This window comes from Gracilinanus agilis, chromosome 3 (genome assembly GCF_016433145.1).
Source record: "Gracilinanus agilis isolate LMUSP501 chromosome 3, AgileGrace, whole genome shotgun sequence".
Classification (NCBI taxonomy): Eukaryota; Metazoa; Chordata; class Mammalia; order Didelphimorphia; family Didelphidae; genus Gracilinanus; species Gracilinanus agilis.
The window spans coordinates 224,472,308-224,544,396 of NC_058132.1; positions in this window are offsets into that span (position 1 = coordinate 224,472,308).

Sequence of the window (72,089 nt, forward strand, 5' to 3'; positions counted from 1 at the left end):
GTGTTTTACCCTATCAAAGGGTTTTTTTTTTATTTTTATTTCATCACCCAATTAGCTATATCTCCTACTTTTGTATCATTCACACATGTGATAAGCATGCCATCTGTTTCTTTATTCAAGGCAATGGTAAACCTGTTAAATGGCAAAAGCCAAAATGCTGATCCCTAGAAACTGCATTGGAAACAACTTTGAAGTTGACATTGAACTATTAATGACTCTTCTTTGGGTCTTGCTCTGTAATCAGTTTTGAATCTTCCTGCTATCAAAGAGAAAGATTACCTCTACTGTTACATATGGGATACTATCATATTCTTTTCCAACTTGTGCATGGGAAAAGTATGCAATAGTTTGTAAGGTGCTTCATTATAATTGAAGTGAACAATAATTGTCAATAAACATGTTAGCCGAAAGGTCGAGGGAAGAGAAGAGAATAAGGATTTATATAATATTTACTATGTGCCTACTGTATTAAGTATTGGGAATTTTAAAAAAAGGCAAAAGTTAGTCCTGTTCTTTAAGGATCTCATGGTTTAATGGAGAAAGATAACATAAAAAAGCATCTGAAAATTGTGAGGGAAGAGAAGGATATGCTGGGCATAATGAAGACCAGCACCTGGGTGGGAAATGATGAGATAGCTGCCCTGGGACCTTTCCTTAAATGGAGGATGTGAAAGGATTTTAATGTCCACCCTCCAGTCAGGGAGAGGGTGTGGCCTCAGGGACAAGAGGTATTGAAGAGGTCTGAATTTCAAAGATGAAGAATTCTTGTAGGAAGATGAGTTACTGCAGACAACAATGAAGTCAGGAAATCAGCTGGGTGGGAAATGATGAGGCTGCCACTCCGGCCCATCTAAAGATATAGGTAAGCCATATCAGAAACAATAAGTCTTCTCAGCAATCAGCTTAATTAGCCTATAAAATCAAGGAAATTAGGTTAGTGTGGCATGAATTGTTTTTTATATAGCTGACTTTGAGATTACTATTCCCTTTTATAAATGTTTCTTAGCCATCCTTTTACTTCAGAATTTTGCCAGGAATCAAAGTCAAATTCATTGGCCTGTACTTGTCAGATTTTACTCTTCTCCTTTTTGAAAATTGGGACAAATTTTTATTTTTTCCACTCTTGTAATTCCTTCTCTGTTCTTCCTAATCCTTCAAGGATCACTGTAATTCATCAGCCGTATCTTGCAGATATTTTTGGCACCCAGGGATTTAGTTCCATGGAGGAAATGAACTAGAAATAAAATCTCATCAAGGATAACTAAGTGATTTCTTACTATCTCTCTACCTTAAATTTTTCTTTCTTTTAAATCATTTTTCTGCTCTTTCTAATTGAAATTCTCATTAGCAGAGAAACCTAAAATATAAAGGACTGATTCTACTTTCTCTCTGCTGTTAAATACAACTATCTCATTAAACCTTTTCCACTGTCCAGTCCATTCTCTATCATCTTGATTACACCCATTTTTGTTGTTCATGGGAAAACTTGCCTGCTACAACCTGCTTTGATTTACTTAGTGATACTGAAATTCTTCTTACAAAAACATGGCATTATGTATCCATTCTCCATGATCAGCACATTTTCCAAATTCTATAGAATTGAGTAATCTCATTTTCCTTAATGGTAAAATTAGTATAAAAATTCACCTACCTTCCATAATTATTGGGAGGATCAAGGGAAGTAAGGCACTTTCTCCTTTTCCTCCTCATTACAATGATTTCTCTATCATATTCAAGTCTCTATTATATATCAATTCAACTTTAGGTTCTGTGCTCCTACCAATCCTATGAAACCTGCTCTTCTAAGTTTAACATTTATGTCCATTGATACTAGACTCTCCTTACCTTCATCAAAATTCTAAGATGGAGGGGTCATTTCCCTGCAATGTTTCCATCATTTCTGCTTTAGCAATTCTTCTTTTTAGTGAGAATGAGGTTCAGAATTACAGTTCCTTTAGTTTGATTCTCCATCTTTTGAAATGAAGAAATTATTGGCAAGATTGTCCAATAATTTATTAGTTTCTCTTCTTTTGACAGAGCTCAATCCTAGCAAGTGTCTTAATAATTCACTCTTTCATTGTTACTTGACCATGTCTCTGGTCCTGTCCAATGATCTAATCCCTGATGTTATCTATTTCATCTTTCTCCCCAAGTGATCTACAGGATGTTCCAAATGACGATATCACTTCTGTTTCATCCTCTATTGTCTTTCACCCAAATTCTCTTCATCATGCTTCCTCTAACTGGATTGGTGATCTTACCAAAAAAAATAAACCCAAGGTGTAATAAAAAATTATACCTAAAAGTCCTGCCATTAATTTCTGAAGGGACTTAGCCTTTGACAATGCTGTGAGTCAACATTTTATTCTTCCACAACTCAGCAATGTATAGTCCACTGACAACAAATATGTTTCCTATGATAAAATATAAACTTTGTGAGAATATGGACTCCTCATTTTGTTTCTCAGTTTATCTAGCACTTAGCACAATGCCTGCCTAGTACTTGAAACATTCTTAATAAATGCTTAGTTGATTCATCGAACCAACAACAATTCAGCAGTTGAGCAAAATCGAGTAAAACTGATATCCAAACCTATAGTCATACATACTCTTTTGAAAGCACATATATTCAGTTCAGTGAATATTCACTGAGGGGCAAAATCTAATATTGAATTATTTTAAATTCTTCTAATACATGTTTATTTAAATTTATATTAATCTATGCTCTAGACTCACTATAAGGCAGGGGTCTGCAACCTTTTTGGCCATCACTGGCTTATGACCTAGGATTTGTGATAAAGAAGGAAAGACAATCAAGACATCATCTGAGATGCACCCTAGATTTTGGGAAAGCAGATATTAAAGGACACAGATAAATACTTTTTTTCAGCTCCAGAAGAATGGCAGGTAACAAGAATAACATTCTGAAGGCATACAGGGAAAACTCAGAGAACTAATTGAGACAAAAAGAGATAGATGGATAGATCTACACTCTCCTCCCTCACCTACCTTCACCAAAGTTTCATATTGGTCAGCTCTATACATATACACATGCACATATGTATACACATATGTATGTGGTCAAGTAAACTCTAACACATATACATACATGTGTCTATTATAAATGTGTGTGTTGTATTTATGTGTATGCATGGTTAAGTCATAGACCTTCCCAATATGGAAATTTGTTTGTTTTTTTTTTTTTACTATTCTCAGTTGGAACAGGTTGTGTTTTTCTTACTTTCTCAGTGGGAGAGGTAGGTGTAGGAAAGAGACTGCAGATCTTGATTAAAAAAAAGAGTGCTTTGTAACTTATTTTTAAAAAGAAAAAAGGAAAACAATTGTAGCATGGATGAAAAAAATGGGTTTTGCCTGAATAGAACAATGTGGCTACACAGGGAACTCAACAACCAATTTAGACATAAAAAAGAAATATAGAGACCATGAAAACAATGGTACAGGACAGATTATTAATATAGTAGCATAGTGTAGTATTGTGAAATGGCATCAACAATGCAAAAAATCATAATGAACTAAGACTAGCAAGGGCATCTAAAATAATAAAAATTATGACTTTTTTAAAGCTATATTGTGAAAAAAATGAGACTCAAAGAAGGGTTAGGACATTCATTTAGGTAAGATGGAATGGTGATAAGAGGCAAAAGAGAAGAGGCAGGGCTACTAATTTTTATATTGTTTCTTTTTTTTTTTCCTTAAAGGAGAATGAGTTTTATCCTGGAAATGTTAGAACAAAAATGAGTTACAGAGAATTATTATCAAAATACATGATGAGATAAAAAGAGAGGGCTCTTGGATGCTTTTGCTATAACTGAAATTACCTGTCCCAGGTGAACTACATCCTTGTCCTAGAAATTACTGGTCGATATGATTTCCAAGCCATTGTCAGTGATATTTGAAAGACCATAGAAAACAGGAGAGGGAGAACATGTTTAGAGAAAGACAAATGTCCTATTTTCAAAACAGGGGAAAGAAGAGAAACTGAAAACTATAGACCAGTGGGCTTGATATTGATTTCTGGGGAAATTCTGGAATGGATTGTCAAAGTGGTGGTTGGCAAACATCTTGAGAGGGAAGTGAAGATTACAGAAATGAATGACTTCATCATAACTAGGTCATAATATTCATTTCCTCATCTGAAAGTATTATTAAAATGGTAGAAGATTATAATGCTGTAGACAGTTTACCTATATTTTTGCAAATTTTTTTATGAGGTTTCACATACTTTTATGTAGTTGGAGAAGACGGAGAGACAGGGATTAGATAACAATTCAGTCATATGAATTAACAATTTAGTGGCTAGCTGGACTCAGAGTATAGTTATTAATGGTTCAATATATTTAGGTAGCAGGAGGTCTACAATAGAGTACCTCAGGTACCTATATTTGGCACATTGCTATTTCACCTAATTTTTGTTGTGATTTTTAAAATAACTTTTAGACATGGGGCAATTTATTTCATTACTTATTCTATTTATGGAAATTGTACTTATTTATCTGTCTTGTGTTTTTGGGTGTTTGAGATGTTTGCAAGTCAAATAATCTGTTCACATCTGGCAAGAGGTCTTCAGTAGTATACCTCATGGATCTGTGGCACTATGCCATTTAGCAATTTTTCAGTGACATGGATAAAGGCGCAGACAGTATGCTCATCAAATTTGCACAAAGCTTAGAGGGATAACTAACACACTGGATGACAGCCAGGATCCAAAAGGATGTTGACAGGTTAGAGAATTAGGTTGAATAATAAGATGAAATAATAAGATGAAATTCATAAGATGAAATTCAGTAGGAATAAATACCAAGCCTTGCACTTGGGCGTAAAAATCAAATTCACAAGAATAAGATGGCCAAGGCATGGTGAGACCACAGTTGTTTTACAAAAGATCTGCAAACTTTATATGAGTTAGTAGTCTGATATACAGAAGCCAACAAAGCTAATATGATCTAGAGCTATATTAAGAGGTGTGACACATCACAGAATAGGAAGGTGCTAATGCCACTGTGCTCTACCATCATCAGATTTGATTTGGAGCACTGGGTTCAGTTCTGGGCATCACAGTTTCAGAAAGACATTGAAAAAATATGTCCATGTGAGGGCATCAAGAATGATGAAGGTCCTTGAGGTTATGTCATAGAAAAATCATCTGAAGATATCAGGTCTGCTTCACTTGGTGCAAAGAAGATACAAGGGGGGAAAGAAATGTCAAGTATTTGAAAGGTTGTCATGTTGAAAAAGGATCATAATTGTTCTGTTTGGCCCCAAAAGGCAAAACCAGGAGCAGCTGGTCATTATGCAAAAAGCTCATTTAGGCTTGATGTCAGGATAATGTTCCCAACAATTAGAGCTTTCCAAAAGTTGAATAACCTGTCTGGAGGGGTAGTGGATTGCCCCTCTTTGAAGATCTTCAAGCAGAAGCTAATGATGCCCAATGGATATATGACAGTGGGAATTCCTTTTTTGGTGTGTTGGAATAGGCAGTGTCTAAAGTTGCTTTAAAACAGCAATATACTGGTAAATGTTTAACAACTGGCTTTCTAAAAATAAAATGTTCTCATGACGCACTTTTAATTTTAATCTGAATTATTAATATTTTTCTCCATTATTTTATTAAGTCTAGACAATCAATAAAAACATCAAGCCCGAATTTGTAATGTTTGTCAATTTCTAAGATGTAAATGCTCACATTGAAATTTTAACAATTGGCTCTGATGAGCCCATTCAAACTGGCTCCAAACACAGCTCTATTTTCAACTCTCATATTCTATCATTCTGTGATTATATAATATTAGTAAAGAGAAATAAATAACACAAAAGATCAGAACAGGGAGAGATAAAGACAGGCCAAAGTAGTTGGGAGATGATAAAGGTATAACTTGAGTTAGGTCTTGAAAGATGGCTTGTTTGGCTAGGTGGAACTGAGTGGATATATATTCTATATATACATATGCAGATATGTATATATACGTATATATATACAGCTATAATTCTAAGGAAATTTTTCATCATATCCATTTGAAATCTGCCTCATTATAATGTCTACCCATTGCAACGTTTTTGCCTTCTGAGACAGCGAAGTGACTCCAATCTGCCTTTTGTGACAATTCTTCCAATGCTCAAAAGTAGTCATTATGTCTCCCTGTAAGCCTTTACTTAAACAAATTGAACATCTTCACTTGCTTTGATCAATATTTGTCTTTAGTCCTCTATGCATTTTGTCATCTGGATGCACTTCAGTGTCTTAATATACTACCAAAAATGTGACACTTAGAACTGAGCACAGTATCCCAGATGTTGTCTAGTCAGGGTAGAAGAAAACAAGATTATCACCTCCCTTGTTCTGGATACTATGACTCTTTAAACTCAGCCTGCCACGTTACACAGTTAATTCATTCTAAGCCTGTTGTCCAATAAAACCTCCAGTTATTTTTCATATAAAAACCATCTTCTAATAATATCTCTCCTTTCCTTGCAAAACTGAATGTTTAAACCCAAGGATCAAACTTTACATTTATCTTTGTGTAATTTCATCTATTCAAATTCAGGCCATCTTTCTAGTTTAAGATCTATTTGGATCTTGACTCTGTAAGACATTCTATTATCTGTTTCTTGTAGTACCACTCCATCAGAAAATTCTTCAAGCTTGACAATTATGCCTTTATCCAAATCATTGATAAAAATGTTAAATACCATCGTGTCAATCACAGATCTTTAGGTATTTTGCTAGAAATAGCTCCGACTCAAAATCAATCTATTCTCCTCCCAGAACCTCCATTTCGGAAGAGAATTGAGATCAGACTTCTCTTCTTATCCACTGGGCTATATTCCTTTTGAAATTTCCATAATAGCTCTGAGGCAGATACTTTCTTTCTCTCCTTCCCATCCACCCACAATGCTTTTCTGTGGTCTTTTGTAAATTGAAAACTCCTTATGGACAGGGACTGTCTTCTGTCTTTCTTTGCATTCCCAGGGCTTAGTACAGTGCCTAGCATATAAGTACTTAATGCATTTTTTTATGGACAAACCAACTGACTCTTCATATCTACTCTAAATCTGCCCACTTTACTAATTCCCAATTCACCTCACTATTCTCTGGGACTCACTTATCTATATCACATCCACAAAGATAGTATGCAAGACTGTGCCAAATATTATCCTAAAATCTAAGTAAACTATATCTATAGCATTTCTCATTCATTCCAGTCTAGTAACCCTGTGAATAAAAGGAAAAATTATATTATTCTCTCATGCTTTCTTGATCAAGTAATCGCTATTTTCCTTTAAAGTTCAAAATCTTCCCTTTACTACTATGTCTTACGGTGATTCTTTACAAGGAATCAATGCCCAGGCCATTACATTCTGTCTTTACTATCTCTATTCATGAAAATTAGGATAATATTCACTCTTCTCTAGTCATAGATCATAGAATTAGAACAATAAGTGACTTTAAAGATCATCTAGGTCAACCCCCATCCTTATTTGATAAATGAAGAAACTCAGGCTCAGGGAGGATTAGTGACTTGCTCATGATCATGATCATATAGCTAATAAGCAACAGAGGTGGGATTTGAATCCACTTTTTACTAAAAACTCAGAACTGCCCCATGGTGACTGCCACTTTCCTCCAGTCCTGTGGAATCTCTTCTTTTGCCTAGTTGTTGAAAGATCAGTCATAAGAGGTCAGCAACCACACTTGCCATTTTCTGCAGTATACTAGAGTTCATCTAGCCACAGAAACATAACCTAATTGAAGGTAATTAGATGATCACTTACTTTCATATTCTCTTATATGGAGTTTAAAGAATCTGTTAACCATTTAAGTAATATATTTTCTAGTCTAAATCTCCCTGAAAGATAAAATAGAAACAAATTAAGTTTAATAGTAATATTTTCACAGTCATGTTATTGGTATCTCTTCTACTAAAGTGGGATTTCTATTTCTTTTTAAATATTTTTTGTGCCCCCAAAATAATTATAGGCCAATCTTATTTTATTTCACTTTGCTTTACTGTACTTCACACATATTGGCTTTTTAGGGGGGATTTGTTTTTAGAAACTGAAGATTTGGAGCAATCCTGCATCTTGCAAGTCTATCAGTACCATTTTTCCAACAGTACATACTCATATTACATCTATGTGCCACATTTTATCTGTAATATTTCAAACTTTTTCATTATTATTATGTCTATTATGGTGAACGTTGAGCACCATTAGAAGCACCCATATAAGATAGTGAACTTAATCCATACATATTTTATGTGTCCTGACTTCTCCAACCACCAGCCATTCTCAGTTTCTCTCCTTCTCACTGGACTTCCCTATTCCCTGAAACCCCATATTGAAATTAGACTAATTATCAACCCAGCAATGGCCTCTAAGTGTTAAAGTGAAAAAAAGAGTCATCGATATGGCAAACTTCATTGTTTTCTTATTTTAAGAAATTGCCACAGTCGCCACAGCTTTCATCAGTCACTATTCTGATAGGGTAGTAGCCATTAAGCATCAAGGCAAGACCCTCTACCAGCAAAATGATTTTGACTCACTGAAGGCTCAGATGATAGTGCTTTTAAGCAAGAAAATATTTTCAATTAAGGTAGGTACATTGATTTTTAAGATTTAATACTATTGCATCACACTTAATAGACAACAGTATAGTGCAAACATAACTTTTATATGCACTGAGAAACCAAAAAACTCAAGTGACTCACTTTATTGCAATATTTTCTTTCTTGCAAATCAAATCCATGATATCTCTGAGGTATGCCTATATAAAAAAATCCTTTTAGCTGTCTTTAGTACAGCAGTCCCATACTTCCTATATACCTAACCCAACCTTCCATTCACTTTTATTTAATTTTCTAAGTACATACAATTTTGCCCCCAAATAATATAAGTTCCTCAAAGCCAGAGGCTGTTTCATATTTGTTTTCGTATACTAGGTATTTATCTTGATGCATACTAGACAGTTAATAAATGCTTGGTGAATACATCAGTGTTTATTGAGTTAATATTATAAATCCCACAGCACTCTGTACAGTAGCCTACACTAATGATCAATGGATGGTGTCAATAATGTACAAATACAAGGGACAACACTATTCATTCACATGATCTAGTCAGAAAACTTTCACCAAAGAAACCAGCCCAGAGTTGATCTTTTCTCTCCACCTTAACAAAACATCCAATTATTAGTGTCATTCTCATATATTACAGTTCCTCCCTGAAGAGTTCTAAGATATGTCATAGGAATAGCATTAATTAATCAATAAATGTAATCAAAGAGAAATTGTCCAAAATGGCAAATAAGAATTCACTGAAACTGATAATGGGTCCCAGGTTGCCTGATTTCTGAAACAGAGCTATGTCAACTTCACTGTATTTTCTGGGAAAAGGAACAGTAAATTCCCCAAATACTTTTTAAATATATAGGGAGATGAAATAAAAGAGTCAATGCCCTGTCAAAGAATCCTGTCAAAGATTATTGTCTTCTACAATAGAATGGAAAGTGGGATTCATGACAAATTGGCATAAAGAAAGAACATTTGCCCAGAAATTTAGCCCATACATAGAGCAGCGGTGAAATTTACTTTGTATAAATCAACAAAAATCATCAGAGATAAGTTCTGAAAAGTTGCTTGAGGCACACAGAGCTTAAGTCATTTGTCCAAGCTCACTGAGCTAATGTCTGAGGGGGGACTCACATCAGGATATTTCTGACTGGATACCTAACCCTTGCCATTATACTATACTATACCTACACCTAGATCTAACCTACAATAGGCACTAAATCAGTATTTGTTATGTATATATATATGTATATATATATATATATATATATATATATTTTAACTTTGCTAGAAAATCTATATGAAAATGTAGATGTTTGAAATTGTATATGTTTGAAATAGAGAAATATGAAAGTGTATAGAAAATCCCATATGAACCGGCTCTGGATCATATACAAATCTAGAGTCAAAATAGCCTCTTCTTTATAAGTTGTCCTCCACATAGCTTCTAAAGTGATCGATCTCTTTAATATTCAAGCCTGATCACATCCCTTCTTTACTCAATAAACTCTAGGGGCTCACTATTACCTCTAGGATGAAGAATAAATTACTGTTTTGCATTTAAATTTTCTCATAACTTGATTCTAATCTACCTTTCTATCCTTATTTTACATTAGTACTATCTTTTATAATAACTTTATTATACATTAGTACTATATATTAATGCATACTTCAAATATGATATAGGTAAGCTGGACTTATTATGATTTTTATTTTTTTTTCAGTTAACAAGCCCTTATTTTCTCCTTCCAATTCTCATCCCCCATTTTAAAAAAAAAAAGGAGAGGAAAAATGAGGGTGGAGTAAGAAAAAGAAAGAAAAAAGAGGGAAAGGAAACTTTTTCCAAAACAAATTCCCCCCCCCAAAAAAAATGGTCATATCTAAAAAATGTTTATCTCATTCTGCATATTTAATCTATCAGCTTCCCTAGCACTCTTAATCATTGGTCCTCTGGAATCATAACTGATCACTGTACAAATTTCTTAAAGTTGTTTGCTTTTCCAAGGTTGTTGTCATAGTACTATGCTCTTGTTCATTCTGCCTTATTATACATTTCCCAGGTTTCTTTGAAACTTCCTCTTTCAGCTTTTCTTATGACACAAAAGTATTCCATTTTGTTCATATATCATAATTTGTTCAGCCATTCACCAACTGATAGACACCTCTAGTTTCCAAGTCATTGCCACCAAATATATATATGTTGTTTTATATTTTTATATAAATTTATTTATTATATTTTGTTTACTATATATTATTTTATGTAGTATAATATAAATTCATATTTATATATCAATATTACATATTGATATATATCACACACATATTATATATATTTATATATATATATATATTTTATCTCTTGTTTAATCTCTTAGATGTTTCACTTTGCCTGGAAAGTACTACCTTCTTACCTCCATCTCTTCAAATCCCTTATGGCCTTCAAGCCTCAAATCAAAAGTCAATTTTACAAGCCAATTCAATAAACATTTATTAAGCACATACAATGTGCCAGGTATAGTTCTAAGCTTTGGGGATAAAAGACACACACACACACAAAACAAAAAACTAAAGCCTCCTGCCTTTAAAGAACTCACAATCCAAGAGGAAAGACAACATGCAAATAACTATGCACAAACTTGGAGGTAATCTCAGATGAAAAGCCATAGCTTTAGGGTGGACTGAAAAAGGCTTTTTGCAAAAGGTGAGATTTTAACTGAGATAGAAGGAATCCAAGACAGAGACATAAAGTGGAAAAGAATTCTAGGCATGGGGAACAGCCAGGCACAGAGTTGGGAAATGGAGTATCGTGTGTGAGGAACAGCAAGGAATCCAGTGTCACTGGGTCACAGAGGAGATGGAAGAAAGAGAAGAATAATACTGGAAAGAAAGGAATGGGTCAGATTTTGAAGGCCTTTAAAAGATAAACAGAGGGATAGCTATGTGGCTCAGTGTGTTGCTTAGTGGATAGAGAGCCAGGCCTGGAGATGGGAGGACCAAGGTTCAAATCCTGTGTGACCCTGGGCAAGTCATTTAACCCTAATTGCCTAGTCCTTACTGCTCTTCTGCCTTGGCATCAATAGTATCTATTCTAAGACAGAAAGTAAGGGTTTTAAAAAAAACAACTAAATGGAGGTTTTTGTTTTTGATTCTGGAGGCAATAGTGAGCCATTAGAGTTTATTGAGGTTAGAGTTGACATTGATAAACTGGCACTTTAGAAAGACCACTGAAAACTGAGTTAAGGTAGACCATAGTGGAGAGAAACTTGAGGACAGCAGATTCTGCAGCAGGTCATTTAAGCCCAGATATGAGGTGACGAAAGCCTGCACCAAGGTTGTAGTAGGGTCAGAGGAGAGAAGGGGGTGTATCCAAGACGTTCACTTTCCCGAACCCCCAGTTGCTAGTATCTTCCCCACAAAATTACCTTGTTTCTATTTTGAACATTTTTAAAAATAAAACTCTAAGGGTACATATTGTCTTTTCCAGATAGACTATAAGTGCTTCAAAGGCAGGAACAGGCATTGCTTCATTTTTGTCTTCGTATACCCGATACCTAGTACAATGCCTGGAACATTTTATAAACGTTTGTTGATTGATGCTCTAATATTCTGAGGGTCAGAAGGGAAGCCAGCTGGTAAACCAAGCTGCTATTATTGGCGATAGAGACAAAAGGGCCTGGGAGACAGCATTAAGCCTTGTCTTCCTTTGCCCCCACAGGGGTGGTTTTAGAATTTAGCAATCTAAAATATAGGGGAAACAATTTCCTTCTCTCCTGAGCTGGAGTAAACAAGGGTATATTTATACCTTCCATAAATGAAGGAAGAAGGTTTTCGTCTTACTCAAAACCACTGGAGGACTATGACTCCTTTCAGGTTAAAGTAACCTTGCAGTTTTTACAAGTCTGTCATTCTTTAAGGAGTTCCTATTAAGTCATAAATGTTGCAGAGTTTAAAAGGGTATATTAATGTTATTAGAGACTTGAGATAAAATGCCATGCCTTGCAGGATATCTTTGCATTTAATGAAAACATTTTCATCACATTCTGAGTCTATTATGCCAGATCTTCATTTCATAAGTTGTAAGATGATTTTATTTTAATTAGAGGAGATAGACCGAGCACATTAAAGTAATACAGTTAAATGCATTCATCAGCTTTTTTTTTTCCTTGTCAAGAAAATTCTCCCTCGGATTGTGCTATGCTGAGACGCTCTCACGGGCACATAAAACCAGTTGTGTGCTTATGGGTATGTATACTTTCAGCATGAGTTCTTAAGCATGAAACATACATTCCCTAATAAAAACCCCATTTAATGTCATATACTTGGCGACAGCTGGGTAAAACTGTGAAAAGAGCACCTGTACAAGGAAGACCTGAGTTCCAATTTAGCTTCTGACCCTTATTGACTTTGTGACTTTGGGCAAACCATTGAACTTCTTTCCTAGTCTCAATTTTCTCGTCTGTAATATGGGGAATAATAATAGCACCTGCTTCTCTATATAAATTATATTATTATTATTACCACCTTATGGTTTTATATCAAAAGTCTATTGATTTTTTGCATGTGCAAATTACCTATTCTGTGGTTCATATGCTTCAATATTCTACGAACCCATGATCTCATCAGTACATGAACCTCTACTTGTATATCTCATCAATGTCTTCTCATCCTGTCTTCATGCTGTTCAATAAATCCTCCATCCAATGATCAAATGTAATAGACCGGGGGTAGCTGGGTAGCTCAGTGGATTGAGAGCCAGACCTAGAGACAGGAGGTTCAAATCTGGTCTCAGACACTTCCCAGCTGTGTGACCCTGGGCAAGTCACTTAACCCCCATTGCCTAGCCCTTACTGCTCTTCTGCCTTGGAACCAATAGATAGTGTTGATTCTAAGGTGGAAGGTAAGGGTTTTATAAAAAATAAAATTTAAAAATGTTATAGACTTTGTTATTAACAGCAATACAATGATCCAGAACAATTCTGAGGGACTTATGAAAAAGGATGCTCTCCACCTGCAGAGAAATAACTGTTAGAGTAGGAATGAAGATGGAAATATCTGATTTATCACTTGTTTATTTGAATATATGTTTTGGGGTTTTGGTTTTATGATTATTCACTTAAAAATTAATAATATGGAAATATGCTTGGCATGGATTATCACATATATAACCCAGACCGAATTGCTTACCAGGTATGGGAAGGGGGAGGGAAGAAGAGAGAGAGACAATTTGGATCATATGACTTCAGAAAACTAATGTGGAAATTTGTTATTAACATAAAAAATGAATCCTCCACATAAAATCTATTCAATTTGCAATAGGCCTTCTTCAAGGGTTCTGAACCTTTTTGGTGTTGTGGATTCCTTTGGCAGAAAATCAATTCTATTAAAATACAATTATCAATTAAAAAAGGTTTTTAGATCACAAGTTTAAAAACTCCATAGATCTTTAGTATTTCATGCTTTTGAACATAGCCTTCAGATTGAAAATCTGTCATATATAACTCCCACTCCATAATTGGCTCACCTTCTTTTCCAGTGGCACATACTATTTTTTTTTACCCTTAACTTCTGTCTATTGGTTCATAGGTGGCAGAGTGGTAAGGGTGGGCAATGGGGGTCAAGTGACTTTCCCAAGGTCACACAGCTGGGAAGTGTCTGAGGCCAGATTTGAACCTAGGACCTTCCGTCTCTAGGCCTGGCTCTCAATCCACTGAGCTACCCAGCTGCCCCCAGTGGCACATAATATTGATGATATCTTTTGCACATAAATTATCATCAGTATTATCATTAATAATATTAGATGATATCACATAATGCTTTAATAACAACAATGAAAATAATAATCATTTCTCTATAATGCTTTAAGATTTTCAAAGCACTTTATAAATCTCATTTTATCTCATCATGACCTCCCTGGGAGGTGGACACTATTATTATCCCCTTTTATAGGTTAGGAACCTGAAGCAGATAGAAGTTAAGTGCCTGGATCAGGGTCAAACAGTTAGAAAGTGTCTGAGTCAGCTCTTCATGACCCCAGGTCTAGCTCCGTCCACTGTACCACCTAGCTAACTCTAAGCAATTTATATCTCTTTTTATATAGGTATAGGTATCTATATATCAACAAAAGATCAATGAAAAAAATTTATTTAATTCAAGAAAAGAAGGAAGCCAGCTAGAAAATCAGAATATGAAAAGAAATATCATTATTTATGTCACTGAGTATCACAGCAAGTCTGTGAGGTAGGAATTATTATTATTTCTAGATCACAGAGAAGGAATAAGAAAGGATAAAGTGCCTTGTCCAGGGTCACACAACAAGTAGATTAGAGCCCATCTCTTCTTGACCTGCTCTCCGTACTTTGCCACAAGAAGCATAAAGCATCCTCTCTATTTGCCAGTCCAACCACCTGCCCCCACGGCTTTGGCAGAATGTGTTGAGAATAAACATCATTCTTAATATCAGCCCCGGCATTGTCTAATTAGGAAGATAAAAGTATAGCTGACCAAAATCACAGAATATATGCTGAAGCCAAGTATAAGTGACTTGGTCCTGACTAGTGAACTGGAAAATGTTGCTGGATGTCTCCTGCCTCTTGGCAGAGAACTGGGAGCTGGGGGAATAAAAGGACACACTCGTTCATTTTTAGACTTGGATGATGTGTTGGTTTGTTCTGCTTGACTTTACCAATTTATTACAAAAAAACAATCTATTGGGGGCGGACCAAGAGGCACTGGGTGGGTTACCAATAATGTGAAAAAAGAGAGAGCATCATTAAAGCTTCTTTTTTTTCAAATGTAAATGAACAAACTATTTTATTCTCACAACTATTCTGTGAGGCAAATAACTATAATTTCACTTTGAGGAGGGGAGTTCACTCCAATACTCAGTAAGGGGATAAAAGCATTGTTTAAAAGAAGGAAAATGGTCTGGAGAATAGCCATGAGAAAACTCACTATACAATAGTCAATATGCCATAATTAAGCTACAGGTTCTAAGACACAAGAACTTAAAAAGTCTGTCCCGTATTTAATACATACTATAAAAAAGAATTATGACCACACCAATGCAACTATCAATAACATGTAAATAAGTCTTGATTGATCACACATGTTAAAACCAGTGGAAATGCGTGTTGGATATGGTGGGGTGGGGGGGGGTGAAGGGGAAAGTAAAAACAAGAATCATGTAACCATGGAAAATTTTCTAAAAAAGTAAAATATTATTTAAAAAATATAAAAAAGAATTATGAAAAATATCATTTGGGTAGGGAAATCTTAAAATAAGTTAACAGAGACAATTAAAAAAAATTTGGAAGCCCCCCAAAACTCCATACCACACACTACTCCCCAAATAACTAAATAAATCCCTGCACTAGAAAAGAAAGTATTTATTTCTAACTGGCAAAATAAACAAAGCCCTCCAAAAAAGTGAGGAGAGACCTTTTTTGAAAAATGGATTGCTTGCCCAGGAGAAAAAAAATCCTGAGACCTCTACAATGGGGTAAATCAAGTGCAAACCAGGAGTAAGTAAGCCCCCAAAAGAATATAAGGGATATCTTTCAAGAGACTGCAAGGTCAACAATAAAAGGTTCATTTAATTCAACGAAAGAAGGAAGCCGGCTAGAAAATCAAAAGATGTGCTGAGAAAAGAAAAAGCAATAGTAGAGCAAATCAATGGATTATTTGCTGCAGTCTTGACTGAGGAAGGCTTAAGGGAGAGTCTCACTTCCAAGTTCTTTTCAGGGAGACAGGTCAGGGGTATTAGAACAAATAGTGGTAAATATACAGGCTTCCCTAGACCTAATTGACAAACTAAATATAAATAAATCACCAGGCCCAGATGGCAGCCACCCAAGAGTTTTGAAGGAACTCAAGGGTGAAATATGGAACTGTTGGCCAAAATGTGTAAGCTGTCGTTATAGACGGCCACTGTGTCAAAGGACTGGCTTATTGCCAATGTGACTCATGCCTAAGAAGGACTCTAGAGATGCTGGGAACTACAGTGGGTAAGTCTAACTTTCATGGTTTGGAAACTGATGGAACACACAGGAAAGATTATAGCTGTTAAGTAAATCTCTACTCTTTGAGTTATGATTCATATGAGATTAAATCATATGTGAATAATGTACTAGAGTTTTCTTAAGGAGGTAAAAAAGGTAATCAAGGGGAAATTGGTGCATAAAATTTATTTAGTCTTTCTTTAAAATGTTTATTATAATTCTATAACTGTCAATAAAAACAATAATAAAAAAAGGCAAAACAAGAGGTGAAATATTACACTAGACTTTTAGCTTGGTAAGAAACTTGAAACGAACTAATCAACAAACAGCCAAAAATGAAATTTTATTTTTCTGTTTTCTCTTCCAAGCTTGCCTAAAGCCTCAATTTTTTACTGTTTCCCTCTTTCCTTCTTTTCTTTTCTTTCCTTTTTTTTAAAAAATATTACCCATGTCAGTTTACCAGAAGCTCTGGTTCAGCTTACTTTGCTCTGTATCATCTCATCTCAGGTAACTAATGAAGACATTCGGCTCAATGATCTTAAAGATTCCTTCTAGTTTTAAGTTTATGATCTATATCTTCCCATATTTATTTTTAATTTACTTAATATTTATCACTTTTATGGAGCTATACTTTGACAACATTAATATAATATAACATATCCATTTTATAAATGTTGGAATACAGAATGTTCAGAAGAATATAAGCTTGTTGAAGGCAGGGGCTGTTTTTTTTTTTTCATTTTGTCTTTGCACCTCCAGCACAATGATTCATACATAATGAGCACTCAATAAATGATTGAGGAATTCTATTGTATAAAAGTTATTTCTAATCTCTTGTTATTTCAGATGAAACAGCTCTTAGTATTTTTGTATAAAAGGCCCTTTCTCCCTTTTTATGATGTTTTAGGGATAAAATAAATCAAAAAGTCAAAAGGTATCATCAGTTTTGTAATTTTTATTGTATTCATTTAAACTTTCAAAAACAAAATAAAACAAAATTACTCAGAAAATACAAGGGCTTCTTATTACTCCATTTGACTTTTAAGGTGCTCCAGAACTTGATCTCAACCTGCCTGTCCAATCCTATTATGCATTGCTCCCATTACCCCACTCTACATTACAGCCAAAATCACTTTATTATTATCATTATTATTATTTTATTATTTGTGTAAGGACAGAGGAGAGTTCATTTTCTTTCTTCGTTTTCTAACTCTTAATAGAGTACCTGGCATATAGTAAATGCTTAATAAATATTAATTGATTGGCTGACTGGCTGGCTGTCCACATACTGAAATTTACTCCCTTCTTACCTCTCTGTCTCTTAAAAATCTTCATTTTCCAGAAAGCTATTTAAGTGAAAACTGTAATGGGAAGCCTTCCCTGTACCTTCCAACTGTGAGTACCCATCTACCACAAATTTATCTTAAACTTATTTCCTATATGTATTTATATATATGTATATATGTGTATATATATTTTTACGTAGGATCATAAATCAAAGCTAGAAGGGACCATAGAGTTCAAATGGTTCACTTTTCTCACTTTTCAGATGAAGAAATTGAAGTCCAAAGAGACTAACTTGCCCCCAAATGCACAGGCAATAAGTGACATCTGGGATTTGAATACATGTCCTCTCACTCCAAAACCAATGCTCTTTCCACTGATCCCTTCTTTGTATTATCTCCCTCAAATGTAAACTTCTTGAGAACAGAGACTCCCATTTTTGACTTTGTATACCCAGTAAATAGCACCTAGTAGGTCTTTAATAAATGTGTAGTGGTTAATTGATTACTTTCAAAAAGTCCTTTAACAGAGTTCAAAATCAAAGTCCATTGTAAAACTTGGGAATTTTATTGTGGATAGGAATGCAATATATACCATCACAAAATGTGAGGCTAAATGGGGATGTCTCTTGACAATGAAGTGTTAAAGGCACTATATCATCCTTCACAGGCCCAAATTATTTAACGTTTTTACACATAATCTGGAAGAAAGACTATGCAGTGAAATCTCCAAGTCTGTAGATGACACTAAGCTCCTCTCAGAAGAGGAAAGCCAAGCTGAAAGGAAAAAACTGCTGAGAGAATTGCACAAGACTGTCTGAGTGGAGAGAAAAATGGTAGATGAGCTTCAGTAAGTATAAAGGAAAATAATCATTCTAAACCTGGAGTTTTTAACCTGAGGTCCACGACCATGTTTTTAAAAACATTTTTATAATATTTCAATATAATTGGTTTCTACTATAATCCTATATAATTTATTTTATGTATTTAAAAACATTATTCTAAGAGGGATACATAGACTTGGGCATGTCAAAGGGGTCAGTGAAATATTAAAAGGCTATGAACATTTATTCTAAACAATACCTATAAAGTAACATGTTAGCTGTTTATTATAATAAAAAAGGCAAGGATGAGTTACTGCAGATTGTTATCTAAAAATGTTCCCCATTATATTACTGAGGCCAAAGAGACCTATAAAATGATGGACATTATTGGGAAGGCATATGGAAATAAAGCCAAAGGATTTGTGCATGTTTAAAGAAGGATTTGTTTCATGTAGGTCTGATCACTGTATCTAAAGAAAAATGTACCTGAACTGATAAAAATCCAAAGAACACTAAGTTTATCTACTGCCATTACATCTATTAAGATGATCATTTGAAGGACACTTCATAAGAAGACAGACTTGAAACTGAGAGAATAATTTCATTTTTTTGGACTATGCCATGAAGGTATTACCAAAAATAAACAAACTAGATAATCAGCGAGTATATAGCAGTATCACTTGTAATTGCAAATGAACCTAGAAGTAACCCAAATATCCAACAATAGAATTGTATTCTAATAAAGCAGAATTGTGTTCAGTCATTTCAGGTGTGTCCAACTCTTCAGGATACCATTAGGGGCTTTCTTGACAAAGACACTGGAATGGTTTACCATTTCTTTCTCCAGCTCATATTACAGATGAGAAAAGTAAGGCCAAAAAAAAAAAAGTGACTTGTCCAAGGTCATAAAACAAATAATTATCTAAGATCAGATTTGAACTCAGATCTTACTATCTTCATGATTGGCACTGTATTTACTATGTATGCCACCTGGCTGTCCCAAAGTAAAATTGAATACTCTAAGTTAATTAAGACTGATAAATATGAGGTAAATAAAGAAATCTAGAAAGACCTCTATGTAATCATGCAGAGTAGAAAAAATGTAGAGAGTATGATAACTATGATTACATAAGTGAAAATAAATAAAATGGGAATATTTGTGGAAACAAAAATGACTGAAAAGTTTTTATAGTATTTTATTGTTTAAATTTGTAACTTTTAAAAAACTCTTACCTTCTGTCTTATTGGATCCAAGGGTTAGAAAGGGCTAGGCAATGGAGGTTAAGTGACTTCTCCAGGGTCACGCGGCTAAGGAAAAGTCTGAGGCCAAATCTGAAACCAGGATATGCCATCTCTGAGAGCCATCTGGTCTCAATCCCCTGAGCTATCTAGCTGCTCCCTTTTTTATATTTTATACATTGAAATTAATTGATTTGAAAGTAACTGCAAAGCAAGTTTGAATGGTCATATAGTATTAAGAGCTTTGTGTCTTATTCTAGAGCTATGATTTCCAGGAAGTATGGAATTCCTGGTGTAGAATTCTCATCACCAATGTAGATCTACAACTATTCTGTACCTGGTGGTCTTAGAGTTGCCCACAAAAGATCAAGAGATTTATTTGCCTGTGGGTCTTCAGCTAGTAGGTGTCAGAGGCAAGACCTTGATCTAAACCTTCTTTCTTCTTAAGCCAGTCATCTATCCTCTACAATAAGATATTAAGTAATAATAAACCGTGGTTTTTTTAGGATAGACTTAGAAAGTTGGGATTTTTTTTTTGTCCAGAAAGGTAAAGATTGAAAAGAGGTTTTTATTTAAATCATAAAACAAAAAAAAGATGTAATGAGATAAACATGGACAAGACTATACAATACCAGAAGGTCTCCCCTTGAATTATGGGAGGGAAACTTTTGATAGTTGTAATTCGAAGAGGTGATATAGTCAGTAAATAAAAGAAACTGAAGAAAAATATAAATAAATCCATGGATTTAGATTTGTTGTTAAGTTGTTTCAGTCACGTCTGACTCTTTGTCTTTGGAGTTTCCTTGGCAGAGATACTGGAGTGGTTTGATATTTCCTTCTCTAAGCTGAGGAAACAGAGGAAGACAAGGTTAGACAACTTGTCCAGGTTCACACGGTTAATAAGTGTTGGAGGCTAGATTTGAACCCAAGTAAATGAGTCTTTCTGACTCCAGGCTCAACATTTTATCCTCTGCACCACCTAGCTGCCCAAAATTCATGGATTACAGATTCACAATGCATCACAAAGGAAACCTAAAGACTTTTGGAGGAAATACCTAACATTGTGAGTTTGACTTTAGAAAGGGAAAATATTTTCTGCCATAAACTATATCCTGGTGCTACTATCAGAGATTTAGTTCAGGAAATATTTATTAAAAACCTGCCAAGTTATTAAAACAATGTTTAGATAAGGTAGAAGTAGAATAATGAGTTACATGAATCTTTGGTCCTTTTTAATACAGTATTTGGAAGTTTTCTTAGGATTATTCAGTTTTGGATTTTCCATATCCCTTCCTGGACATTAGCAGGACACCAAGGGGTCCCAGTACAGTAGGTGGGGAACCAGTCATTGAGTTAAGAAGTGGGTTCAAGTCTTGCCTCCAATATATACTCGATGTTTAACACTGGACAAGTCATGTTGACTTCTCAACGTCCAAGGTAATTACTAAGAATTTAAGCTGCAGCAGCTGGGTGGGTCAATGCCTGAGAGCCAAGTCTGCAATCAGAAGGACCTGAGCTCAAAAGTGACTTCAGACATTTTTTATCTGTGTGATCCTGGACAGGTCACTTAACCCCAATGGCCTAACCCATACCACTCTTCTGCCTTGGAATCAATATTTAGTATCAATTCTAGGACAGAAGATAAATGTTTTTTTAAAAAAGATTTTAAGCTGAAGTCATGCCCACCAACCTGTACTAATAGCTTTATTTCAATTAATATAGTAAAATAAATAAATTCAATATCTTCACTATTAAAAGGCTAGTAGAGTATAACCTATATCCTAAATTTCCATGAATGTGAAAATGGATGGAAATGTGAGAAGTAACTCCCCAACTTGCTATTAATATTATAAACATGTTAATGGTTGTAAAATCACTGGCCAATCAAGACCCTTAGAAATCATTTACAAAAGAGAAACTGAGGATAAAAAAGCACAAGTGACTTTGGAATTCCAACTCTACTACTCACCTAGAAGCGTGACTTAGATTCAATTCTAAGTCTTCTGACTCATTCTCTTTAATACTGTTGTTCCAATTAAATGAATGCTAGAAAATAATCAGTACTAGTATATTGATGTTATACATGATAATATGCATTATATATAATAACAATACAAACGTGTCTCTTTAGTTTTATCTTTATCTTTTTTCATTTTTAAAAATATTTATTGAAATTTCTTATACTCTCTTGATCATATTAATTCTAATATGTATTTATCATGGAATTTACTCCAAATGCTAATAAATTCAGTTCAAAAACTATTTATTGTTTCTTCTATGTGCATACACTGAATTAATAATAATCATTGCAATAAGAATTGCCTTTAGTGAATAGCTAAAGTAGCTCATTAACCTAGTCATCTATTCCTGATTCAAGTGGCAGGCAGTTCCTCTCTCCATTTTACATTGGAGAAAAATAATGTAAACATAGAAGAGGTAGAATGGTGGTCTGGAAAAAGAACAATATGGAAATAAAAAAATGTGTTCTAGACTGAGATGAACCCTTAACTACCTCTGTGACCTTGTTTTGAGTAGATCAGATGCCTCTCTTGGCCTCTATTTATGCTTCTGTAAAATGAGGGGGCTAGACTAGATGATTTCTAAAGATCTTGCTGTAAATACTATCTGTCAAGACCACACAAGAGCTGTGTGATGCGTGAAATGGATCATTGTTTCACTCCACTTAATTCACAAGGATGGTCCATATCAGAGCATCTTGCCTATTTTCTCCCTTTCTAACTCCATCATCATCACTTTCGCCCCTGTCATCCTCTATGCTGCAAAATGTAACCATGCACAGTTGTGGAGAAAGAGAGACAGGGAAGGAATAACATGTGGATTGGAAATATTTCTTTGGGAAAAACCTTTAAAACACCATACAAGCTTTTAATCTCATCAGGTACAACTTGTTCATATGGTTCTTATTGGTTGCAGGGTCTTTTGGTCTCATGTTTTTAAGTTCCAAAACCAAAAAAGTGAGGTTAAAGGCAGACTTCCCATGGTTTTCTCATGGCAGATGGTTGTTCAGGCTTTCGTTTCATGCTTCACAATGCGCAAAGGAAGTCTGGCATCCTGGTACAACCACACACTTGGCCTGTATTTTTGGCTCTCAACTGAGTTCCTAGACTCTGCTTCCTCTTATTTAATTATGAGGCTAAAATCTTTCCTAAATAGGCCAGAGAGGCAAGTTTGACTGTTAGCACCAACAGTAATCATCACCAACCCTAAGTATTAAGGAGGATAAGGGTCAACTAAGAATATACCAAATGACCAACCATCACAGAGTCAGTCATATTATTGTGGTAATCAAGTTAATCTGGAGAAGGTAAGATGCATGGGAGAAATGATGGCTGTCTTCAAGCATTGGAAGGACTATAACAAGGGAGAAGTATTAGACTTATTCTGCTTGACCCTAGAGGAGCAAACTAGAGGCCATGGGTAGCAGTTGCAAAGAATTGGGAAAAAAAACAACTTCCTAATTATGAGATCTACACCAAAGTGGAATGGTCTGCCCCAGAAGGCTGGGACTCTCCTTTCACTGGAGTAAAAGTATTCCAGGCTAGGTGAACACTTAATGGGTATGTTGCAGAGTAGATTCATGTTCAGGAGTGGGATAGAGTTGAAGGTCATTGTGGTCCTTTCCAATAGTGAAATTTTGAACAAAATAAAAGAGAAAAATAAGAATTTCCAAGGTCTGGGTTGCTCTATAATTTTGGTCCCCCAAGATATATTCTCTACACTTATTCAAGTTTTAAGTTTATCCATTATTGTGCAAGTTATGCACCAAAATCCTTTATAAGAAAACAATTTTAAGACATTTATTTCATTCTACTTCATTTTATCCAATATACTTCATAACAATTTTCATGTTCCCCCTCTGCTAGTGAATGGAGAATGGCATGACAAACATTATGGGATTTAGAGTTGGAAGGAACTTTACATTTCCTCATCTGTAAAGTAAGTAAGTTGAATTAGATGACCGCTGAGGTCCCTTCTAGCTCTAAATATATGACTATAGGATTCTCTGACTGAGTCAAATTTCTAATTTAAAAAATAATGAAACCACACAGCCCAAAGAGGGAAGAAACTTGCCCAAGGTTACACATCTAGTAAATAGCAGAGACAAGTCTCAAAACCAGAACCTTGGACTTATTCCATATTCCTGTGTGCTTTCTACTACAATATGATGGTAAGAAAGACACTGAATTTAGAGTTAAATAAATAGGCTAACCACAGTGATAACACAGTTTGTAGAATACCAGGATTCTACTATATCTCCTTCATCCAAATAACTCTGCCATGAGCCAGGTATTGAGAAGGAATTTAAGTAGGTGAAGTAAGATAATATAGTCTTAAGATCTGGACTCATGATTTGGAGGATAAACCACATGAAAGGTATGGAGCTTATTTATAAATACCTTTCTTATTGCTAGAAAAATTAAAAGAGAGTTTTTATTTCATAAATGTTCTAGAGTATGGGTCCTTACTTTGCCAGGGTCCACAGACCTTCAATTAGTCTATAAAGGATTTTAGGAAATCCATGAATTTGGATGAGGAAAAGATTACATCTTTATTATAAAATAATTACTATTACTTGTAATGCTGTGTGTTTTGTTTTTATTTTATGTATTTTAAAGCATTATTCTGAGAAGCTATCCATAGGCTTCACCAGACTGCCAAAAGACACAACGAAAGTTAAGAACCCTAGAACTAAGGGAACTCAGCTGTTTATGCAGTCAGAAAACTATGGATTCAGCAAAGAATAGAGAAAAAAAGACTGGATGTCACCATCTGGTTTGCCAGATGAATGAGGTGATAGTACAGTGCTAGGAGAGGTTGAACTCATAGCTATTTGTCAAAACCATCATTCAAATGAGGTTGATAATAGAAATTTCCAAATAAATGAATTATAGAAATCAATAAAGATGCTGTTTATTCAGGGTTTTTAATCATCACAAAATTTATCATGGATTCAGGAGGCAATTAAATAGTGGAACATCAATATTCCCATATTAACTTTGCTGCTCTTAGAAACCTAATAATTCTGATAAGCCTAACAATGTTGGGACCTAATAATAATAATAATATATTCCTGTTTATATAGCACCTCAAGGTTTACAGAACCTTTTCTAAGACTTCCAAAAACTAGGAAAGGAAAATGGCACCAGGAATAAAACTAATATTATATTTGACATAATGTGAATTAATGTGATATTTCTATGTAGAATCAGAGATATTCACATATGTAAGACTGTATAGAATGAATACAAAGAGAATAAATACAAACAGATATAAAATATAGTTCAAATTATTAAATACAGAGACATTTGAGTGGGAGAACACTAGCTGTTGAAAGTACGAGGAAAGACTTAATGGAGAAGATGGTACTTGAGCTGCATCTTGAATGAAAAGAAAAAAGAAAGATTCTGAGATGGAGGTGAGGAGAGAGTGAATTCCAGGCATGAAAGACAGCCAAAACAAAGGCATGGAGATGACAGATGGGGAGACGTGTGAGAAGCATACAGGAGGTTAGTTTATCTGGATTAAAGGGTGTAGGAAGTTAATCTTTAAAGTTCTCGCTCAGTACCACTACCCTGCCAACAATCTCCACTAGAAAGGTACAAACTAATCTATAATCTTGTACCTAAGACCCAAATAGAGATTCTCCTCATTTTTGTGGTCTGCCTGCAGACCAACTCCCTGATTATTCCTTTCCCTGAAAGGCAGACATAGATTTTGTCCAACTATGTGAAGAGGAAGAGGAAGGGAATGGTTGTACCATGTGTTCAGAGGCTTTAGGTTGGAGATTTGTAGGACTGCAGAGACACTTTCCAAAATATCCATCCCTTACTCTTTAAAAAGTAGCAGATACTGATTCAGCCTAGCTGAAGAAGGAAAGAACATGGTCCACGGAAAGAATTGGGCCAAGAGGCCAGCATGAATCACTACATTAAGTCTGAACAAAGGGAATTGGGACCCATTTGGAACTACTGTCCTTAGGAATTCACATAGGGCCAGAACCAAAGTTGTTGAAAGGTAAATCCTCCACCTTGAGAAGAGGATGAGGTAGTTTTATATTCATGCTCTGGAGTATACCCATCATCAAAGTGGGACAAGTCAGAAAATGAATGTTAGAGGATAAGGGGGGAAAAATAATGAAACACTTTGGATTTCAAAAGGGAAAAAAAATTCAATCAAAGTCAAATTCATTGGCCTATAATCCTTGGCCTGTTCTTTTCCTTCTCTCTCTCTCTCTCTCTCTCTCTCTCTCTCTCTCTCTCTCTCTCTCTCTCTCTCTCTCTCTCTCTCTCTTTTAATCAAGACATCTACCTTTTCCAAAACTTGTGATCTTTCTCCTTTCAAATATCTCTGACAGAAGCTTGGAAATTATAATGACCAGGTCTTTCATAACCCAAAGATGTAGTTTATCTGAACCAATTGACTTAAATTATCATGAACTATCTCCTAACAAATCTTGGCCACCATCTTCCAGATGAACATTTTTCTTCTGTCATTTCAGGGTAAAGTTCATTTTCTTTTGGAGAAGAAAAAGAAACAAATTATTAAATGAATGACTCTGACTTCTCTCTGTTGTCAGGTATTATTGTCCTATCCACCTTAAACAAAGGTCTTATCTCTTATTCGATTCAAGAGGCAGACAGGTACTGAAGTGGATGCAGAATTGGACTTGGAATAAGGGAGATGTGAGTTGAAATCCTGCGTTGGACACTTACTAGTTGTGTGACTCTGACTTTCTCAGCCTCAGTTTTCTCATCTACAAAATGGAGATAATCATAACCCTGCCTCAAAGGTTGTTGTGAAGATCATATGAGATAACATATGTCAAATGTTTATGCATCTTAATTTATTGCATAAATAATGGATATCATCAACATCATCATCAACCTTTTCCTCTTGTTTTCCTTAGCTTCCCTTGCCAGTTTCAGGTCATTCTGACCTATAGCATTTCTGAAATCACTTTTTATTGAACCATGTTACTCTTTTATTCATTCTCTGCTTCCCATACTTGCTTCTGCCTTCCATATATTTCTTTTTAAAAATCTAAATTGGGTAAGTTGCCCCATGCATCCATTTGACACACTATTCCAAGAATCTAGAGAAGGATGTTCTAACTCTGGCTCTGCCACTGAAACTATCACATGGCTTTAAGTGAAATCACTTCATGTCTTTGGGCTACTGTTTCCTCCTAAGTAAATTAGGGTATTATCATTAAGGTCTTCATAAAGTTGAAAGTTTGATCATTTGTTAATTACAAATAAATTCATCTTCATTTATACCCAACCATGACAAGTCAATGATCTACAATATGAGAGATAGGAAAAATGGATAAATAAAAATTCAGAGATAAACCAAAATTCTCATTTAAGCCATTAGATCTAATCTCTTCCACCACAACCAATAAGAGTAAAGACTCCTTAGAACTTGTTCACCTTCTCTCCACTTTTCTACTTAATAGCAGAGTAATTAAGTAGCAGAATACCTTTTAGATACTTAGCAAGAGAGGAAATACGAAAAGGTTCAGTAAAAGGGCAGCAAGATAACTCAGTGGCTTGAGAACCAGAACTAGAGACAGGAGGTACTGGGTTCAAATCTAAACTCAGACACTCCCCAGCTGTGTGACTGTGGACAAGTCACTTAATCCCCCTTGCCTAGCCCTTACTGCTCTTCTGCCTTGCAACCAATATTTGTATCCATTCTAAGATGGAAAGTAAAGGTTTAAAAAAAAATGTTAGGTAGAGAACTAGGGACTAGGAACAACCATCACTGAGAAAATTGGTTGTCATGATTAGAGGGAAAGTTGCAAAGGATATCAAAGTGCACTTTTCACATATAAACCTCTTACATAAGCCTTTTAAAGTTTGCAAAACAATTGACATAATCATCTCACTTAAAGCTTACAGTAATGCCACAAGATAAGTAAATCAATCAATCAATATTTATTAAGCACTTACTATGTGCCAAGCACTGCTAAATCCAACATGTATTATTATCTCCATTTGATGAATCATCCTAGGAGCAGTTAAGTGACTTGTCTGTGTGATCACACATCTAAAAAGTGAAGGCGATGGGATTTGAATGCTTTATCCTTAGTGCCATTATACTTCTTTCTATATGTTGACATACCATCTGACAAGGATGCTTATATGTCTTATTTCTTTTTCATTACTGCTTCTAACTGAGCACAGGCCAGACTGAAAAGATCAATATGTGACTTTTAGTCCTTTCTCTACTAAGAATATGTGCAGTTCATCTTCTGGCTTAGGACCATTTACAAAGGGTGCTACAATTTGCCTCCTGGGCTGTCCAGAGTTTTAGCTGGAATCAAGGCTGATTGTTATACCCCATCTGTCACTTTCCAACCATCAGTAACCATATTATACTGCTTCATGGTGTGCCCCATTTTGCCCTGATCAGAAGGCTTTCTCACATGTCAAAGGAAAGCTAACACTTTAGAGTCAATTGCATTTTAAGGTGGCTCAATGACTGACCATTCCTTCTTGAAAGGGAGAGAGAGAGAGAGAGAGAGAGAGAGAGAGAGAGAGAGAGAGAGAGAGAGAGAGAGAGAGAGAGAGAGAGAGAGCAAAAGAGAGAGAGTGCAAAAGAGAGAAAGAAGGAGAGAGAGAAAACTGAATTCTCCTCTCTCTGTTCTTCCGTTCCTGTAATGCCAGCCAAACATGCATTTCTTACTTCCTCTCACTTTATCTATATTCTTCAAGAAAGGTACCTGGCTAGAGAGTAAGATACAGTATCTGAACTGATTGGAAGTCTGCCTGATTGAAAGCTGATTACTGAACTAAGGGCAAGCACAGCAGCAACATGTCATACAGAATCAGAATCTATACAAGGAAAACCTGTCATTTACTCACTTTAAAAAAAGATGAAACAAATATTCTGACTAGGCCATTTGTGTCAGTGTTGCTTGGTATAATGGCTAGAGTTTCTTCAGCCTTGAAATCAGGAAAATATAGACTCCTGCCGCAGACACTAACTTGCTACGTGACCCAGAAAAGTTATTTAACCTCCCTCAGCCTCAGTTTCTTCATTTGTTAGATGGGCATAATAATAGTACCAATCTCATTAGTTTGGATCAAATGAACTTAGGGAATGAGAAGCACATTGTAAACCTTAAAGTATGTCAGCTGTGATAATAAGACACGGGAAAATGAGGATATCCTCATTACTTATTTAAATTCTACATAGGAATAAAATTGGAATATGGTCAGTTACCAATCTATTTCTATATTTCTTTCCATTTACTCAGCTACTGAAAGATAGGTCTAGCAAAAGACCTATTGTGCGTTCTGCCCAAACAGGCAAAGTTATACTCAGCTATAGTATATTATGAATTCTAAGAAAGAAGGAACAGATGAATAACCGGATACTGAGAAAGAAAGCAAGAGAAAATAAAGAGCCTGGGAAATGTTTCTTAGCTCTTTTGAGAAACGTTATTTTCTACTTCCAGGAATAGACTTCACAAAATAAATAATAATAACAACCAACCCAATTTTCCTTGGTATATCAGGATGCAATGGTCCAACAAACTGTCATAGCATTTCATTTATTGACAGTAAGGGTGAAAAAGCAATCCTATTCCCATTATCAGTCTGATGGAGGAAGGGGAGAAGAGAGGCAGGAAAAAGAAGGAAGACTCTGGTAGAACGGAATATAGGTTAAGTTTGGAGACAAGAGGATCTAGATTCGATTTCCAACATTGCCACCTACTATTCATGTGACCTTAGACAGGTAAAATATAACATCTCTGGCCTCGGTCTCTTTATCTTTAAAATAACGATGTTGGACTTTATGACCTCTAAGGTCCCTTCTAGCTCTAAATCTTTGATCCTATGAATAATACCAAGAGACTCTTCTCTCTACGGACCTTATAATTACATTCGCTGTGCCTGCCATCCCCAACTTAGAAATATTCATCTCTTCACAAAGTCTTATTCAAGAGTAATGCTATTTAATTTGTTAATTTATTCAGAAGTTATTTTGGTGGGCAGAATATTTTAGCTCCAAACATAAGTTAATACAGATTTCAGAAAACCTTTCTGGTACTCAGTGGCTGTGACACGTTCAGTGCTAATATCATGCTGCAATCTTTAAAAGTTTATTAACCTTAAAGAATTTCTAGCCATACATTTTTTAATTAATCTCAAACTAAATTGAAGATTACACACATTAAGCATACCTTGAAGAACTGAATATTGGGTATAACAATCATCCCTGGTTGCCTAGCAACAGTTCCTCCACCACTTTCTGTCGGATTGATTCTAGACACTAGTGTAGAGCCAGTGATAAATACGTCTCTTCCATGTGTCCCTTTACTAAAGAAGTGCCCACAGACTGTGATTAATGGTGGTCCATTTTGTTATCCTGTGGTGCCCAATTTCTATGAATATTTGAGGGGGAGGGAATTCCTGGTAGAATGCTTATCATGAAATTCATGACTGCTTGTAGATTCTATGTCTTGCATCCTTCCCCTTCTCTCTGGACACATAACTACGCCTATCAAGGCCTTTATGATATCCTGACTAGATATTTATAATCATCTCCTTTTGGTTTCTCTGCTCCCAGCCTCTTATCCCAGGGTATACTAGTAAATGTTAACAACTAGTCCTCCAGAAAGGAAAAAAATCAAAAACAAAAACAGTGGCATGTGAATTACTTTTTTAAATTTTGATCTGCTTTATTACCATCTTCTCTATCACTTTAAGTCTAGACAATCAACAAAACAATAAATCAAGGCCTGATCAATAATGTTTGCCAATCTCTGTTGTTGTATGTGTGCTCACAATGAAAATTTAACAATGGACTCCTTATTTTTAAGGGCTTAACCCCCTCTAATAATGTCCTTATTTTTATAGTAAAGAAACTGAAAGCTGTTATGAGCTGGCTCTAACACAATACAGATTTACTTTTCCAATGCATCCTATACCCAGTTGCCAAATTTATATTCATAAAGTATGTCCTGACTTTGTCACTCCTCAGCTCAAGAAGCTTCAGTGGGTCCCTGTTGCTTCCAGCATCAAAGCTCTTCACAATCTGGCTTCAAACTATCTTTCAAGATTAATTGTAAATCCTTCCCTATAATACCTTCTAGTGAGACTGGCCTACTTGCTCCACACTGTATATAACATCCTACTTTTTGCCTCCATATTTTCACATAGTAAATGCAGAATGCCCTCTCTCCTTTGCTTCTTAGGACACTGCACTCCCTTCAGGGCTCAACTCAAGGATCACCTCCTTGAAGAGTTCTTTCCTAATTATTTTAGTCATTAGAGGTCTACCCTAAATCCCTCTGAATTTTTTTATATCCTGCCTTTAGTTATCTAGGAAAAGAGTAGTTTTCTGCTATTCTTTTCTATTACTAAAAAAAAATTTGTACATTTTCTTGTTGTTCAGTTGCATCTGACCCTTTGTGGATCCATCTGGGGTTTTCTTGGCAAAGATGGTGGAATGATTTGTCATTTCCTTCTCTAGTTTGTTTTATAAACTGAGGTAAACTTGCCCAATTAAGTGACTTTCCTAGGGTCACACATTTAAAAAGTACCTGAGATTTAAACTCGGGAAGATACGTCTTCCTGACTCCAGGCCCAGTACTCTAACCACTGCACCAACTAGCTACCCATATTAGTAGACTACTGTTCTACAGAAAAGATGCTGATCTAAATGAGTAAAGGAAATCTCCTTATCTAGGATTCCCAATATCAATGAAATCACAGGTGCAACTCCTCTCCCTTTCCTTATAGTTTAAGGAGCTAATTTCTAATATTAGTAGAATTTGTGGATTAGTACTAATCTATTACTATTTAGAAGTACTAATTAGTACTAATCTACTACTCATAGTACCAGTTAGCACTAATCTACTACTAGTAATAACCTACTATTGGTAGTACTAATGAGTAGCCTGGTAGTAATCTACTAGGAGTAGTCCCAATTTACTAATTCTACTAATAATAGAAATTAATCCCTTAAACCATAAAGATGAGGGAGAGTTGAAGCAGTGATTTCATTAATATTGGGAATCCTAGATAAGGAGATTTCCTCAACTCATTTAGATCAGCATCTTCCCTGTAATGGATAGTCTGAGAAAGTTGACTAGAACATCGAGGAGCTGGGAGACTGGCCCAAGATCACACAGCCAACATGTCAGATGCAGGATCTGAACCAAGAGACCAATTCTCTATCCATCATCCCATCCTGCCTTTTTCTACCAGCATAGCTAAAACAGAATCAATAGCACATTAGTATCTCATTCCATCATGCTTTAAAAATTCAAATGAAAAAACATACCTCCCACACATTCTAATTTCCAAAATAGAATATAAGATTATATCAGGTGTGCCGTAGGGCATTCCCAAGGCCGTCCTATTCTTTAGAATGCCTGAGGTAGGCCCCATAGCCAAAAAATGTCATCTCTCATCTCATTTTCTCCTACTGCAGTCTATTGTTACAAATAACCTTTTTAGTCCTGCATACATTCCCATGTCTGTACATTTGCATTACTGGAGTCCCTATTGCCACAATTGCCAAGGAGCTCTCAAAGCGCTGTTGCTGGGCTTTGCCAACTCTGTTTGGCTGCCTGGATCCTTCCGGGTTCCCAAAGCTGGCAAGCTAGTATGCTAATAGAATTCATTAGCCCCAGCTTTGACAGACAGTTAAAACAGGACACCGCATTCTCCGGCCAGCCTTGCGTGGCCATTATGCCATTTCAGGAGGCACAGCTAATTCAAAGAAGTTGATGACGGGGTTTGCAATGGGGGACATTAGAGTCTCGGGTAGTAGAGAGGTTGGACATGCTAAGCAGGCAACATTGCCAGCAACCTTGATTTGATTTCTGGCACCACTCAACTGGCTTGGCAAAGACAGCAGTAATGAGATAAACTGAAATACCAGGCACTGGGACTGGTCTTTGAAGTAATTATCCTCCAGGGTAACAAGGGACAAGATGAAAAGGTTTGCAGGGACAAGCAAGACAGTGGGCACACCTGGGACCCAATTTGCATCCCAGAATTCCACCATGCCTAGCAACATTCCCTTGACTCAGGTGTGCAGAGAACTAAACAGTCTGTCAAAAGGGAATGAATAAATGGGAGAGAGTCTGGGAAGGAAAATAAAGTTAGAAAAATATATAAGCAAGATGGAGAGGCTGCCAGAATGTGGCAAGTGAGAGAAATAAGAATGTCTGGCTCTCAGAATCGCCTCCTACCCAAGATCCTTCGTGAAACACCCAGTGGCTAGTGAGGTAATCTTTGTGAAGTGTTTGGCACAGTACTTGGCACATCGGAGTTGCTTAATAAATCCTTCCCTTCCCTCCTTACTCACTACCCTGAAACTTCTTCATTTATAAAGTTGTCTTTTCTTATCTTTGTGCATGCCATTTACCGGAATAGAACGTGAGCTCCTTGAAGGCAGGGATGGTTTCGTTATTTTTCTTGGCATCCTCGGCACCTAGCACAGTATATTTAATAAATGCCTATTAAATTAAATTGAAATGAATTAAATAACATTAATGGTGTTTTCCAAGCTCATGATCAGAAAGGGCGATCGACATTTAGCTTTCACTTATAAAATAATCTTCCTTCTACCCACAAGGGGAAGAATGAAACACAAAGTGACAACATCCCATGGGAATAAATCAGATAACAAATAACAAATCCGAGAGACTTTAAAGCACTTTACAAACCTTAAAATTCTATAGAGATGCCAATTACTATGATTATTCTAGCCAGTCACTGTTGTTGTTATTATTATTATGCTACAGTAGCCTCAAAAGACAGAAAATCATTTAGGACACGACTGACAAAAAGGATCTACTTTTGGCTCCTATGGAACTGGAATTTCTCTGAATTTAAGGACCTTAAATAAAATGATTGAAGAACATTTTCAACTCACAGTTCACATCACAGATCCTTCACACATAAGCAGGCCCACCTAAGAATCTTAGCTTAGGAGAGGCCCAAGGCTAAAGTTGAATCAGAAATGAATCATTTCTCTCTGGTGCTGAGTAATATTTCTGAATCAAGTTGGAGGTGACTGGCCAGGCAAGGTGGGGGAACATGCATGTGTATTGGAAACTCACAGTGTTGCTCCCTGAAGGCAAAGCTGAGTCTTTAGCTTTCTGCTGTTAATCTTTTGATCTTTATAAAAGAAAATATCCCTTAGCTGAAATAAACCATATCCTAGGCCTGACAATGGGAGCACAGGCAGGAATCACAAGTGGACTTTGCACTCATTTTAAAGTGGCTAGAATCAGGAAAGATTCTTAATATACCTCCAGGGAAATCTAGGGCAGTGAGCTAATCATTATCTCCCTTTCTTTCTTCTTTCCTCTGGAGAGTGGAGATGATCCCAGAGAAGATGTATATTTCCAGTGGGAGTTGATCAAAATCTGATACCAAATTTATCATAGAGTGTTAAATATTAAGAATATTCTATATTGGGCTCTCCCCTGTATGTTCCTACAGAGACCCCTTAATGGACTCCGAAATGAAGATGTTGATCCAGCATTATAAAGAATGAAGGAAATTCACCAATTCAGCAAGGAAGGAAGGAAGGAAACAAGCATTCATTAAGTATGTATTATGTGCTAGGCACTGTGCTAAGGGAAGGGGATTGCATTTTAAGAAGGGAAGACAATATACAAAAGGAGCTAAACATGTGCAAGGAAAGGGAGGCTATCTATGGAGAGGCATGGTTTTGAAGTTTGGAAGCAGGGAAATGGAGACTGAACTCACTCCTCCAAAAAAGTGAGACTCTAGGAAGAATGCATCTGAAGAGGAAGGGGGCATGGCTTATAATAGTCTATTTCAGGTTCAAAAGCCCTGGCAATAATTGGATATTCTAGGATAAACACATCCCACGGGTAGTAACTAATATTTATTAAAAATCTTGTTGTTGATCAGTCATATCTAACTCTTTGTGACCCCATTTAGAGTTTGTTTGGTTGTTTTTTTTTGGCAAAGAGACTCCAGTGGTTTGCCATTTCCTTTTCCAGCTCATTTTACTGATTAAGTGACTTCTTCAGGGTCACACAGTTAGTAAGTATCTGAGGCCAGATTTAAACGTGGGAAGATGAGTCTTCTTGACTCCAGACCCAGTATTCTATCCACTGTGCCACTCAGATGCCCTATGTGTAAAACACCAGATAAGACCCTGAGGATCCAAAAACAAACAAAAAAAAGAAATGATCCATACCCTTAAGTCACATATTCTGCTGGGATGATACAACAAAATGTACACAAAGAAATAATCACACACAATCAAAGTTATACAAAGTGAATTTAAGAGGGAAATAGACCTAACAACTCCAAGAAAAGCCTAACAGAGGACAGAGTGCTTGATCTGAAGTTAGGAGCTCTAAGAGACAGAAATAAAGATGAAGTGCTTCTAGAATCCATACTTCTCTATCTACCATATCCAGCTGCCTCAATTTATAGAAAAATATACTTTATTTATACATTCATTTAAAGTATATCCTTAAAATCTCTCTCCATCATCAGATCATCTTGGACTTACAAATACTGATTTTAGGATTAACCCACCCATGAGAACAGGGAATAGAGGGTAGTTGTTCAGAGCCCTTGTCCTTACCTGAATGAGGGTCTTTGTATTTTATTTCCCAATTTAGAGTACTTGGAGAATAATTAAACTAGAGCAAAGGTTATTACCCTCTGTTCCATGAATTTGTTTTTCAAAATATTTTGGTAATAGTATTTTAATATAATTGCTTTCCTTTGCAAATACAAGTTTTTTTTAATGTTATACTTGTAAATATACTATTCTGAGTCCATAGGCTTCACCACACTGCCAAAAGGATCCACAGCCTAAACAAGGCTAAGTAACCCTAGCCTAGAGAAATTTTATGCATATGGAGGGTCTCAATTAGTTCCTAATAGCCAGGATAGTCTACTGTCACACCTAAGGGGAGAGATATGTCCCTAATAACTGTGTCCTAGATGTTTAAAATTTTATGTGTAAAGGATCTTAGAGGTTCCTTGAAAAAAGTCTTCTAATTTTATAGATGAAGAAATAAGATCAGAAAAATGAAATTACTTGCTTAAGGTTGGTTAAAAAAATAAAGTGGCAAAATCTAGACCAGAATATGTCTTCTAATTCCTGGTCAAGTGCTCTTTCCATATCATTACACATAGTAGGTAGATATTGTTAAAATTATAATATTAGTACTATATTTGAGGAAAGTCATGGGATAAATGGACTTTTGAGGGCTGACCTGGGAACCCAGATGACATATGTTTTACGTAGTTTCTCTGGGAAAATACATTCTGAATTCCAAGTAACCAAGTTACAAATGATTCCTGGAAGACCATAAAAAAGAGGGGGAAAGGATCATTTGTACAAAAATACTTTGATAACAAAGAATTGGAAATTGAGGGGTTTTCCATCAGTTGGGAATGGCTGAACAAATTGTGGATCAGAAATGACAAGCATGATGGTTTCAGAAAAATCTGGAAAGAAATGTATGAACTGATGCAAAATGAAATGAGCAGACCAAGAACAGTGCACACTGTAACAGCAATATGTATTTGACAAACAACTGTGAATGACCTATTCTCAGCAATTCAGTGATCTAAAACAATTCCAGAGACTCATGATGAAAAGTATGAACTGCCCTCCAAGAAAGAATTGATGGAGTCTGAATAAAGACTAAAACGTACTATATTACACTTTCTTTTCTACTTCTTTTTAAAAAATCTGAAATCTCTTCCACAAAATGTTTAATAAGAAAAAATGTTTTACATGATTGCACATTAAAATCTATATTGGATTGCCTACCATCTTGGGGAGGGAAGAAGGAAGGAAAAGAGAGTAGGAAGGAAGGAGAAAATTTGGAACTCAAAGCTTTTTTAATGAATGTTAAAAATTTTGTTTTTACATGCAATTGGGGGAAAAATAAAATACTATTTAAAAATTATCTTTTGGAAGATAACCTTTTTGGAAGTGGGAGGTTTTGTTTTTTTTTTTTAGGAGGATATCCTCACTGTCTTAGAATGCAAGCGTGTAGATGCAAGATTAGTATCTCTTTAATTTGACTTTATAAATGGTGCCATATTCCAATGGAAACTTTATAAAGGCTGATGCTAGATTTGGAGACAAATTACATCAACTCAAAGAAATTATTTGTGAAGGTAATTTGCTTCCATGTGTTCCAAAGAAGTATCTTGCAGTGCATTACTGGAAGATTTGTCGTCATAGAGAGTTTATTCAATAACTGTCTTTCCTTTTAACCCCCCTGGGAGGGTCTTACTAGGTAAAGACCATAGCATTTCAGCATGATCATAAGTTGATACAATTCCTATATAATAATATGGAATATTACAACATATTCAAAATGGAGAAAAGACCCTACCTAATATTATCCTATGACTTGTTTTCTGTATTCTCTGATCCACTTTAAGACTAGGTGAGTCAAAGTAGAAAATTGCTATTTATGTGATCAATTTAAGTCATACCTATAATTAATCAGAATCATTTTTGGTTATTATTCTAATAATGTTGATCATTTAATGATATCACAGGATCATTGTGAGGATAAAAATAAGAATTTTAAAAGGACTTTGCAAGAAATAAAGCCCTCTATTAATGTGAATTATTAGGATTCTCTATATCAACCTGTTTGTACAGCCAAGGTTAGTTCAAAAGATAGTTTTTGTTCTCTTATCTCCTTGGGTGCAGTCCCATATCCTCATTTTATGAGTAGGAAACTGAGTTTTAGGCTGATGAAGTGACTTTCCTAAGATTAAATATAGTCAATAATAATGGTATACCTAGAATCCAGGTCTCCTCCCCTCTAGATTAGTTTTGTTTTCTCTCCCCTACCCTCTTCTCTACTTCTTTAGGTATCTATACACCAGGTGGATGACTTTTCTCTTGGACTGTGTTTACAAAAGGAGTGGGAGCAAGCCAAGGAGATTGACCTGGGGGCCTGAGTTATTGGGTTTGGCTATCTGTAACAATCAAATTAATGGATAATTCCCATGTCTCCACTTTACTTTGTACTGTGTAAAACTCAGCCTCAAGGTCTTTTTTGATTAAGTCATGGATCCATGAATTTACAGAGAGAATAATTAAGATTACAGTCATAGAACTTTCAAGATAGAAGGGATCTAAAAGATAATAAATATAAAATTTAGGTATTTTTCCCCAGACTATTGATTTCATCAGTGTGGAGAACTAAGTGTGAAAACTGCCTCCATCAATGCAGCACTATAACTAGGCTATAGCTCAAAATGTTAGGAAGTTCTCTGGGCATACTGAGAAGTGACTTTTTGTTGTTGTTTAGTTGTTCAGTATGTCCAACTCTTTGTGGCCCAATGGACCATAGCTATCCATGGGGTTTTCTTGGCAAGGATACTGAAACAGTTTGACATTTCCTTCTCCAGAGGATCCAGAGGAAAAGTGATTTGGGGGAGGTGGGATAGGAGATGCTTATAGATAGCATGTACTTCAGGCAGGACTTGGGCCCTATCTTCATGACTCCAAGGCTATCCCTCCATCCACTACTTCAAACTGCCTCTAAGACATGAGTCTTTGGAGGATGAGAATATTTTTCTCCATTCTTGGACTAAAACAGCCACATAATTTGATTCAGACTTTTGTAATCTTCCTTAAATTAAGTATTTTATCTTTCATACAAATTCTCTGTAATTCACTTTTTTTTAAACTCTTTACATTTTAGAATAGATATTAAGTATCAATTCCAAGGCAGAAGAGTGGTAAGGGCTAGGCAACTGGGGTTAAGTGACTTGTCCAGGGTCACACAGCTAGGAAGTTTCTGAAGCCATATTTGAATCTGGAATCTCCTGTTTCCAGACTGGCTGCACTTTCCACTGAGCCACCTACTTGTCCCTTCAATTCATTTTCAATAAGTTTTATTAAGTGCCTATTAGGTAGCAGACACAATGTTAAATTGTAAGAACACAAAGATCAAAAACAGTCCTTAAATTCTTTAGGAATTCTTGTCTTTCTTATACATGTTCCAAAGGGTGGTTATTAGTAACTTTGAAAATGTTTTCTGATGTTATCATCAATGGAAATGCCATCTCCTACTCTCTCAAAACTTCTCCAAAGGGATAGGTGGGTGCCTCAGTGGCTAGAGAACCAAACCTAGAGACAGAAGGTCTCGGGTTCAAATCTGAACTCAGACACTTCTTAGCTGTGTGACCCTAAGCAAATCACTTAACCCCAAGTGCCTAGCCCTTACCATTTTTCTGCCTTGGAAGCAATACTTAATATCTATTTTAAAATGTAAGGTAAGAGTTTTAAAAAGAGTAACTTCCTCCTCCCAAGTTTATTCTCAATGTTTCCTTTTTTATTTTTATTTTTTACTTTTGAGAGAAGAATGTCTAGTTAGTTCCCCTTTAGTTCAATTCAATGGCCTTAGTCTGAGAGAAATAGGAATATGGATAGGATCTCAGGAAGCCCATTAGTACAAGTCCCTCATTTTACAGATGAGGAAACTGAGACTCAGGGAAGTAAAGAAATCTTTTTAAGTCAGTCAATAATGAATGAGGCACTGTGCTAAGCACTAATGACAAGAAGAAAATAGAAAGCAATCCCTTCCCACAAAGAACTCACATTTTAATGGGAGAAACTAATGTGTAGATGACTATGTACCTACAAAGTAGAGACGGAGTAGAGAGAAGGTGTCAGAAATATGCCTTGGGCCCAAGGCTTCTAACTCCAGAGCTCTTCTCACAAAGTATAACCACATCCTACAGTGATCATTTTTGACAAGCAATGGAGAAGAAGAGATCATTATAGGAGGAAATGTCCTTTTCCCACTACACCAAAAACACCGATAACCTTTTGAAAAACAAATGCTTATTTGAAGTATTGTTTTAATGCTCAAATTAAATATTTGGCATTGACATGAGGTAGTCTAAAGGGCACTAGACTAGGAGTGAGAACACCTTGTTACTAGTCCCAGCTCCATCCTATACTGGCTCTGTGACCAAGAGAACACAATCTATTTGAGGTGTGGCATCCTTCTCTACAACATTGGGTGAGGGGTGGGGAGAGGGTGATAACGATCTATCTCACAGGGTCATTGTAAGGATAAAATAAGAGTATGTATATATCTATGTTCAAGAACTTGAAAATTAGGGAGTTTTCATAAGCTTAAGATGTTTCTGTTTATCTTCAATTGAAGAAAATGATTAATGTTTCATATTTGACATATTAAACCAACACAGTGGAAAGATGACTTGAGGTCAGAGGACCTTGAGATCAGCTATGTTATCCTGGGAAAGTCACAACCATCAGCGTGTCTTATTTTTCTCATCCGTAAAAAATAGGGGAGTAGACCAGCTGAAATCTCAAAGGTCCCTTACAACTCCAAGTCCATGATTCAATGACCTGAAAGTTCCTTGAGAGCGGAGACCATGTCATGTACATCTTTTTATCCCCAGGCAGCATTTAGAACAGTGACTGGTTCGTTATAGACACTCAATAAATATTTGTAGAATGAATGAAGCAAGATGTTAAAGGAAAAAAAGAGGGGGAAACAAAATTTTTAAAGCTCTATAAAATTTTAATGGCTTTCTGAGATGTTGAACAGCATTCTAATGTACCATTTTAAATGATTTCTCCCCTTAGCTTTTAGCCAGTCTATTAATCTGAAGGGTTCCTCTCTGCCTACAGAGAAATAACATTTCAAAATAGCCACCTTTCCGATTCTTTTTTTCCTGGTGGGGAAGAGCTAAAATGCACCCACATTAGGATGGAAATTTTAAGGGCTATTCATCCTCAAGCTTCAGGACATAAACTGAGCAACAGCTGGGGTCAGGAAGAAATTACGGAAGCTTCTAACAGCTTCCTCCAGAGTATACTGCAGTGCTCACTGCTGGAGTCACAATGCAAGCATGAAGATGAAGTTTTGCTGAGTTTTTTTTTTAAACTGATAGCAATTTTTAGAGTTTTGGAAATGAAAAAAAAAAAAAGAAAAAGAAGAGAAAAATTCTGCTCAAATATCACTATCAGCTTTTGGGTTCCAGATAGCGGTGGTAAGAAAACCTGTGTCACTGGGGAGCTAAAAACCTAGAACATTTCTTGGGTAAGACACACTATGAGTGACACAAAAGGGCTAGAGTAATAATATCACTTGGCCCTAGCTCTCTTCATAGAACAGCTCACAATAGGTCACGAAGCACAAGTTAAAACACCTCCTACAGGGGGCCTGGACTGACTTCCCTCCTTCAGAATCCCTCAGTTGGTTGTCTTTTCTTGTTCGAAAATCTTTGTGTAACTTTTTTATACCCTGTGAATTTCCTTATCTGTTTACATGAATCCCTCCAATAAAAGGTAAGTATGACATATAAACTGCTCCATTTGGGGGCTAAGTAACACCAGTACCTTACACCATCTTTTCCACATAGATGGTGCTTAATAAAGAGATGCTGGTAAGATAGTATACGTCACGGGAAGGTCAATGAAACTTTCATTTCAAACTGACAAAAATGGAAGAGAATGCCCTAACCAAATGTGAAAATCTTTGGCCCAAAGTAGTAGTCATTTCACAAAGTCAAAATACTTTTGTTACATGGTTTCACCTGAGGAAACAAACAGGCTATTCAAGGGATTTGAAAAAAAAATTCCATTCTGGGCCATTCAGCTTAAAAAACAACCAAAATATTGCCCCTGGAGGCAGTGGTGTCTAGGGCTATTTTCAAAGAAAGCACTTCTGTCAGATATCCATTCATATTGCCATGTTCTTAAGAAAACTAGATGGCATATTCAAAACAATTCCTGGCCTTCAGCTGACCCTTGTGTCTCCTGGCACAGAATCTCTCCCTGCTGATGCAAATGAAGGCATTTCTATGTGGAGACACCAACAGAAGCCAGCAAAAAGCAAATTAATGGCAAGTCCATCAATGCCCTTTGCTTCTGAGGGGCACAGCGTGTGTCTTTGCACCAAGCGTGGGGTAGTGCTCAGTGTGTTTTCATCTCAGCAGTGCTGGCAGTAGTTGCACCTGGGGAGGAAAGCAACTCGGTGCCATAGTGTTGAAGGTTGAAATGTTTTACTGCACTTTGCCAGGTGCTGAGAGCTACTGGACTCTCACTGTTTTTGCCCCTAGAAGTCAGTGAGAAAAATAGTGAAAAGATTTTTAGACCAGAGGACTGTGGATATGTTTAAATGGATAAGAAAATGGTTATTTTTTCTGGTACTGAGATGGGGGCAGGACTAGAATGAGAGGATAACAGTGCTGTTGAAACAAGAACAGGAATATATTTTGGGAAATTCAACTCCATTTTACAAATAATTTATAAAGAACTAACAATGTGCAGAGTACTGTGTGGAACATGAAGGGACAAAGGATCATAGATCCAGAATTAAGAAATACCCTTCAGCAGATCAAGTCAAACCTTCTCTTTTTAAAGATGAAAAACTGAGGCCAAGAGAGGATGACTTGTCCAAAGTTACATGTGTAGCAAGGGACATGGGTCAGATTGGGATTTGCTCGAAGTCACACAAAGCCTCAGAGACAGGACTGGAAGTAAGATCTTCCTGACCTAGAAACAAGATCCCACTAAAATTATAAAGCCTTCCTTTAGATTTCTTCATTGTTATAATTAGAGGTATTCTTGGAGCTAGCTTATATTGGTTAGAAAGAGCTGATTGTTAAGTTTTCAGTAAGCAAATGTTATATAAATCAAATGAATTTTTTTTGACATTGCCTGGGCTTAAAGGAATCAAGAAAAATTTTAATAATGCACATTAAACTTCCAGAGAGTCAGTTGTTAAATATACCAATATCCCCTTAGATAGAAGCTTCTGCAAGCTAAGAACTTTACATTTTTCTGCTTTTACTGCTGCTCCTTCCACTCTCCATCCTCTAACGCCTAGCACAAAACATGAAGGATGAAGGGTGGCAAAGGGGAATGCATCTGCATGGAAGGGTCAGCCAAAGTTATGAAGGAAATAACTTCAAGTATCAGTAAATAGTATGGCATAGTTAGCATGTTCACCTGAAAGACCCCTTCTTCCTCAGCTATAACAAAACCCCTAAGGGCTCAAACAAAAAATTTCCAGTCTTCATGGAAAATGTCAGGTAGCCTTTTCTCTTATAGTCCTTTCTGACTTATTGGTTTACTATTTTGAAAAATAACCTATCAGGAAGTGGCCATTCTTTAGAAAATATAAGATATACAAAGCCAGGACCATTCAACTAGAAAGGGTTTAGATTTGCAGTGGAGCCATCCATCTCCTCACACACCAAAGTCTGAAGACAGGAGATGACTGGCCTAGGACTCAGCATCATCTCACCCTTTTCAATAGCCTCCACTGGCCACTTTGATATTGAGGCAACAATGAGAAGAGAAGTTAAAAGCACTTGATCATTGTTCCTTATGTTTCTTATTAGCTGACTAATCTTAACAAAGAAGTCCACAATAAATTGTGCTTGTATATCTACAGACATTCTTCAGATCTGCCTTCTCTTTTTAAGAAAATCAGTCCAATAGTGTCATCTTCCTACTAAAATACTATGAATGTAATCGGATTGGGCAGAATGGAGTTAGGAAAATAATATGAGAGAATCTGCTAGGTATTCGTGTTATATAAAGCACCTTTAAAAAAGAAATGGCAAAATATTTGCAAGGAAGAAAATTTGAGGAGGATGTACCATGCTGTCATCCGAAAAACTTCATTTTCTATTATTTCTGCTTTGAAATCAGACTTTATAATCTAAGCTCTATGCATCTATGTACTGGCAATTTTTTTTTCCTGAAGGAGAAAAAGGCCTTTGGACAATTTCCAACAATGAATATCTGTGAAGTTTCTTGATTATGCCCCATTTTCCATGACAGAATGCTGGAGAATTTAGAAGCATAGCCAAGTTTGTCTTACAAACACTGATAAAGTGTACTCAAAAACAACTCAGTTTCTCCATGAACACTTACGTGTTGCCCAGTCTTCATATCTCAGAATAAACATGAACAAGCTGGCTGCCCACTTTCTGCTCTAACATTATGTGCCGACTCTGGGGGAAAAAAAGTTCCTAAAATGTTCCCATGCTTGAGATTGTGTTTCCTTGAATAAAGTCCAAATGTACTGAATGGAATTCTAGGCTCGCACTGAACCATAAAATGTCACAGATAAGGAAAATAGGCAAAAATATAACTCATCAGTACTCTAGAAAAAAAATTATTTTGAACTGGCTATTTAACCAGATTTGTTGTGGCCTTTTCAGTCAATTGGCCAAGTTCCAGAAACTGACAATCTCATTTTTCTGAGGCTAATTGTCACTCTTCTCACTTTGGGATTTTTTACCCTTTGGAAATGATTCAGTTTACTCAGTTTCCACCAAATCACAAGCTTCATACTCAGTCTCGAGGAACTGTTTCACTGTACTCTGAGGTTTTGCACATCTGGTGCCTTCAAACAGAGCATCTGCATCGCCTTCAATAATTAGCATTTTGGTTTGCAATGCACACTATTTTGCATTTATACTGTGTTCTGAATCAAATGTCTTTAAGACCTTTAATTAGTTCATCCACACAGCCCCGGTCCATTAGAATTTTCTATTCTGGCTTAATCCAGGAAATAGATGAAATTGCTATATTAGACAAGTTATACAATGAAGTGGCAAGTGCAGAAGAAGAATTCCTTGCCAGAAATGAACAAATTTCTGTACTCCATCTAATCCATACTTTTTCCCTAAGAATTTCTGAGAACTAATGAAATATTAACAGCAACAATGTCATACACAGAGAACTTAAGTCCAGGCCCCACAATGTGCAAAGCTTTTAAAAATATCTTTTTAAACATTATTTTACAGATATCATTTCAGAGCTCTCCTCCATTTAGCATATGATTATGAAATATTCTCAAATCCTGACTTGATGCTTCCAAGCTGTTTGGGCCCAAATCAAATCATTTAATGTCCCTCTGCCACAGTTCTTTCATCTGTAAAGTGGGGATAATAATAACATCTACCTCCCAAAGTTGTTGTGAGGATCAAATGAGAAAACAAAACACTTGGTACATCCTAAAGCACTATTTACCACTACCTATTCTCATCATTCTCATTATTATTCTCAAGCTGCTTATTACTGAAGGAAACATTTCGTGTTTGACCTGGTTAGTCTCCCCCAGGTAGATGGCATTTATCTGACTTGCATGAAAACGTTCAATGGAATATCTCTCTCATGTAGTATAGCTCCTAGCTTCAAGTGAAACTTGACTGAAACCAGAAGTTGTATCTTGTATTGTTTGTGGACCAACTTTTTCCTTGTTTTACCCTCATCTGTGGCTTTATCCTTATCAGAAATTTGCAGATTCACCTAAGGATACTAAAAAGTTCCCTACTTCCACTCTGGTCACATGCTTGATAAATTCAAAGTTGGTCTTAAATTTAAATCTTTCTTACCCAAGGCCAACCAACTCTCCAACCACATCATGGTACCTCTCTACATGGACCAGTGAACATTTTAACCTGAGTCGGAATAGGCCTATATAAATGAAGAAGGCTGACAAGAATTTATTATTTGTAGACAGAAATGGAGGGAATATGGTGAGGCTGTTCTGTAGTTAATACCACCAGAAATAATGCTGGACAACTATCAAGACCCCAAACTACATTTGTGGGATGTTTGCGACATCACTCACCTAAATGGCAATGAGGCATATCAGGAAGTCAGGGTGAAAGAAGGAATTGAAGCATAACATGAAAAATATGGGATGGTTTAGGAGGCTGGGGGTAGCTTAGAGAGCTCTTAAGCTCTAAGATAAAAATTCAGCCCTAGATATTACTGGCTGTCTATAGAGTAGCAGTGGAGATACTCAGAGACAGATCTACACATCACCATCAGCAGTAGCTGATGGCTCTCAGAAGAGGTTGAATTACTTTCTGGAAGAATACAGAATCTCTCCACATCCTGGCTAAGTTATATTTGGAAGACAGGGTGAGGAACTGCTCACTGTATTTCAGTGGATAGAGGACCTCAGTCACTGAGCTGTCAGATTAAAAACTCTTACAGCCCTAAATTCATGGAAATGTTTATCAGGTCGAGCAGACTCAAAGGGAGCTGGAAATCTGTCTTCAGATTCTGATGTTCTAATTGCTCATAAACAATAGCAACTTATCAGGAGAAAGGTGTTTGGGGATGTCACTAACATCACTTTACTGCCATTTATATAACTCTAAATATCTTAAAAGTTCTAAGCAGGGCTTTTATGATATGAACAGGAAAAATCTTTTTTTTCTGCTCTATTTTTTCTTTTTTTTGCAAATAACTTGTAATACCCATAAATCAATAAAGTAGAAGGTAGTGTTTTCTAGTCACTTAATAATATTCCAACCTTTTAAAGTAAACCTTGTTTAGTGGACAGAATATTCAGCTTGGACACAGAAAGATCTAGCTCTTAATCTTGCCTCAGGAGTTTAATACTTGTAGGATTCTGAGAAAGTCGTTTAACTTCTCTCTGCCTCGGTTGCCATATCCATAAAATGAGGAAAAGAGTACCAGCAACTTAATATATTTTTGTGAGATTCAAAAGAGTTAATGGATGCAAGAGACTTCACAAATTCAAAAACAGTATATAGGAATGTTAGCTGATGTTTTTGTTTTATTGAGGGCTCTTTATTCTGGGTGGGCAGTAGGTGGGGCCCAGTCAGGTGTCAGTAAGACTTGAATTAAAATCCAGTCTCTGACACTTACTAGTTGTATGACCCTGAGCAAGTCACTTAACTCTGCCTCAGTTTCCTCATCCATGAAATGAGCAGGAGAAAGAAATGACATACCACTCCAGTATCTTTTACAGGAAATTCCCAAATGAGGCAACAAAGAATCTGATATGACCGAAATAACTGAACAACTTTATAATGGATAATGTGCTAAAATAGATTCTCCCAGTATGTAAAGCTATTTCTTTTAAATTAGGCTTTTTAGGCAAACATTTCTGTACTTTGGGATCACTCGGGTGTTTGGGCCCTTAAAGCAAGTTCTGTGTGTATTGAGAAGAGAAAGCACAATAAGGTGGAAGGTACTCTGAATTTAAAAATAGAGAGCATAGGTTCAAATCCCAGCTTTTTCACTTTTTAGTTAAGTGACCTGGGAAAGTCAGTAAGCTTTTCTGATCCTCAGTTTTCCCGTCTATAAAATGAGGATTGAACAAAATGACTTCTCCGTTTCCTTGTAGTGCTAAATTTCAGATTGCATGAATTAAGGTAGCATCCCAGGAAATCTCTAACACTATTTCTCCAGAGTACTCAGGATCAATATAATCTAAAGACAAACAATTTAATTTAACTAATCCAGTAATATCTATTAAGCATCCATTCTATAACAAGAACTAGTCCAAATAAAAATGAAATAAAGCAGAATTCAAGTAAAATCGAAAAGAGTTCCAAAGTGCTCCAGGGAAACTTGAAGGAGTTTTCACTTTCAACTGGCCGGATCTAGGTTTCACAATAGAGTTGACACCTAAAATTATCCTTAAAGGAAGAGAAGCATTTCAGAAGGCAAAGATGCAAAGAGTAACATTCTAGGCATGGAGCAATAACCTGTAGGGATGGCACAGAGGGCAGTATGTGGTAGGTTTAGTCCATTTGACCTGTGGTATGTGGTAACTGAAAGGAAACAAGGTCAATTAAGGCAAGAGAAGTAGATTGGAGCTAGTTAAAAAAAAGCTAGAAAAACTGAGATAAGAGTTTTGTAACTTATCCTGTAAACAGGGAGACACTGAAGATGGTTTGTATAACCAGTATGGGAGGATGATGTGGGTAGTTGTATGAAAGATAAATGGTGAAAGGAAAGCCTAGAAGCAGTGAGACAAGTTGAAGGCCATTAACAACAGTTCTAGTGAAGGGTGATGAGTCTAAATAAAGTGAGACATTTATAAAAAGCTCTACCACCTTAGATTTCCTCCTAAGACAAGAAGGTTGGTAGGGACCACTCAGCACCAGATCTTCAAAAAAAAAATAAACCTCAGCTCTGGAAAACCGAGAAATAAGATCTGGTTCATGTAACTATGGAAAAATATTCTAAATTTAAAAAAAAAAAGGAAGTTCTAGGAAGCTCCCTTCTGGGTTAGGGACAGCAACAGAAAACCTTCTGGAGAAGGATGGGTAAAAATTAGGGCCCTTCCATGAAAAAGTAAAAATTGAGAAAGGTTTTTGGAGAATCTTACCCCACAGACTTAACAAAGAAACTGAAAAAAAAGGGTAGGGTCAGTGAGGGAGAAGTTAAAGAAGAAGAGACTATTTCTAAGCACTTTCTAGAGATTGTTATAATTAAAATTATTTCAAGGGACTGATTTTGGATAAGAATATAAGTTTATTAATTATATCAGATTTATTGGTTAGGCCAACATTATAACTGATAAAATGATAGGGGTCTCCATGGCTTTCTTCCAATGGAGGATGGCCAGAGCTGGATTAGGCAGCTTAATAAGTAGATCTTTAGGAGCTCATTATTCAGCCCCTCCCTTGAATATCCCAAGACATCTTTAATTGGTGATAGCTAATTAAGAGTTGACCCATCAACTTATCCACCTCTCCTCATTGCCACAGGTGAACAGATCATATAGGTAGGAAAAGAACCCTTCTCCTTTTCATCTATTAACCAATTCTGTTAAAAAGGAAGACATTCCTTGAGATTTCCAAGGACAAAGAAAATGCAAAAAACAGCAGACTGGATGGAATCTCTGACCCAGATCTCAGATACAGAAATTCACAGTGATTCTCCCCATTATACAGAAATTAACTCAGCATGTTATACAAGATATTTACAAATATACAAGATGATGCCAGAGAGATAGAAGGAAAAAGAAACTGCTGGAAAGAAGGAGGGAATAGACAACTGCACAGAGGTACCAACTGTCTCTTTTTGAGAGCCAGAAAGATGGCCAGGCAGCTGAGGACCAAAAAAGACACAGTTTTAGAACTAGAAAATGCTAACCTGCTCCTTTCTTACCCACCCTACTCTTTTTGTTCTGGAAGGAATGGAGAAAAGGTCTACTTGAGAGGATAGATACAATTGATATTGTTGCAGTAGACCTGACAAAATGTATCAATTAACTGGATGTTAGGAGTGGGTTATTGGAGCTAAAGCTGTCTGAAGTATTACTCCTAAATAACGGGAGGCATAAGAGTACCACTGATGAAACTAGAAAAGTCAAGATGAGGGCTAGGTTTAGGAAGAAAATAGATCTTTTTTTTATAAATAAATCCACTTAACAAGCATTTAGGAAATACTTAGGCACTGTTTTAGAATAATCCTGCCTTCAAAAAACATATTTGTTATACAAAAACAATATGCCCCCAGCTAATTAAATGTGTGTATAAAAATGTTATTTATTATACTTACATGTATATATATATGTATATATACATATACATATACAAAATGAATTGGGGTGAGTGGATAGGAAAGAAGTGAATAAGATCTCCTAAGGAAAGAGAACATAAAGAAAAAAGAAAAGAGGGCAAAGGAAAGAACTTTGGGGAACACAAATATAGCACTTGATGAAGGAGGTTGCCTGGTAGAGAGAATGCTAGGTTTGGAATCCAGAAAACTTCAGTTCGAATTCCACCTCAGATTCTTAACTAGCTATGTGAAACTGCCTCAGTTTCCTTGTCTGTAAAATAAAGATAATGATAGCACTGTGTTCCAACTCTGTTGTGAGTATAAAATGAGATAATAATGTTTGTAAATAATAATAGAAAATACAAGAAAAAATAATTTATTTGTATATAAAATAATCATAAAAATAATAAGGCTTGTAAAACATTATAAATTTTAAAGCTCCCTCTCAATGCTAGCTCTTAAATATGAACCTGCATATGACATTGAAGGAAAAACAGTTAGACATACATATATAACTAGGACAAAATATTCTCTTACAAACAATATTACAATAGAAAGATAAAAAAAAGGAAGGACCAGAAGAATCCAATTCAAAAGAGAGATTGGTCAACAGAGTCAAATGCTACAAAAAGTTCAAAGAAGAAAACCCTGAGAAAAGGCCACTGGACTTCAAAACTCAGAAATCACTTGAAATAAATAGTTGAAATAGTTTCAGGAGAGTTTTATGGAAGAAAACTGGATTGAAGATGATGAATCAGGCAGCCAGTATACAATGCTATTTTTTGGAAGGAAAGAGGAGAGGTAAGAAGGAATTTTTTTTAGAAGATAGTAGGATCAAGAGAAGACTCTACATTTTTTTTAAAGCCCTGAGCATGTTCATAGCCAGAGGGAAAGGAAAGAGTAAAGGGGAAGAAACTGATGATGAGAGAAAATACGAAATATCTTATAAAGCAGGTCTAGGAGTAGAATGAAAGTGAGGGAATCAGTGGTGTAAGTGGAAGGATAAGTCTTGGCAAAGAGTCAGACTACTCTATTTGGTTTCCAAATATGAATGAGGAAGTAAAGTCAGGGACTTGAAGAGAGAGAAGTTTTGGAATAGCTGCTTAGAAATTTGGGCAGAAGCTAAATAAAGGATTGCCTTGAAACAGTGAGGACCCAATTAAGATTACAAAGTATTTAAAGTGAATCAATCTAGCTCAGTTGTATGACTTCCTCCAGCAGTGCTCAAGTCAGAAGCTTGGTGAATAGGATCATCAGATGAAAGTGTTGGGAGAGACCTTCAATTGAAACTGAGCAGGTAGGAAAAGCGGGAGATAAGGGAGCAGAGTTTGGGAAAGGACAGTTCTTTGTGAAATTCAAAGGGTCAATATTATAAAGGAAAAGAAATGAAGCCAGAATAGAATTGGTAAACTGGGCACATGGGTTTGGGTTTGGGTTTGGGGAGAAGGGGCCCTGAGAGTGATGAGTAGGAAGCTGGCAAATAAGAACAAGAATTTTGATCTGAAAAGAATTATAATTTTGGGTTCTGGAAGTAAAGTAGTTTGGGATGAGGATAAGAGCACTTACCCTATTTATAGACAAAATAGAATGTTAGAAATCGCTGGAGACAATGAGCACTATTAAATCTACCATTCCTATTGTTCCTATAACTAACAATTTCTCACCACCTGTTCTCCCTATTCCTGAGTCAATCACTAGCCACAGAAGAGAAAAGTGTTCCCTAGATGTCTCCATTTTCTATTTTCTCATTTGCATCCTCAACTCTTCCCTACTCTATCCTAAACAGGTATCACTACAATGCTGAACACTCCTTCCATTGTATGTTATTTCCTGTTCAATAGTGAACAAATTTCCTTTAAACTTGGATCTTTTTCCTTCACATTCCTTCCATCTATTAGCTGTCACTAAGACCTAGCTACCTATTGATAGCTCTAAATCCCTGGACCTTGCCTACCAACAAATAATCATACCTTTACACACCTACTACAAAAATCCCATTCTATAAGAGGATTTAGAACACTACTTCTCCATACTAGAAAGAGCAACTACACAGGAAAAAATCCTAAGTAAATATGACAAAATTACAAAGTAAAATCAGAATTCAATATGATAAGGCATTCCCAATCTACTCCTTCATGGAGGTAGAAAATACGCAATGCAATATTTTTGGATTTTTCAATATATCGATAAATTGTGTCAATTTTTTCCATCTCACCTTAGAAAGCCCACGCATATAACAAATAATTTTTAGAGAGGAAAAAATAGAAAGGTAGACCAATGGAGCAGAACACACATACAACAAACAGTGGTAAAAGATTATAGTCATCTGGTATTTGACAAAATCATAGACCCGGGATTTGGGGATAAGAAATCACTGTTTGGTAAAAATTGCTGGGATTACTAGAAACTAGTTTGGTAGAAGCTAGGTATATATCAATATCTTACACCATTCACTAAGATAAGATCAAAATGGATACATGATCTAGACATAAAAGGAGATATTGTAAGTTAGAAGAACAAGGAACACAGTACCTGTCAGATTTATGGATAGGAGAGGAATTTATGAGTCAGCAAGAGATGACATTGTGAAATGTAAAATGGATAATTTTGAATGCATTAAATTGAAAAGGCTTTGTACAAATAAAATAAGTGCTGCCAAAGTTAGAAAGAAAGCAGAAAATTGGGGAAAACATTTTATAGTCACCCCTCCCATAGAGATCTCATATCAAAAATACAATGAATTTTGTCAATTTTTTAAGAATAAGAGCCATCCCCCAAAAGATAAATGGGCAAAATATATGAACAGACAATTTTAATGAGAAAAATTTAAAGCGACATATAAGTATATGAAGATATGCTCCAAATCATTACTGATTAGAGAAAATTGGAAATGGAGGAGATGCCCATCAACAGGGAATGGCTGAACAAACTATGGTACATGATTATAATGGAATACCACTGTACCATAAGAAATAATGAACAAACTGGTTTAAAAAAAATCTTTGAAATGAACTATATGAGACAATGAATAAGGAAATGAGTAGAACCAGGAGAACATTATACACAGCCACTGAATTAATGTTGGAAGAATAAACTGAATGTTGCCTCGAGAAAGTGAACAGAAAGATAAAATATGAAAGACAATTTATATGAATATGTTGGTGTCCCTGACAATATTCTATGTGACACAGGGAGGGAAGGGAGAGATTGGGACATTTGTAGATGGGATTATTATGTAGAGATGAAGAAAAGTAAGCTAAACATATAGGTAATTTGTGACTTCAGTTTTGTAATGTCTTATGCAAATTCTTGCTTTGTTTGGTTTTGTAAAAGTTTAAAATAGTAATAAAAATTAAAAATGACAACTACTTTAAAATTTTTAATTAAAAAATAACAATTATAAATATGCAAATCAGTTAAAATCATATATTACTATAATTTGGGAAAGTAATTACTATCATTATTCTCATTTTATAATAAGGAAACAGATAGACAGATGTAAAGTGACTTGCCCAGGTTTACACAGTGAGTGTCTGAAGTTAGATTGGAACATGTTTTGCTAACTCCAGGTCTAGCATTCTATCTGCCAAAAACTTATGTAGGGTTCCTTTTCTTTCCCTAATGTTTTTTCATCTCAAATATCAGATTTGTCAGACTGACAAGAGCTCCCTTTTCTCTTCAGTTCTACAACTCAAATCTTTTGTCATAATCCCCCATTTTCTCTTCTTTGCTCCAGTTTCTGAAGGAAAGTTGATTCTTTTCCTTTCCATTACTAATCCTCCCAACCAGGGGCATGCTGGATCCAATTAAGAACCAATTAATCAATCTGTAATAGCTACAGACTATGCTTGATTCATTATTTTTGTTGATTGACTAAACTGGTGTTAAAATGCATAGCAAGCAAAAGTGTGTGTATTAAATAGATATACATAGATATGTTTGTATATGTTATCTGTATCTATCTATATTTCTGAGAGCCAGAGCTAAACATTTACTAGCACATTCTTGTATTTCTCTATCAATATTGCTTGAGTTCAGCAAAAGTGCAATGGAAGGAGGCTCAGAGAATGAAGTTAGGGCTAGAAATGGACTGCTGCCACTTAGTGCAGCAGCAGCAGCAGCTTTATATAGCACTTTAATGTTTATTAAGTACTTTACGACTATTATCTCACCTGAGCCTTCCAACATTCCTATTTCTCTGCTTCTATTTTCCCCAGGAGCGCCTCCCTTTGATCATCTCTCCTTTCCTGGAATCTTTAATTTCTCTATTAGCTCCTTATTTTTTGTTTTGTTTTTGTTTGCTTGATTTTTTCCAGATTACATGTAGATAACATTGTAATAATCATTTCTGACATCTTGTGGTCCATGTTCTCTCCCTCTCTCTCCTTCCCTCCTCTACCCTCCCAGAGACGGCAGGTAATATGAGGTAGGTTGTCCATGAGCTATCATGCAGTACCTATTTCCATATTCCTCGTGTTATGAAAGAAGACATGTGGATTATACTAGAGAAAAATTCACGAAGGAAATAAAGTGAAGAGTTATATTTTTCCATCTGCATTCAGACACCAGGAGTTCTTTCTATGGCAGTATTAAGCCTTTTGTGTCATAGGTCCCTTGGAATTGTTCTATATTCTTGCATTGCTAATATAGTTGTCTTTCACAGCTGATCACCGTACATTATTGCTTTTGCTGCATACAGTTAACTTTGTCCTGGTTCTACTCACTTCACTTCACTTTGCATCGCTTCATATAAGTCTTTCTAAGTAAGTCCTTCTCTGTTGCCTTCAACTGTGCCCAGATCTCCTGTATGCTTAAAAAATTTTATTTGATCCTCCTATCCCCTCACACTCAACTCTTCCCTTACCCCATCATACCAAATCAATCACCAAATCTTGTTGGTTCTACTTCTATTAAATCTCTTACATTCATATTTCTCTCTCCACTCATGTGGTCCTTACCCTGGTCCAAGCTATCATCTCCTTTAACCTGGACTATAGTATGAGTTTCTTAATTGGTTTCCAATCTTCCCAATATTTCTCCTTTGCCAACCCATATTTTGTTATTCTGATATTACCATAAAACATATTTGACCACGTCATTCCTTTGCTTAAAAATGTCAGTACCTTTTCATTGTTTCTAGAAATAACTGTTCTATTTGACACTTAAACCCCTTCACAATTCAACTCCAACCTGTTTTTCCAGACATTTTCTTTCACTTTCCCCTTTCCTTAAATTGTTTCAAAAAAACTGGCTATTCATTGGTTCTTATAGATAACATTCCATCTCTTGATTCTGTGCCTTAGCAGAGATCATCTTGCACTCCTGAAATACTCTTTCTCTACATCTGTCTGCTGGAAGTAAAATTTTAAGGGGCAAGTCAGTGACTACTTCCTAGGCAAGGCTTTTTCTAACTTCTCTAGCTCAAAATGCATTGATTTAGAATTAGAAGGGACATCAGAGGTAATATAGTTCACCCTCACCCTCATTTCACAGATGAGGATCTTGAAACTCAGTGAGGTTTAATGATTTGCCTCTGGTCACTCAGCTAGTATCAGAGGCAGGATTCAAGTATAGGTTTTCCTGTCTCCATTGCTGGCACTCTAATCACTAAAACATGCTGCCTTGATAGTGTTTTTCCATATTCCAAATATTTTGTATTGAATGTATATGTTATTTATACTTAGCGACTATGTGTCTATGTGACTATGATACAACACCAGATCTGGAGTTAGGAAGATCTGAGTTCAAATTCAGAAGAAGACACTCATTAGTCTCAGGCAAGTTGTTTAACTTCCATTTGCCTCAGTTTCCTTAACTATAAAATGGATAAAATAACACCTGTCTCCCAGAGTTTGTAAAATGATAAGCACATTGTCTGGCACCTAGTAGACACTTCATAAATGCTAGCTATTATTAATAGTATTATTAGCTGTGCACATACTATCTCCATACCTCTCCATCAGAATCTAATCTTGTGAACAGATACTATTTTCTTTTTTGTCTTTATATTCATAATATAAGGCATGGTGCTTTGCACAAGTTAGGCCCTTAAAAATACTTGTTGAATTAGCTGAAAAATAGTAGAATATATGTTAGTAAAATTAAGTGGGCTTGGGACTAATTGAATGGCTGGTCCCAGAAGATTCATTAATGTCAACTTGAAAGGGAGTCTCCAGAGATCTGCACTGAACTGATTAATTTAGCATTTTTATCAATGACTTGGAAAAGAAATATCACTATGACAGCAACTATCAGATGAACCTAATGGCCATAGAACAATGAGTCATATAATACAGTAATTTATTTTGGTTGCCTATTCATGTTTTTTACATTTACTTTTTTATTATTTGTATGTGAGAGGGAAATAGGAGAGAGAAAATAAATATTTTTAAATTGAAATAAAATAAAATAAAAACAACAACAACAATAAAACAGTGAGTGCTATAATAACCATCCATTCACTATCTCTCTTGGCTATTCTGAAACTTTTCCTTTTACCTCAAATCTCCTCTAGAATCTCCTTTCTTCATATTCTCAGGTAAGTACCTTAAATTATAGTTCTCCAAAACAAAATTGAGGTCATTTCCCATAGATACCCCCTTTCCCATCCTCATACCCTTGAGTTTAGCTCTCGTCTTCTCCATCAGATTGCCTCTACTATCAACTCATTCTTTAATTTTCAATCTCTCCCTCAACTACTAGCTCATTCCCTAATGCCACACTAGATAAGGGTCTCCTTCATCTTAAAAAAGTCACTTGATTCTACCATCTTCACTAGCTATTGTCCCATATATCTGTCCTCTCTTTCATGGCTAATGTCCTTTAGGAAGTCATCTAGTCTAGATTCCTTTACTTCTCTTTTCTCCCTTCTAAACTTGCTATAATGTTTCTTCTGACTTCATTTTCCAACTGAAATTGCTTTCCCCAAAGTTGCCAATGATCTCTTTTTAAAAAAATATTGTAAATGTATGATTAATATTCTTTTCTTTTAAAATTTTGATTTTCAATTTCTGTCTCCTTCTTATCCCTTCTTCAGCCAACAAGAAGACAATATAATCTCATATGTGTGTGTGTATCATGCAAAACGTATTTCCATATGAACCATATTTTTTTAAAAAGCAAGAAAAATAAAGTGACAGAATTATGCCTCAATTTGCACTCAGAATTCATTAGTTCTCTCTATATATCTGGAAACACATAGCATTTTTTTTATTCTGAATGCTTCAGTTTTGTCTACAATCATTGTATTAATCAGAGTAGCCAAGAGTTTCACATTACAATATGGCTGTTCCTGTGCAAAATATTCTCTCAGTTCTTCTCACTTCATTTTGTATCCATTCATGTAGGTCTTGCCATGTTTGTTTGTTTGTTTGTTTCCCTGAAACCATCCTCTCATCATTTCCCACAGAAGAATAATACTCCATTCACATCCATATGCCACAACTTGTTCATCCATTCTTCAGTTGATGAACATCCCCTCAATTCCAATTATTTGTCACCTCAAAAGGAGCTACTAGAAGTGTTTTAGTACATATGTGTGCTTTTCCTTTTTCTTTGATCTCTAGGATACAGACTCAGTAGTAGTATTTCTGGGTGAAAGTGTATGGACAATTTTATAAAATTCTGGCCATAATCTCAAAATATTCCCCAGAATGGCTGGACCAGTTCACTAGTCTACCAACCATGCCTTAGTGTACCAATTTTCCCCTCTAGCTTTTGTCATTTCTGATAGATATGAGGTGGTACCTATAAGTTGTTTTAATTTCCCCTTTCTGTAATTAATGGTAATTTAGAACACTTTTTTTCAGACGACTAGAGAAAATTTTGATTTCTTCTTCTGAAAATTGCCTGTTTATATATGTATATACATACATTTATATATTATTATCAATCAATTAAGGAATAGCTCTTATTTTTATAAATTTAATTCAGTGCTATATGCTATATGAGGCCTTATATAGAGAAACTTGCTGTAAAATGTTTTCATATTACTTCATTGTCTGTAGAACCTTTTAGCAAAATGTATTTTTATTTGTTTTTTTGTTTGTTTTAGAATATTTTTCCATGGTAACATGATTCATATCCTTTCCCTCTCTTCATCCCTCCTCACTTCCATAGCTAATGAGCAATTCAACTGGATTTTACATGTATCATTGATCAAGAACTATTCCCATATTATTATTGGCTGTAGAATTATCATTCAGAGACTACATTCCCAATCATATATCCCCATTGAACCATTTGATCTAGGAAATGTTTTTCTTCTGTGTTTTTAATCCCATAGTTCTTTCTCTGAGTATGGATAGCATTTTTTTCTCATAAATGCCTCAAAATTGTCCTGTGTCATTGCATTGCTGCCAGTAGAGAAGTCCACTCTCCTCAACTGTGCCATAGTGTATCATTCTCTGTGTAGAATGGTCTCCTGGTTCTGCTCCTTTTGCTCTGCATCAATTCCTGGAAGTTATTCCAGTTCACATGGAATTTCTCCAGTTCATTATTCCTTTTAGCACAATAGTATTTCATCACCAACAGATACCACAATATGTTCAGCCATTCCCCCCCAATCGATGGAAACCCCCTCATTTTCCAATTTTTTGACACCACAAAGAGCACAACTCTAAATATTTTTGTACAAGTCTATTTCTTCATTATTTCTTTGGGGGTATAAACCAAGCTGTGGTATGGCTGGATCAAATGGCAAGCAGTCATTTAAAGCCCTTTGAGCATAGATCCAAATTGCCAGCCACAATGGTTGGATCAGTTCACAACCCCACCAGCAATGCATTAATGTCCCAATTTTGCCACATCCCCTCCAGCATTCATTACTCTCCCCTTCTTTCATTTTAGCCAATCTACTAGGTGTGAGGTGATACCTCAGAGTTGCTTTGATTTGCATTTCTCTGATTATTAGAGATTTAGAACACTTTCTCATGAGCTTATTGATACTTTTGATTTATTTACCTGAAAATTGTCTATTCGTGTCTCTTGCCCATTTATCAATTTGGGAATGGCTTGATTTTTTATACAATTGATTTAACTCCTTGTATATTTGAGTAATTAGACCCCTGTCAGAGTTTTTTTTAATAAAGATTTTTTCCCAATTTGTTGTTTCCCTTCTGATTTTGGCTGCATTGTTTTTGTTTGTACAAAAGCTTTTTAGTTTAATATAATCAAAACCATTTAATTTACATTTTGTAATTTTCTCTAACTCTTGCTTGGTTTTAAAATCTCTCCTTTCCCAGAGATCTAACAAGTATACCATTCTGTGTTCACTTAACTTATTTATAGTTTCCCTCTTTATATTCTGTAGTACAGAGAGAGGGGGTCATGATAGTTTTTTCAAGCTTTGGCTGAGTTCTGTAATCAGTTAGGGGTTTATTATCTTTAAAGGATGATTTGTCAGGAAAGTGGATTAAAGGAAGCCCTAACCATTGTCTCAGGAACCTTAGGTGGGGGAAGGGAGGCAGAAATGGAGTCTGACACCCATTCTGAATTTATCTTGGTGTAGGGTGTGAGATGTTGATCTAAACCTAATCTCTCCCATATTGTTTTCCAAATTTCCCAGCAGTTTTTGTCAAATAGTAGATTCATGTTCCAAAAGTTGGGCTCTTTGGGTTTATCATATACTATCTTGCTGATGTCATTTACCCCAAGTCTATTTCACTGATCCTCCCTTCTGTCTCTTAGCCAGCACCATACCGTTTTGATGACCACTGCTTTATAGTACAGTTTAATATCTGGTACTGCTGGGCCCCCTTCCTTCATATTTTTTTTTCACTATTTCCCTTGATATTCTTGATCTTTTGTTATTCCAAATGAACTTTGTCATAGTTTTTCCTAATTAAGTAAAGCAGTTTTTTGGTAGTTTGATAGGTATGGCGCTAAATAGGTAAATTAATTTGGGTAGAATGGTCATTTTTATTACGTTAACTCGTCCTACCAATTAGCAATCAATGGTTTTCCAATTGTTTAGATCTAGTTTTATTTGTTTGGAAAGTGTTTTGTAGTTGTTTTCATATAATTCCTATGTTTGTTTTGGTAGATAGATTCCTAAGTATTTTATATAGTCTAGGGTGATTTTAAATGGTGTTTCTCTTTCTACCTCTTGCTGCTGTGATGTGTTGGAAATATATAGAAATGCTGATGATTTATGTGCATTTATTTTGTATCCTACAACTCTGCTAAAGTTGTTGATTATTTCTACCAGCTTCTTAGTTGATTCTCTAGGATTTTTTAAGTAGACCATCATAACATCTGCAGAGTGATAGCGTAGTCTCCTCATTGCCTATTTTGATACCTTCAATTTCTTTTTCTTCTCTAATTGCTACTGCTAGTGTTTCTAGTACTATGTTGAATAATAGAGATGATAATGGGCATCCTTGTTTCACTCCTAATCTTATTTGGAAGGCTTCTAATTTATCCCCATTGCATATGATGCTTGTTGATGGTTTTAGGTATATACTGTTTATTATTTTTAGGAAAGGTCCTTCTATTCCTAAACTTTTTAGTGTTTTCAATAGGAATGGATGCTGTATTTTGTCAAAGACTTTTTCAGCATCTATTGAGATAATCATGTGATTTTTGTTTGTTAGATTGTTGATATGGTCAATTATGTGGATGGTTTTCCTAATGTTGAACCATCCTTACATTCCTGGTATAAATCCCACCTGATCATGGTGGATGATCTTCTTGATTACTTGCTGGAGTCTCTTTGCTAGTATTCTATTTAAGATTTTTGCATCTATGTTCATTAGGGAGATTGGTCTGTAGTTTTCTTTCTCTGTTTTTGATCTACCTGGCTTTGGAATCAGTACCATATTTGTGTCATAAAATGAATTTGGTAGGACTACTTCTTTGCTTATTATATCAAATAATTTGTATAGTATTGGGATAAGTTGCTCTTTGAATGTCTGATAGAGTTCACTTGTGTATCCATCAGGCCCTGGCGATTTTTTCTTAGAGAGTTCTTTGATGGCTTGTTCAATTTCTTTTTCTGATATGGGATTATTTAGGTATTCTATTTCTTCTGCTGTTAATCTAGGCAATTTATATTTTTGTAAATATTCATCCATATCTCCCAGATTGTCATATTTATAGCCATATAATTGGGCAAAATAGTTTTTAATGATTGCCTTAATTTCCCCTTCATTAGAGGTGAGGTCTCCCTTTTCATCTTTGATACTGTCAATTTGGTTTTCTTCTTTCCTTTTTTTATTAGATTGAGTAGTACTTTGTCTATTTTATCTTTTTTTTCCAAAATACCAGCTTCTAGTCTTATTTATTAATTCAATAGTACTTTTACTTTCGATTTTATTAATTTCTCCCTTAATTTTTAGTATTTCTAATTTAGTTTTCATCTGGGGATTTTTAATTTGCTCGCTTCCTAGTTTTTTAAGTTGCATGCCCAATTCACTAATCTCTGCCCTCCCTAATTTGTTAATATATGCACTCAAGGATATAAATTTCCCCCTGAGAATTGCCTTGGCTGCATCCCACAGAGTTTGGTAGGATGTCTCATCATTGTCATTCTCTTCAATTAAATTGTTGATTGTTTCTATGATTTCTTCTTTGACAATTTGGTTTTGGAGAATCATATTGTTTAATTTCCAAGTGGTTTTTGATTTGCCTGTCCAGGTGCCCTTACTGATTATTATTTTTATCGCATTATGATCTGAGAAGGTTACATTTATTATATCTGCTCTTTTGCATTTGTTTGCCATGATTCTATGACCTATTACATGGTCAATCTTTGTAAATGTACCATGTGCAGCTGAAAAGAAGGTGTATTCCTTTTTGTCCCTATTTATTTTTCTTCACATATCAATGGAATCTAATTTTTCTAGCACTTCATTCATCTCTCTTACCTCTTTCTTATTTATTTTTTGGTTTGATTTATCTAGATCTGAAAGAGGAATATTTAGATCTCCCACTATTATGGTTTTACTATCTATTTCCTTCTTGAGCTCTGCCAGTTTTTCCTTTATGAATTTGGATGCTGTACCACTTGGTGCATATATATTGAGCAGTGTTATTTCCTCATTGTCTATACTGCCTTTAATCAGGATGTAATGACCTTCCCTGTCTTTTTTAATCATATCTATTTTTACTTTGGCTTTTTCAGACATCATAATAGCCACTCCTGCCTTCTTTTTCTCATCTGATGCCCAAAAGATTTTGCTCAAGCCCTTAACCTTAGACTTGTGCGTGTCCACCCGCCTCATATGTGTTTCATGTAGACAACATATGGTAGGATTTTTGTTTCTAATCCACTCTGCTATTTGCTTCCGTTTTATGAGTGAGTTTATCCCATTCACATTCAGAGTTATAATTATCAGTTGTGCATTCACTGACATTTTTGTATCCTCCCCTAGTTCTACCTCTTCTTCTTACACTATTTCCTTTTAAACCAGTGGTTTGCTTTAAGCAGGTAACCCTTATCCCCTCCCTTGACTAACTTCCCTTTCTACCCCCTCCTTTATTATTCCCCTCTTTTTATTTTTAAAGGCCTAATGAATTCCCTCCCCCTTCTCCCCTTCCTTTTTTGACCTCCCCACTACCCTGCTCCCCTTGGTTTATTCCTTCTGACTTTCTCAGTAGGGTTAGATAGAGTTTTATATCCCAATGGATAATATAGCTACTCATCCCTCTCGGGGTTAATTACACTGAGAGTAAGGTTTAAATATTACCTCTTAATGCTCTCTTCCTTTCCTTCTTATAATAGTATTTGTCCCCTCCCCTTCCCATGCCCTCTTTGTGTTCAATAGAATATCCTATTTTTCTTATTCATTCAAGTTTCTCTTGGTGTCCCATACTATTCACCCCCCTCTTTTCCACTTCCCATATCATCTTAGACCATTTAGTATTCCAACCTCTCCCTATGAATTATTCTTCTGATTACTATAATAGTGAATACTATAATAGTGAATGGAGTTTTTTGCGCTGCCTTTGGCACTGTAGGTGGTATGTGTGGGAAAGGAGGTTGCTCAGCCAGTGGTTTAGAGAGAGCTGTTTCACCCTTTTATAGCATGGAAATGCCCCCAATTCCACGTACCTTCCACGCTGTGCTCTATTCTGGGGTCCCTCCATTTGTCTGCATTTGTTTTTATGTCCCCTTGAGGAGTCCTATATGTTTCGGTTAGGAGAGGTTAAGCCACTGCTTTTTACTCTGCCGCCATCTTAACCTGGAACCCTCTCTTGTTTACCTTTTTATGCTTCTCTTGAGTTCATTATTTCTTTCAGCACAATTTAAACATTAAATTTTCTAGTAAGCTCTGGCATTTTCGTCAGATATTCTTGAAAGTCCTCTCATTACCTTTCCACTTTTTTCCCATGAAGTATTACACTCAGGTTTTTGAGTAGATAACTTGTAGTTGTTTGCCTTCTAGAATAGCCCTTTAATGTGAAAAACATTAAATCTTATGGGATTCTGACTGTGACTCCACAATATTTGCATTATCTCTTTCTGACTGTTCGAAGTATTTTCTCTTTGACCTGAGAGCTCTAGAATTTTCATTTTGGGATCTCTTTTAGGAGGTGATCTGTGAATTCTTTCAATTTTTATTTTGTCCTCTGAAGCTAAGATATCAGGGCAATTGTCCTTGTTAATTTCTTGAAGTATGATATCTAGTTTATTTCATTGAATACAACTTTCAGATAGTCCAATAATTCTTAAATTAGCTCTTCTCAATCTGTTTTCCATGTCAGTCATTTTTAATGATATTTAATACTTTCTTCTATTTTCTTAATTTTCCTAACTTATGTTATTGTTTTTTAATATTTCACAGTCATTAGCTTCCACTTGCCTCAGTCTAATTTTTATTAAATTATTTTCCTCAGTGAATTTTTGTACTTCTTTTTCCATTTGACCTATTCTGCTTTTTATGGAGTTCTTTTAGTGAATTTTTGGGCCTCTTTTACCATTAGGCTAATTTTGTTTTTTTAAGGTGATAGACATTTCAGTAATTTTTGTATCTCTTTTGCCAGGTTGTTAATTCATCTTTCATACTGTTTTTTGCATCCCTCTCTTTCTTTTCCTAATTTTTTCCTCTACCAAATTTAATTCCTTTATTTAACTTTTCCAGGAAATCTTGTTGGGTTTGCTTCCAATTAGAAATTTTCTTTGAGACTTTATTTGTAGCTCTTTTCACATTGTTGTCTTCTTCTGAGTTTATGTCTTGGTCTTTCCTACCACTATTGTATTTTTGTAGTTAAACATTTTATTGTTACTTTTTCCTCCTTTCCAGACCTATTCTTTGACTTGGAATTTTTTGTTAAATTTGGGTTTGACTCACCTACAGTTGGAGAGGCACCAGCCCAAGCTTCAATTTTTTTTGTGCTTATATTTTCAGAGCTAGTTCTGGAAATCTGAAAGTTTTTTTTGTTGTTCCTAGTACTTCTCTTTGCTTTGAGATGGAGACAAGGGCCCTTCATCCCTTCTGCTTGACACCCAGAATCCCTTTCTGGAACTGTGACCTAGAACTTATTATGTCCAATAAAGTTGGCAATCAGTACTAGTTGTACCCAGTATTAGCAAAGGATCTCCTATAATCTCTTTCTAACCTTACTGCTGCCTCATGTGTAGTCTCTGGACAGGTCCTCACCCCATATTATAAACTTTTCCTGCCAACCTTCTAAATTTTCTTAGGCTGCAAAAATATCTCACCTTAATCTTTTGTTGGCTCTGTTACTCCAAAATTTAGTTTGAGGTATTATTTTAAAGTTGATTGGTAGGGAATGTTGAGAGTTCAGCTGGGTTACCTCTAAACTACCATCTTGCTCTTCAAACACCAATGATCTTTTAACTGCCAACACTAATTGTCAGTCATCAATCTTCATGGCATCTCTCCATCATTTGGCTCCTCCCATATACTCACTCCTCTCTTGGTTTTCATGACACTAGTCCTCCTCTCATCTCTCAGACAATTCCTTCTTAGTATTTTTTGCTAGTCTTTCATACATATAACACTGAGCAATTCTCCAAGACTCTATCCTTGCCATTTTATCTTTTCACTCTCATTTGGCAATCTTATTTTTCTCTATGTTAATGAACTCTTGTCTAATCTGAACTATAAACACACATCACCATCTGCCTTTTGGATTTCTCCAACTAATTGTATCATAGACATCTCCTGTTTGGTATATCTAAAAAATAACTCATTGTCTTTCCCTTCAAATCATTCTCTTCTAAACTTTCCTGTTACTATCTAGGGTACCACCATCTTCCCAATCATCCACAACTTCAGTATAATCCTTGACTCCTAATTCTCAGTCATTGCACCTATCTGCTAAGTTCCTAAATCATGTTTCTACCTACAAAAATCTCTTGTATATATCACTTTTTCCCCATTCACACAACTATATCCCTTGCTTAGGCCCTCATTGCCTCTTGCCTGGGCTATTCTGATAGCTTCCTAAATGCTCTCCCTGCCTCAAGTATCTTTCAACTCTAATTCATTCTCCATTTACCTGCTAAGGTGATTTTTCTAAAACATAATTCTGTATGCCACCTTCAACCCCAATCATTGAGCTTTGGTGGCTCCTTTCACCTCTACCTCTTGGATTCCCTCACTTATTCAAGACTCACCTCAGATCCTACTTTCTTCATAAGGCCTTTCCCATCTTCCTACCTCCTAGTAAATCTCCCCCCCCTGCAAATTACCATTCATATGCTACATATATGTGTGTATGTGTATATATATATATATATACACACATATATATGGAGAGAGAAAGAAAGAGAGACAAACAGACAGAGAACACTAACAAATAAGTGTTTACTTAGCACAATGTCTGGCACACAGTAAGTGCTTAATAAATGTTTCTGAGTGATTGACAATAAATGGCAGTCTGCTTGCTTGAGTAAATCTAAATAAGTAAACCTTTCCTTATGTTCAGGTAAATCTGACCACAGGAATGAGTAGGAATCAAGACTCCGATTCTTACAAATGAGCAAATGATTATCTGGTATGCAGAAAGTAGCTTTTTGGCATCTCATCCTCAAGATCACAACAACAAAAAAAAAAAAAAAAGGAAAAATTGGTACCAGAAAGACAAGGAAGGTAGGGAAAGGTGGGGGAGAGAGAAGAATGTATAGATAGAATTTTCAAATTCTATGAAAAAGATAAACAAAATATAAAAACAACTCCTCCCAGTAAAATGATGCTTGCATCCATCTGTTCAGGTAGTCAGGAAGATTAGATGGCAAATTATCAGTCATTGACTTGGGAGTTGTGTGCACCTGCATAAGTGTTTATTTAAAGACCTTTTCAATTTCTCTAGTTATTTCTATTCTTTGCCATTTAGTTCAGCCAATTAAAAGTAAGCTTCTGAACAGCACCTTTATACTCATAGGATTCCAGCACTGGAAGGGCCCTCAGGAACAATCCTTCTATTTTGCAGATGAGGAAACTGAGGCCTAGGGAGTTTAAATGGCTTGCCCAAATCAAAAAGGCAGGAAGTTTCAAAGTTAAACTTGCTTAGTTCATGGACTGCATCTTCTATACTTTTCCCTCAGTTTCCTGCCTCTCTCCTCAGTCATGAACCCATATAATAAGGTATCATTTCACTTTCACTGATTTTGAATTATTCAAAAATTATTTCATTATTCAGTGTGAGGAAAAAATAGTTGCTATTTTCTCCATTCTAATCAAATTTCCAAGAAAAAATTGTTCTTCTAGGAAGAAAAGAAGAATCCAAAAGAGTCTTGCATGGTAGGCTAGCATGCACTCAAAAAATATTTGTTTTTCTCTAGTTGAAATAAAGAGCCTGAAGACAGGACTGATGTCTTTAGTTTTTGTTTTGTCTTTATATCCTGGCCTACCCTCATGCCTTACATGTAGTAGGACCTTATTAAATTATTTTAAAACTTATTAAACTTGTTGAATAGAACTGAACCCAGTCAATAGGAAAAAATAATGAATGTTAATCATTTAAAGCACTCTTTTTCTAAATAGAAGTCATCAGAATAGAAAATAGAAATAAGGAGGCTTCAATTATAAAAAATAAAGTCAAGAATGGCAGTTGGGAGAGTCCAAATTATGCTGGATCTACAGACTTGGATCTGCAACTGATGTCTTTTGCCTTTTGAGTTCTATGGTTACACTGCATTTCTGTGGCCATTCCTAAACTCCTCAAGGGTTTTCTGGAAAAAAAAATTTTTTTCAGATATGCATCTCGGATGGTTTCCTTTAGTCATTTGAATGCCATCTTGTCCCATTGTAGCTGATGAGTACAAAACAGTAACTCAGATTGACAGCATCCCTACCAGAGACGTGGAGCTATTGAATTATCAAAGGACAATTCTTAATATCAGTCTTTGAAGGATAACTGATCTACTAAAAGCCAGTATTGTTTTGGACATGCTATGTCACATTTCTAACTCTTCACTTTACATGGCATTGTGCACTATCCCGCAGTGTCAGCTAGCAGCAAAAGCAGCATTACACGACATGACAGGATGAGTTAAAAATTGAATGAAAGCCACTATTCAGCCTCAGTATCCATTTTATCTCAGCCATTAAGAAAAATGTAAGAGCGAAGAATGATGGGTTATCTTCAGGATCTGTTGACTGAAATGCATTAGGCTACCCTGAATTGCATGTACTGAATGTATATCCTTTCTCTTCTTTATATTCTTACTTCATCATTGATTCTTGTAAAAACTAATTTGAGGAAATAAAGGCTGGTCCATTTCCCTAATCAATGAGTATTTATACATACTACTAGGCCATTGAATATATTAAAATTTTTGGTTGAAGTGCTAGTTCTTGTATCAAAAGGCAGAGGTCATTATTTGGGAGTGTTCTAATGGCATCTGAAATTGACAATTTGCATGCCAATAAATTCAACCAGAATTTATTAAATAGTAGCTGCTATTTGTTCTAAGCATTGTGTTAGGCACTAGAGAAAGGGAAAAAAAAATAATACCTCTCTCCCCATAGAGGTTACACTCTATATAGAGCCTCAGTCTACACTGGAATGCTGGATCTGAGATCAAGGGGTCTGGATTAAAATCCTGTCTCTGCTGCTCATTACTTCTCTTACCTTAGGTAATATTCTTACCTACTTTGGGCCTCAGGCTCCTTAAACTCAAAATGAGGGAACTGGACAAGAGGAGAAAAGACCTTAGAGATCACATAGTCCAGTTTCCTTATTTTATAGACAAGGAAGCTGAGCACTAAAGAGAGAGGTGTATTGGAGCTAGTTCTAACATGTACAAGACAGCTGGTTGTTAAATGTTCACTGTGAGCATTTATAACTCAGAAAGTGGCAAATGCTATAAATCAGGACTTAATTTATTGTCTTACCTTAATCAAGTGATGAAAATGGCTGAGTTTTCTTCATGTTTACTTGATTTGATATCAAAATGATCCAAATCCTTTAAAAAAATGCCATATTGTTGAGTCATAGAATCATTCATTCACCGAAAGTCTCAAAGATAATTAGAAACATTTGAAGATGGATGTAAAATTCAGTGCTTCTATGATAAAAAGCAGAAAACGATGGGAAATTGCTTGTGAAAACGGGGCAAAGCTGTGCAGGACTGGATTATGTGAGAGAAAAAAAAGAAACAAAGTAAGTGAATTAGAGATCCTATAAGATATCTAAGTATTTCCTAAATTTAATGGTAATTTTAATGAAGTATTTACATATCAGGGCTTTAACCTGCTTATAAACTAAAAGAAAACTAAGAGAGCACTAAAGCAATGATACAGACTAATGAATTTGTTAGTAGGAATATCATGATTAATATTAAAAATTAACATGGAATTTAGGAGTTGGAAGAGACCTCAGAAACGAGCTAGTCTAATATATTAATAATATTAATAATATACTAATACACTTTAAGTGACCATCCAGTTTTAACTCAAAGACCTCTAGTAAGAAGAAGCACCTTTCAAAGCAGTCCACTTCACTTCTAGTTCTGTCCTCTGGGGTCAAAGAGCATATGTCTCATCACTTTTCTATATATTAGTCCTTTGGATTAAACTAGACATAGAACTTTCCATCCAAGAATATCAAGGGGAGTACTTTGCACATTTATTATTGTGAAATTAAAACAAAAGAAACTCCCCAAACCACAATGCATGGCAGATTTACAGGGAGGGAAAATCAGATTTTCTAACTGACTTCTTTATATGCTGTCCTTGAAACTAGCTATTTAAAGAGTTTATTTTGGTCCTTGCTTTCTTCCTTTAGCTGACAAATCTTGGGTTATTTTGATTCTTCTTACATCTTTACCAAGTGATGACCCTGAGACTAAGGAAAAGATGGAAAACTTAAATCTCATCACAATTAAAACTATTGACTTACTAAAGATACTGTGAGTCAAAAGAGTGAAGCAAGAGAAGGGTTATCAAGATAATGGAAAACCTAAAATTCATGCTCTATGATGAGTGGTTTAAAGAAATGGAATTCTTTAATCTGCAGAAGAGATTTCAGGAGGAATATGATGGCTGTCTTCAAAATCTGAGGTGTATCAAATAGAAGTGGGATTCAATTTATTCTGATTGACTTCAAAGGTCAAAACTCCAGCAACGGGTATAGGTTTCAAAGAAGAAAGTGTAGATTCAATATAAAGAAAAACTTTCTAACCATTAGTACCATACAAAGTGGAACAGGATGCCTCAAGAGGCCATGGGTTCCCTACTCAACGAGCTTTTAAAGGATGGATGGCCATGTGACAGATATTTTGTAGAGAATTTTTTTCACATATAGATTGGTCACAATGGCTATTGAGGTCCCTTCCAATTTGAAATGTCTTTGACTCTGTGTAATTGGAAAAAGGGGATGAAGAGAGAGACAGAGAAAGACAGAGATTCAAAGTATCATAATAGGTTGTAGTGGTCCAAGGTATGTCCAGATTTCATTAGCAAAAATAAAGCAATTTGTTGTTTTGATTGTCTCAGTAAGTTTTACTGATATATTTTAGTTTTAAATTACATTTACACTTTATTTCCACTTTGAATGGTAACTTGCAACAAATTAAAAGTTAAGTAAAACTAATAATAGTGACCTCACCTGAGAAGTGCATACAATATGTAAATATCACCTTCACCTCTCTATTAAAAAATAAAGCAGGAATGAACAGCAATCTACTTCAACTTCCTCACACACTCTAAGTCCATTGGGGAAAAAGGAAGAAAAATTTAATTTTTGAAGCAAATATACATGGTCAAACAAAAAAAATTATCTAAGTAGCCGCATAGAAAAATAAGTGCACATATGTATATATATATGGGGCTACTATATTGCACAGTGGATAAAACACTGGGCATAGAATCAGGAAAAAGAATTCAAATCTGGCCTCACACTCTTACTACCTGCATGACCCTAGGCAAGTCACTTAACTTCTTTCTTCCTCAGTTTCCTCATCTGGAAAATGAGATGGAGAAGGAAATGGTAGACCACTCCAGTATCTTTGCCAAGAATATCTCAAAAAATGGGGTCACAAAGAGTTGACAACTCAAAGGATTGAACAACAACAATAACAATAAATATATATGCATGTGTGCTTGTATATACTCATTTCCATATGTATTCAACGAGATCTCTACATATACATATTTGTGCATATTGAGACAAAGATTCACATATATACATATATGTATATTATCATTCTGCATCATAAGTCTATCACTACTCTATAATGAGCAGTATTTTTCATCATTGGTCCTCTGGAAACAAATCTGTTTATTGTGTTAATCATTAAACTAGTAATCATAGTTTTTGCAGCATTCAAAGATATTTGCTATTATCATTTTTTTTGTAATTTTGTAATAAATAAATGTGTCTCCTTGTTCTACTCATTTCCCTCATCATAGTTTTATAAAAGTCCTCAATGCTGTTCATTTTTCTAATATAGATGCTATAGTATAAATAGTTCTGGTTCTTCTCCCTTCACTCTATGTCAGATAAATGCTACAAGTCACTACCAATTAGAGAAATGTAAATTATGACATTCTACATCACATTCTCGGAGTAGCAAAGATGACCAAAAGAAAGGAAATTATAAATATTGTGGGTACTAGAGAGAAATGGGCACATTAAGGAACTTAAATGGACTTGGGAATAGATACAGCTATTCCGAAAAGCAATTTGGCATTATATACAAAAAGTTACTAAACAGTATATTACTACTTCTTTTTTTAAACCCTTTCCTTCCACCTTGGAATCAGCATTATATATTGGTTCCAAGGCAGAACAGTAAGGGCTAGGTAGGCAATGGGAGTTAAATGACTTGCCCAGTGTCACACAGATAGGAAGTGTCTGAAGTCAGTTTTGAACCTAGGACCTTCCATCTCTAGCCCTGGGTCTCAATCCACTGAGCTCCCCAGCTGCCTCCTAGTATATGACTTTTGACACAGCTGTGTAATTGCTAGACCTATCTCCAAAAGAGACAGAAGAAATAAGAAAAAAATATTTTTTGTTGTTTTTGTTTCATCATGTCCAGTTCTTCATGACTGTATTTGGGATTTTCTTAAAAATGTGGTTTACCACTTCCTTTTCCAACTCATTTTCCAAAAGACAAAACTGAGGCAAAAAGGGTTAAGTGTACAGGATCACATGGTAGGTGTCTAAAGCCAGATTTGAATTCATAAAGGTGATTTTTCCTGACTTCAGGTCCTGGACTCTATCCCCTGGGTCACCAATGGCATTTTTAAGGCAACAAAAAACTGGAAAGAGAAGGGACACCTATCAATTGAGGAATAGCTAGCTAAATTGTGGCATATGGATGGGATAGGGTACTGTTGTACTGTAGGAATGAGGAAATAGATGTTCTGAAAAGAACATGGATAAAAGAGAATTTTTTTATTTAAGAAAACTTTGCTTTAGGCAGCATAGAAAGTGGTCCTGACTAGACAACTAAGAGAAGAAAACCTATACCATTTTGCAAAACCTTTGACATTATATTTCCAAAAGTTTTCAGTCATGAGACTGATGGAAAGAAGACAAGGAATCTAGAGATCTAGAACTCCTACCAGGGATTAGACAGCCTCAGGCTAATCTCATCATTCTTCCCAGTCCTGCAGGAACAAACAATAAACAGACTCTGCTTCTGAGAGGAAGTGGTGGCCAGTTTCAAATAGAAACCTGAGGAGTCCCTGGAGCAATGGCTCCCAAGGGTATGGGTAATGGAGCCATTGCCAAAAGGCACCCTGCTGCTTTAGACTTCCATAGCCTTGGGAAGCTCTGTAAGGCTCTCCTTTTAGCAAGGCAACTAAATTTGTCAAAGCCTCCATACAGGATGTGCTCTTTGTCCATTTTTAGGTAGCTGACATGGGTAATTATTTATTCTTGGACTTATAAAAATGAATTCCCCTTGCAACCAAGTGTCACGTGGGAATCTCCAGCAGAGGGATGAATCTCCAAAAGCAAATGGGTTTTATAGATTAGATTTATATGTTTTTCTTCTCAAGATCACCACACCTTATGCCCAGTCTGTCTCAGGGACAAATTAGATCTCACCTTTGGGGTGAAGAATGACTTCAAACCTTTGCCCAATACACACCTAAACAGGTGTGAGCTCATCAATTGATGAAATTTAAGCAGGATGTTGGGACAGCTATGGCTTCAGCAAATACATCTATTGATGCAAATAGACACTCTAGGAATGGTGTCACAGCGTCTGCCAGCAAAGGCCCTGTTAGGTGGGCAGAGGAGGATCGCACTATCCCTAGGAGAAATCTCTGGGTGTGGCTCCTGAACCTTAGGGTTACTAAGGAAGTAAATGATGGCCGGATCATAAGTATGCTTATAAAAGTGTACCAGGAAAATTAGCACATGGGTACTAGGTGCTCTTCAACC